A 67,287-nucleotide genomic window follows, 5' to 3' on the forward strand; every position below is an offset into this window, starting at 1 on the left:
TTGATTTGGCTATAACTCGATTTTCTAAAAATCGAGTTTCAATGTAAAACTCGATTTTGAGAAAGTTGAGTTTCAAAACAGGGACATATCCTTATATAGTTTCAAAATAGGGATATTGTGCAAGATATTTTAAAAAATAAGGGCAAAATCCCATTTTCTCCTATTGTTTTGTTAGTTGATCTTTCTTTCTTCTTGATTATTTTATTGTATTAGGGCTTTTTTTTGGTCTTATTTGAATCTTTGTTGGATTGGGCATTGTGTAGATTTATTTGCTGGTTAGTACGTATTATGCCTGCACTGTTTCTGCAATTTGGTCTTGAAAAATAGTTGAGTTGAGTTGACTTTCTTTTTTTACATAGTAACATATTTGAAGTTAATAATATAATTCTTTCTTAAACTTGGTTGGTTTTGAAGATTCAATTGCTTGAATTTTGTTGAACACAGATGTCAAAAAAAATTGTTGTGAATCTTGTTGTGGCTCAAACTAATATGAATCATTCTGCGGTGATTTCTAAAGTGAACTTGGTAAGAGGAAATACCAAGGAATGGTGGGTGGACACTGGGGCTACTCGCCATGCATGCTCAGAAAAGAAAATGTTTTCTACATATAATCCTGTGGGTAATGGAGAAAAAATTTTCATGGGTAATTCTTCAACCTCTAAGATTGAAGGAAATGGAAAGGTTGTGCTAAAGATGACTATGTGCAAGTATCTTACTTTGAAGAATGTACTGCATGTGCCAGACATTCAAAAGTACCTTGTATTTGGCTTATTGTTGAGCAAGAATAGTGTTAAGTTGGTTTTTGAGTCTAATAAATTTTCACTCTTTAAGAGTGGAATGTATGTGGGCAAAGGATATTTGAGCAATAACTTGTTTAAGATGAATGTATTGACTGCTTTTCCTACTATTGATAATAATAAGGGTACATCTTCCGTTTACATGCTTGAGTCATCTAATGTATGGCATGGTAGATTGGGTTATGTTAATTATCATACTTTACATAGACTAATCAATTTAAATTTATTTCCTAAATTTGAAATTGATTTTGATCATAAATGTGAAACTTGTGTGGAAGCTAAGATGGCTAGAGCATCTTTTAAATTAATTAAAAGAAGCACTGAACCTCTAGATTTAATACATAGTGATATATGTGACATGAAATCTGTACAAACTAGAGGTGGTAAGAAATATTTCATCACTTTCATAGATGATTGCACTAGATACTGTTATGAGCAAGGATGAGGCAATTGAGGCATTCATGCAATATAAGAATGAGGTTGAGAATCAACTCAACAAAAAGATTAAGGTTCCAAGGAGTAATAGAGGTGGGGAATATGAAAAACCTTTTGGTGAGATCTGTTTACAACATGGTATTGTTCATCAAACTACTGCACCTTATTCACCTCAGCAAAATGGAGTTGCTGAAAGAAAAAATAGAACCTTGAGAGAAATGATGAATGCGATGTTGATAAGTTCTGGTTTATTGCAGAACTTGTGGGGGGGAAGCTATTCTTTCCTCCAATTATATTCTTAATAAATTGCCTAGAAAGAAAACCAAGAAGACGCCATATGAATTATGGAAAGGTAAAAAGCCTTCCTATCAATTCTTAAAGGTGTGAGGGTGTTTGGCGAAGGTAGCTGTCCCTATTCCTAAAAGGATAAAGATAGGATCAAAATCAGTGGATTGTGTTTTCATTGGTTATGCTAATAATAGCAGTTCATATCAGTTTCTAATTCATAAATCTGACGTTCCTGACATGCATGTGAATACCATTATTGAATCAAGGAATGCAATATTTTTTGAAGAAATATTTCCTTATACATCTACACAAGTATCAAGTTCTCTTAAGAGAAACTTTGAGTCTACATCTAGTACCTCTAATGATCAAGAGTTGATGGAAGAGAGGAATGAGATTGAGCCTAGACGTAGTAAGAGGGCTAAAACGTCAAAATCGTTTGGTCCGGATTTTCTAACTTATATGTTAGAAGATGAACCTTAAAACTTCAAGGAAGCTATTTCTACACCTGAGGCACCTTTCTGGAAAGAAGCTGTCAATAGTGAGATTGAATCCATCTTACAAAATCATACATGGGAACTAGTGGATCTTCCACCAGGTTGTAAACCTTTAGGATATAAATGGATATTCAAGAGGAAACTGAAAGCTGATGGGTCTATTGAAAAGTACAAGGCAAGACTTGTTGTAAAGGATTACAAACAAAAGGAAGGTGTGAATCATTTTGACACATATTCACCTATTACAAGAATAACATCCATTCGGATGTTAATAGCTATTGCAGCATTGCATAACCTTGAGATACATCAAATGGATATAAAAACTGCATTTTTAAATGGTGAATTAAATGAGGAGATTTATATGGAACAACCTGAGGGGTTCATTGTCCCAGGTCAAGAAAAGAAAGTGTGTAAGCTTGTTAAATCTCTTTATGGATTAAAGCAAGCTCCAAAGCAATGGCATGAGAAATCCGATAATGCAACGATGTCAAATGGGTTTAGAATCAATGAGTGTGACAAATGTGTGTATATTAAAGATACCGCAAATGACTATGTCATTGTGTGTCTCTATGTTGATGATATGCTCATTATAGGTAGCAATAATGATATCATTAAAACTACCAAGAGAATGTTGACTAGTGAGTTTGACATGAAAGATTTAGGTGTTGTAGATGTGATACTAGGAATGAAGATTTCTAGAAAATATGATGGACTTGTCTTATCTCTATCACATTATATTAAGAAAGTTCTTGAGAAATTCAAGAAAGATGATGACAGTCTAGTGAAAACACATATAGATGTAAATTTACATCTAACTAAGAATAAAGGGCAAGGAATATCTCAATTGGAGTATTCGAGAATAATAGGCAGTCTTATGTATATTATGAACTACACTAGACCGGATATAGCATATTCTGTCAACAAGTTGAGTAGGTACATTAGTAATCTGGGGGAAGACCACTGAAAGGCATTAGTTAGGGTTTTGAGGTATTTGAAATACACCCTAAACTATGGGTTGCACTACACTCGGTATCCAGCTGTATTAGAAAGTTATAGTGATGCTAATTGGATATCCAGCACAAAAGACACCAAATCTACAAGTGGATATGTCTTTACACTTGGTGGTGCAACAGTATCTTGGGAGTCTTCTAAACAAACATGCATTGCTAGATCCACAATGGAATCAGAATTTATCGCATTGGACAAAGCAAGAGAAGGAGCAGAGTGGCTTCGTCATTTCCTGGAGGATATGCCAATGTGGATGAAACTTGTGCCCTCTATTTGTATACATTGTGATAGCAAATTAGCTATTGGTAGGGCACATAGTCATACGTACAATGATAAGTCTCAACATATACGTCGAAGACATATTACCGTGAGACAGTTGTTCTCTAATGGAATTATTTCCATTGACTTCATAAAGTCGAAAGAGAATATAGCGGATCCGTTAACCAAAGGTTTGAGTAGAGAGCAAGTGAACTGCTCATCGAGGGGAATGTGGTTAAATGCTATGACATAAAAGTCTCCGAGATGGCAACCCAACCTAGCTGACTAGAGATCCCAAGATCTAGGTTCAAGGGGACAAAAGAATCGTGGAGACTAGTTTTATCACTATGGAGATAACATTGCCTACCCGTTCTTATGATGAAATAGTGATGCATGTAAGCGATATTCAAGGTAAGTTTTGCTTTTAATGATTCTTTTATTTTGGAATTCTAAGTGAGGTATAGCAGGATACTCTTAATAAGAGTCACCTATATGAGTGTGTAGTGAGCCGCTTCCATGAGAGTTTCAAGGTTGAATTCTCTAAAACACTTTATGAATTTACCAAGATATGTTCAGGGCCAAAATGAACACAACCATAAGAACGAAATATGTTTGAAAAGGAGCTGTGTGAATTCTATTGTCTTGGTATACACAAACAGTTGAACAGTTCAAGACATCATGTTCACTAGTTAGCCAGTATATTCGATAGTCTTTCACAAAGGAAATTTCAAAGCCAAAAGCTACTTCTCCCGATATAGTAACTTTTCTTCTACTCTCTCTGTGTCTGCATCATCATTTGCATTGTGTTTTTTCCATTCATGAAGGGGATTGTTGGAAAAATAGTATGGAGTAAATAAGAAATTGACTCTTAATGTGACCACTTGAACATGATATTAAAGTGGTGAAAATCCTTGAGTCCCACATTGGAAATAATAGAGGATATGCGTTTTGGGTTGGATATTGAGTTGAGCTTTAGGCATGTGTGGACTGAGCTCACTTATCCCATTAATAATAATATTTATTATTTTATTTTTTGAGTTAGTAAGTTTGTATACGGCAGTTATCTCTGAAATAGTGTTTTTGTTTTAAGTTACGTATAATTTCATAGTCCCTCATTCATGTTTTTTTTTATTAAAAAAGAAACTCTTCCAGAGAGAATTTTTTGTGCATTCATTTGAGTCAAAGAGAGAGAAAGAGACATAAAGTGGTTCACAGAGCACGGACCTTGTGTGCTTTTTTTCCGTGCTGTAGATCATTTTATCTTGGGAGGCAGATGTTCGTGAGTCTCAAAGTACCACAGATTGTGTGAGGGGCGAAATTTGCTTTAAGGAGGTTGCGTTAAATACAAGACTTGATTTGAATAATTCATCCTTCACACATTTGGTCTGTGAGTTTTTAATTATTTGCAAATTTCTTCTTATATATTATATTTTGCTTTTGCCTACCATATCTATTTGTATTATTGCTTAAATTTAGATCTGTATGTTGTTCATTTTGCTTAATTACAAAGTAAATTATTGAAATATATCCATCAAATTGTTTACTAGATTCCAAATACGGGGTGGAGAATGCAGTAAATGCAATTGCGACCAAGAAAGTGAGGCAATCAAGTCAAGTTTTAAGGTAGATAGGAGCTATAAATGCAGAAAATGCCTAAAAGGGTAGAATAAGTATGTGTGTGGAGTAAATGAAGACTCTTGCACTATGCCATCTACTTTACTTGTTATCACACAAGCTGATACATTGGCCGCAAATCGATCTCTTTGAGTACTCTAAGACTTCTTAAAGATTTCACGTCTCCTTTATGGTTTTGGAGGCATGTCCAATATTTTGAAGGTGATTTTTGTGTTTGGATCTCTCAACTTCTCAAGGAAAATTAATGGTAGAGGTTTGGAAGACTAAGAAAAGGCTGTCTTTAAGTGTTTTTTTTAATGTTTTTTCGTGGCCATCTTCCTTCTCACCAACTTCGGGTTGCAAATGGGGTTTTATACAAGTTGGATTTGGGATTGAGTTGGCTACGCAAATTGCTGTATATATAAGCAAAGCTTGGAATTTCCATAATAAGATCTCTATTGAACATGTATCTAACAAGACTCTAGTAAGAGTTTCTATCTAATCTTGCAACCGAGCTTGATTCTTGCACATTAAACTGTTGGGGAAAAATCCTAATCCCCTCTATGTCTATGTGTGAATTAAAATTAATGACTACCAAGCAATTGAAATATTATGGAAACAAAAAATTTCAGCAAGTATCACATAAACACAACCACATAAGAACACCAAATCTTACGTGGAAAACCCTCAGGCGTAGAGGGAAAAATCACGTGGCAGCTCCGAAAAATATCCACTATGAAATAGAGATTACAACTATCAAGTTTATGCTAAACTTGAGTCAACAATAAATTGGATATACAACAAATAAATCTCAAGGAGTAAATACAATCTCACCACAAAGCCAGTAGCAAAATCTTCCTCTGAATACTCCAACTCTCCATGGTTGTAGCACTTAAAAACTCCATGAGAACTCCTCCAATTTATCTTTCTTGTATGTAACTTGAGCAAAGAAAAATGTCTCCTTTTTCTTTTTCACTCTCTCACACTCTCACTGTGTTTCTCTCTATCTCTTCACTAGGATTGCACCTCTCAAGCTGAAGCTCTCTCTTTTCTGTGTTTCTTGCTCACTCTGGAACTCACACAAAATGGTCGAATATTGCTCTTTGTTTTCTTCAGCTCTCCACTAGGCCGAATGGCCTTAGTTTCTTTCTTTTCTTTTTCTTCAACGTGTTCAACACACTTGCTCAGCTTTGCATCACTTCTCATTAAGAGAAGTTAGACTTCTCACAAGTCTTGGTCATTTCTCAATAAATGAGAAAGCAAGCTTTGAAGACTTTTGGAACAAGCTCATAAATGCACTTTGACAAATATGTGTGATGGAATCCAAGGGTGTCACATGCACCCAACAATCTCCCCCTCCAACACACTACGGAGTAGATCTTCAATCCAAGTCTTCAGTTAGAATTCATGCTGGCCAACCCGACACAAAGATTTAGCTTCTCTCTAGAAACAACCTTGGTCAACATGTTAGCTGGATTTTCAACTGTGTGAATCTTCTCTAATTCAAATGATTGCTGTTCAACAACTAGTCTCAACCAATTGTATCTCACCTTAATGTGCTTCGAGCATGAATGGTACATAGAATTCTTGCTCAAGTCTATAACACTTTGACTATCACAATTAACTACATACCCATCTTGCTTTAAACCCAATTCTTGGAGAAATCGTTTCAACCAAAACATCTCTTTACTTGCTTCATTAGCTGCAATATACTCAGCCTCAGTTGTAGATTAGACAACACACTTTTGCAATCTTGACTACCATGACACAGCTCCCTCTGCAAAAGTAAATAAATACCTCGATGTACATTTCCTACCATCAAGGTCCCTGCCCAATCTGCATCTACATAACCCTCCAAAACTGGTTTAGTATCACTAAAAGTCAAGCACAATTTAGAGCTACCTTTCAAGTACCTGAAAATCCACTTCACTACTTCCCAGTGATCTTTACCAGGATTAACCATGAACCTGCTGACAACACCAACTGCATGAGCAATATTTGGTTGTGTGCAAACCATAGCATACATCAAACTCCCAACTACTGAGGAATAAATAGTTGATGCTATGTTTTTTTTCTCTTCCTTGGATGAAGAACAAGATTTCTTTCTTAGCTTAAAATGAGCACCAAAAGGTGTACTGACTAGCTTGGCATGCTTCATAGTGAACCTTTCAAGAATCTGCTCAATATATTTCTCTTGTGATAACTATAGCTTTTTAGCTTTCCTGTCACGTAGAATTTGCATACCCAAAAATTTGTCTTGCAGGACCCAAGTCTTTCATATCAAATGACTTGAACAAGTCCTTCTTTAAATTTCCAATCACACTTGCATCTTGTCTTACTATCAACATATCATCTACATATAGCAGAAGAATAACAAATTTACCATTGGAAAATTTTCTGACATACACACAATGATCTGCATTTGTCCTTGTGTACCCGTGACCCACCATGAATGAGTCAAACTTCTTGTACCACTGTCTTTGAGCTTGCTTTAAGCCATACAAACTCTTCTTTAATTTGCAAATCATATGTTCTTTCTCTTTCACTTTGAATCCCTCTGGCTGATCCATGTAGATTTCTTCTTTCAAATCACCATGAAGAAAAGCAGTCTTCACATCAAGTTGCTCAAGTTCAAGATCTAAGCTAGCTACTAATCCCAGAACTACCCGAATGGAACTCATCTTGACTATTGGAGAGAATATCCATCAAAATCAATTCCTTGTTTCTGACTAAAACCCTTGACCACCAATCGAGCTTTATACTTCACTAACTTGTCACCATCTTTCTTTAGCTTGAACACCCATTTGTTTTTCAATACCTTCTTGCCTTTAGGAAGTTCCACCATGTCATAAGTCTTATTTTTGTTCAAAGAATTCATCTCTTCATGCATAGCCTTCAACCAGCTTTGCTTATCCTTATGAGACTGTACTTCCTGAAAATATTATGGCTCCCCCTCTTCAGTAATCATAGTATACTTAGAAGTGGGATATCTAGTTGAGGGACGATGCTCTCTAGTAGACCTTCTTACCTGAGGTTCTACCATCTCTAGTGGAGGAGGCTGCACCCTCTGCTCAACACCATCTGTATTTTTCATATCATCACCATCAACACCTGCTGGCTCATCAACATCAAACTCAGTTGGTTCATCACCATAATTATCATGTTGTACCTCTTCCCTATTTGTGGCATCATTTAAGGAAGAAGAGGTAGGTGTAAGATTAGGAACACCTTCAACTGTAGCTTTAGGCTTCTCAGTTTTCTCGAAGTTTGCCAAGTTTTCATTCTCATAAAAAACTACATCTCGACTTCTGATCATTTTCTTTTCTTTAGGATCCCATAACTTGTAGCCAAATTCTGTATCTCCATATCCAACAAATATACAATGAGTGGATTTGCTATCAAGCTTTGATCTTTGTTCCTTAGGCACATGTACAAATGCCTTGCACCCAAATACCTTCAAGTGAGAGTAAGAAACATCTTTTCTTGTCCATACTCTTTTTGGAATATCAAAACCCAATGAAACTGATGGAGATCTAATAATTAGGTAGCATGCAGTCACAACAGCTTCACCCCAGAATGACTTAGGCAGATTAGCCATTCTCAACATGCATCTGATCTTCTTAACAATAGTGTGGTTCATCCTTTCTGTCACACCATTTTGCTGTGGGGTACCAGGAACTGTCTTCTCATGTCTAATGTATTTCTTGGAGCAGTAACTCTTGAATTCATTAGATGTGTATTCACCTCCGTTATTACCACGGAGACACTTTAAAGGCTTTCCTTTCTCTCTTTCCACTATGACATGGAATTTCTTGAAGTGCTCAAATACCTGCTCTTTTGTTTTCAAAACATAAACCCACACTTTTCGTGAAGCATCATCAATAAATGTAACAAAATATTTATTGCCACCTAAAGTCTCAACATCAATGGGACCACATACATCAGAATAAACAAGATCTAATACATTGGGTTTTCTAGTAGAGGGTATATTAAATGAAACTCTATATTGTTTACCAAATAAACAAAAGTCACAAGAATTTAGTGACGTACCTTTGGCAAAGGGAATGAGAGACTTCTTTGTCAAAATTTGCAACCCTTTTTCACTCATGTGAGCCAGCTGCCTATGCCACAAGTTAGGCAAAGAATCCTCCTGAGCTACACTAACAACATCCTTGCACAACTTTACTTGTGTCTTGTAAAGTGTATAACAAATTTTCCCTCTAGCAAACACCAATGATCCTTTGCTAAGCCTCCATTTTCCATCACGAAAATAATTGCCATAACCTTCTTTATCAAGAACATGAGTGGAAATCAAATTTAGGCAAATATCCGGAACATGTCTCACATCCTTCAAAATCAGGGTGTATCCAGTGTTAGCCCTAACACATTTATCACCAATTCCCACAATGTCCGCATAACTAGTATTGCCCATCTTCACTCTCCCAAAGTTTCCTGCTTTGTATGAAGTGAATAACTCCTTTCTAGGAGTGACATGGTAGGAAGCAGCTGAATCAATCACCCATTCAACATAAGGATCTGAAACTGTACAACAATCATCTTGTCCTATGGCTCGGACCTCATCTTCCAACACTATAACAGCAGCAATGTTCTCATCATTCGCCTTTTTCTGATTTTTGTCCTCTTTCTGTTTGTTCTTCCAAGCCTTGCAATTTCTTTTTATGTGACCTTCTTTATCACAATAAAAGCACTTGAATTTTCCTTTCGACTCTGACCAACTTCTGGATTTACCACGCTCTTTAGAACTTCTACTCTTACTTCTCCCCCTGTTCTCTATGACAAGAGCATGTGCAATATCCTTACCCATATAATTTCTTCTAGTTTCTTCATTAAGCAAACTATCTTTAACCATGGAAAGTTGTAACACACCATTCGGAACAGTATTACTAAGTGACACTACCAAAGTCTCCCAATTGTCAGGTAAGGAACTCAGAAGCAATAAAGCTTGCAACTCATCATCTATTACTAGCTTCATTGTAACCATCTGATTAACCAAGTCTTGGAACTCACTTAGGTGCTCGGCAATGGACTTACCCTCTTTAAGCTTCAAATTCACAAGCTTTCTAGCAATAAAAGCTTTATTTTGAGCTGCCTTTCTTTCATAAAGACTCCTTAATTTTTCCCAAAGAGCCTCTGCATTTGTTTCTTGAGACACATGGTGAAAAACACTAACATCGATGCATTGCCTAATACACCTGATAGTTTTTCTATTTAATTTCTCCCAGTCTCTATCTGACATATCACTAGGCTTGGCACTATCACCCTCAATAGGGTCATGCAAATCCTTGCAATAAAGGACATCCTCCATCATCGGCTTCCATATCGAATAATTCGATGCCGAGAGTTTAACATAGTATTCATAGTCATATTCTCCATTTAATCCAACACAAGACAATCAAAACCAAGCAACCAAAAGTTCTGATACCACTTGTCGGAGAAAAATCCTAATCCCCTCTATGTCTGTGTGAAATAAAATTAATGACTACCAAGTAATAGGAATATTAAGGAAACAAAAAATTTCAGCAAGCACCACATAAACACAACCACATAAGAATACCATATCTTACGTGGAAAACCCTCAGGTGTAGAGGGAAAAATCAGGGGGCAGCTCCGAAAAATATCCACTATGAAATAGAGATTACGACTAAGAAGTTTATGCTAAACTGGAGTTAACAATAAATTGAATATACAACAAATAAATCTCAAGGAGTAAATACAATCTCACCACAAAACCAGTAGCAAAATCTTCCTCTGAATGCTCAAACTCTCTATGGTTGTAGTATTCAAAAACTCCATAAGAACTCCACCAATTTATCTTCTTTGTGTGTAACTTGAGCAAAGAAAAATGTCTCATTTTTCTTTTTCACTCTGTCACACTCTCACTGTGTTTCTCTCTATCTCTTCACTCCGACTGCACCTCTCAAACTGAAGCTCTCTCTTTTCTGTGTTTCTTGCTCACTCTGGAACTCACACAAAATGGCCGAATATTGCTCTCTGTTTTCTGCAGTTCAGCTCTCCACCAGGCCGAATGGCCTTAGTTTCTTTCTTTTCTTTTTCTTCAACGTGTTCAACACACTTGCTCAGCTTTGCATCACTTCTCATTAAGAGAAGTTAGACTTCTCACAAGTCTTGGTCATTTCTCAATAAATGAGAAAGCAAGCTTTGAAAACTTTTGGAACAAGCTCATAAATGAGCTTTGACAAATGTATGATGGAATCCAAGGGTGTCACATGCATCCAACATAAACAATTGCTTAAACCTTCCACTTTCATTACAACTATGTTCATTAAAAGTTCAAAACCAGTAAATACAATAAAAATTTTCAGAATTAGCCAATACTCATAAATCCTAACAACACATCAAATATAGTGTCGAAGGAGATTGAGGTAAGAATGACATGTAAATTATAATGACTATTAATAACTGTCTAACCTTAAAGTATAGAGAAGGTTGACATTTTCAATAAAAGAAGTCCATATTTTAATTAACTTTTGCACTTGTTTTTTTGTTACATTTCGATGCAGACAGTATCCAATCAATATTCCCTCAATGAATGTCTAAGGACCCTATTAACAAAAGCCTTTATTATAACATAATTTTCAAAAGTCAATTACTTAGAAATTCCTCACATCCCAATAATCCTTGCTACACCAGTACTGGAAAAATCAAACTGCTCAGACTTCATGACCCCTTTAACTCAATTTCCTGGATTCCAGGAAGCTCTTTCTCTTGGATTCACTGGAAGAGCTATAGTCAAGAAAACTGGCAAAGTCTGTATCCATGTAACGCCTTGGATTGTCCTCATTGATGAGTTTTGGTGACGGCTGAACCACGCTGTTGAAGGGCAGGCTATGCAATGAAGCAATGGAAATTCGAGACTTTGAAGGATTGACAAGAACCCTGTGAATTAAACTCCTGTATTTACCATTGCTAAATATCTGTTAATCATTGTAAAAGAAAGATGAAAAAAAATGTTAGATTATTCCTTGAGTTCTTGCAAAAGAGATATATATAGCTCACGAAATTCAACAAACTTTTGGCAAACCTCAAGATGGTCACCGATGTTGACAACCAAAGAATCAGGAAGTGGTTCGACTGTGACCCATCTTCCTTCATACTGAATCTGAAGACCCTGAACTTCGTCTTGGAGAAGAAGTGTGAGTAAGCCATAGTCCGAATGGGGTGGCAAGCCTAGTGTCAAATCAGGTTCAGGGCATGCTGGATAGCAATTCACCACAATGAGTTGGCTCCCATCTTTGAATTCTCGAAATTCATCATTTTCGTTCTCATTGTTAGTAATATCCATCAATCCTAGGCTCTCTAGGATGGCCTCCGTTAGCATCAGATACAAGTATTTAGTATTCTTCGAGTAGTTAAGCACTGCTTGCCTATTCAAATATTTCAAAGGTATAAACATTAATAATAAACATAATTGACTCATGCAAATAAGTAAAAAATGAATGATTTTAGCAGGTAAGCTAAAAACGAGTAACCACTTTTACTGTTCGGTTTGGGTGGGTTAATGAATTGTGTCTGGCTTTGCCTACATCTATACACCATTAATTTAATTAAGCCAGACAAAATTTGTATACAAACTGGGTTGTAGTCCATGGGTACCAACTTTCACTAAAATATTTAACATAATTACATATTTTGAAAATTTAATTGTTAATTATACGTTTTTTATATTCTTAACACATATGTCAAATTTTTTGTCAATCAAATGTTATGTATTATTCGATCTATAAACTTAATTTATTTATGCATAATTTTAGACTGTAAAAAATTGAAATTTAAATATTTAATTGATAACATAGCTATTAATTTTTGATCTTATGAAAATTTTGTATGTATCAAAAAAATAAGAAGAAAATGTAATCTAATTGTGAATTTGTCAAAATTCACATTCAATAAGTATATATTGAATGACATTGTAATTATTGATAATAACCAAGTTTGTAACCAAACTTTACTTATAAAATTATAAAAAATACTATAAAGTAATAATGTAAAATGAAAATTTATTATTATTGTTATTATTATTTTGTTGGTAAAATTTGTTACACACGTCCTATACAGGTGGAAAGACAACTAATGTGCGTGCTAGTTAGTGTTTGTCCACTTGTTCTGTACGCATTTTTTTTTTTATTAAATTCAGAAAAAAAAGTACCACAATAATGGTAGTATGGGAGAATCTAATAATTGTTACCTAGTATTAACTATTAATGGTGGGATCTAGCTCAACTGCTCAACTAAAACTTTAGGTGAAGAAGAAGAATTATTGGTGTTTGAGTTTGTGGGATGAGAGAAAGCGAAATATTATCACCTTAGGTCCACAGGAGAAGAAGGCCACAGAGGAAGAACATCGGACAAGGGCTGGCAGCTTAGCTTTAAGAAGTCTCTCCAACAAAAGATATCATCTTTATTCTGGTTGGAGCTTGTCCCATACCTCACTGGTGAACGCATATCTGTGGACATGTACTTTGATCTCTCCTCGAATGGAAGCTCAAAAAACCTTTTGCTTACATCAATAATGCTTTCAATTGCATCCTTTGGAATGTCATGGTTTACCAACTGCATCAAATCCAAGAAAAAAAAATTAACAAAAAAGAAACTCAAGGGTTGAGAAAGTTTCAATGGCATGTGATCTCAAGGCCCTAAAGATGAAGAAAACTTAATACTATATATACGTACCTGGAAGAAACCAAATTTTTCGCAGGCATTTCTGATGGAGTTGATAGCTTGTGATCTATTGGAGCCTTGCAACTTTGCAAAATCAATAATGGGTAGCTTTAGATTGGGGTTGCTAGCACTAGAATTTCCGTTCCCTGAATTGGGTTGGTCAGGGATCGGCCATATGTATTTGGTTGGAACTTTTGTTATCCCTCTCTCACATAAATGTTTCACTCCTTTTTGGAATTCGCTTTCCATTGACTCATTTTCCCCGTTGGTTTCAACTGCCAAACTCGTTCCAGCTGACATGGCCGATAGAAGGTACTGTCTTTAGAGAGACAATCTATAATGATCAAAATTTATAGTAAACTGAGAGAGAGAGAGAGAGAGAGAGAGAGAGAGAGAGAGAGAGAGAGGAATGGAGCAAAGATCCAGTGAGTAACAGCAGCAAAGATGTGAGTCAATTGCCCTTGTTCCATTGTAAGCAATAAATAATGCGACAAAAATAAGGTCTTGTTCCATTGTAAGCAATAAATAATGCAACAAAATAGTTAATATAAAATATGAAGATACATTTAATTTATATGACTTAAATTCAATAAATATGGGTTCAACTATATTATATTAACTGCTCATTTTTTTTTATCATCATTATTTAATGTAAGATTTTGCTCTCAGGTATATACCCAACACAAATCTAGTCAAATTAATCACAAGCCACGGTAAAATTTTTATATATAACGTCTCTTTCATATAAATTGGAATTAATGAGTGTGAGAGTTACCTTAGTAAGATAAATGTTATATATTCCCTCTACATCAAATACCACTTCGCGATGTCTCTCAAAAAAAAAAAAAAAAATTCCACTTCGCGATGAGGTCAAAATATTTGCACTTAGTATATTTAATAAGACAAAATTGTACAATTATTATGGTGGCAGGCTGTAATTAATATACAATAAAACTAGCTAGTGTTAGTAGTGATTGCTTTCAAAGTGAAGCTATATTAATCACTATTTACTACCTCAAATTGTAATTTACTAGAAATAATACGGAACCTCCTTTGCACCTAAATAGGACAAATTTTTCGTGGGTTGGGCAGCTTGTGGGCCATCCTAATTGGCTGCCATTCCCACCGACATTGCTATTTAAAACAATAAACAGTAAAACCCACTCATGATTTAAAACCAGGTGAAAAAGTAGCCAATTAGAGCAATTGTAAGTGGAGTTACATATTTTGGGTAAGGATTAGATTTAAGTTTAGTGTTTAGTTGCATTAGACAAACTCATTTGAATGATGTTATATGTCTATTGTTAGATAAATAACATCATCTGGATAGATCAAGTGTAACTAAACATTAGACCCAAACTAAGTTTATAACGATCATAGTACAATAAAGAATTAAATATTTTTGTACAGATTTCTAACAACTATTGTTTCAAAATTACTATTATGATAATAACAAAAATAATATATTAATTTAATTAGGATTTAAGCTAAGTGACCCTTGGCATAATTAGAGCACTTGCATTAGCTATGCTATGACAAATGCCATTTACTACACAACTTACTTTTTCTATTTTACAATTACATTTAACATTACTTCATACAAAGAATGTTCTATTTTTCCATTCAAGACATTAAAATAATATATATAATACATTAAAATAACATGAAAAAACCTCCTGCAATTTATTAAAAAAAATTACATAACAAACCCAAAGCCTACAGTACCTACCATCCCACAACCCACCATAACCACAAACTCACCACTAGCAACCATCGGACAAAATCAACCAACCACCACCGGCCACCTCAACCACAACTACCAAAGTCAACCCACAACCCACAAAAATCAAATCATCCTAAATCGCAAAACAAAATCCGAAAAAAAAAAAACACAACCAAATTAAAATAAATAAAAACTAGTAAGAGAGGCATAAGATTGACTGGTGATGGTTTCTTTTTCAGCCGTGGTTGCTTCAAACTGGAGGTGGTGGGTTCAAATCGGTGGTTGCGGCTACAAGGAAGCTTCAAACCATGGCTGAGATGGCTTCAGGCGACAGTGATGACTTCAGCCTGACACACACAGAGAGAGAGAGAGAGAGAGAGAGAGAGAGAGAGTGTGTGTGTGTGTTTGAAGGAATAAATGAAAAAGAGAGAGAGCCCACAGGGTGTAAAAAACAATACTCCCTCCCACTTTGTTTGTTCTCTATTCCATTTTGGAATGTCCCAAAATATTGTCATGTTTCTAAAAATAAAAGTTATTAGTTTACTAATGTTCCTATTATACCCCCTACTTTATTTTCAAAACTATTTGAAAAGAAAACTAACTAATATTTTAAAAAATCAATTTAATTGGGGTACCTTTTTAGATGCCTCATTAAGAATAACTCTTTTTTTAAAAAAAATTGATAAATTTATTTAAGGGTAATTTTGTAAATTTATACATTTTTATAAGGCATACAAGATAATAAATGATGTTTCCTTAAAAAGTTTGACTTTTCAAACAGGACAAACAAAGTAGGACAGAAGGAGCAAAAATTTTTCCAACATGCTATAGTGTCGTTCTATGATAGAATCAGCTTAAGAAGGATGATTTTGTTCAAGGGTTGTTTCGAGGAAACTAGCCTCCAAGGAAAGAGAATAGAGAATAGGAAGAGTAGAGGGAAATTGAGAGATTAGGAAAGAATGAATCAAGGAAAATTGGTATTAATTCTGCTTGTCCTTCTCATACACCCCTCTCTACCTTATATACAGTTTAGTACCATTCAATTTGGTAGTTACAATCATTAGTCCACCCTTAGCTGGCACATACAGCTGGCATAGAAACTAACTTCCTATAACTAACTTCCAATTAATATGCTCAGCACTAATATGCGCACACAGAAGCACAACACACACACACACACACACACACACACGCACGCACACACACACGCTACATACTTCTATCAAGTCAATACAACTCCTATCATTCTATTAATAGAATGGCATTGTAGCATGTTGGAAAAAAAATTGGCGTAAATACACTTTTAGTCCCTACATTTTGGCTTTTTTCCATTTTGATCCCTACATTTTCATTTTACCACTTTTAGTCCCTAAATCAATTAAAGCGTGACATTTAAGTTATTACCGTCATCCAACTAACAAAAAATGCTGACGTGTTTGACAGCATAGTTAAATAATAATTAAAAAAATATATTTTGGCATTAAAAAATTGCCACATCAGCATCTAAATTTTAAAAAATAATTTATTAATTTTAACTAAATAAAAAAAATTAAAAACAAAAAAAATCAAGCCCACCCGATACAAATTAAAAACACCACAATCCTAGATCACAACTCTTTGAAACTTTCATGTCTCAACTCTCTGCTTGCTTGGTGCTTGTAGGTTTTGTGGATTTTCCTTTGATTTTTTTTTTGTGGGTTTCTGTGCATATGGTGTTGCTGACTTGCCGTGGTGAGGTGGAGGGTGTGGGTTTGTGGGGATTGACGTGGTGGAGGTCTGAGTTTGTAGATCGGCGTGGTGGAGGGTGTGGGTTTGTGGTGATTGGCGTCTATGGTAGAGTTTTGGTGATGGCACAGATTAGAGTTTGGGTCGGTCGGTGATGGGTTGCATGATTGTTCGGTGGCTGGATCAGTAATGGTTAGTGGCTAGATTGAAGTTTGGTGGTGGGTTTCAGTGGCTGAGATCGGAGTTTAGTGGTGGGTTTCGGTGATGGCATATATCGGAGTTTGGTGGTAGGATTCGTTCACAGATTGGAGTTTGGTGATGAGTTTTTTTCTTAGATTGAAGAAGAATGGTGCCTGGACTAGCTAAGATTTTAAAAAAAAAAAAAAAAAATCAGATTTGGGTGGGGTAGTTTGCTCCAATGGGTTTGTGTGGGTAGTGGATGGGTTTAATGTTTTGGATTTGTGGTGGATAGTTGATGGTTTTGTGGCAGATTCCAATGGATTTGTGGTTGTGATTTGAGGGCAATCACGGGTCAACCATGGGTTATTTATTTATTTAGTTTGTTTAAAATAGTTTGTTATTGTGTTCTTTGTGTTTTTAAATTTGAGTTTGTATTTGGTTCTGGGTTTGTGTTCTTATGTTCATGTTCTTAGATCTAAATTTATGTATTTTATTGTTTTTAATTCTTTTTTTTTCTTTTTTTTTTATATAGTTAAAATTGATAAATTATTTTTAAAAAAATTAGATGCTGATGTAACATTATATATATTTTTTTATTCGCTTTGTCAGCCACGTTAGCCTTTTCCGCTAGTTGCCTGACGGAAAGGACTAAAATGAGACACGCTAATTGGTTTAGGGACTAAAAGTGGTAAAAATAAAATATAGAGACTAAAATGGATAAAAAGTCAAAATGTAAGGACTAAAAGTTCATTTACGCCAAAAAAATTTGAGATTTGGAACACCTCATAATGAAGCAAAGATTTTGGTGTTTGGTGTGCCTAATTGATGTGCATTGATAATAGCTTAATTTTGCATATTTATATCATTGTTAGAAAGCATTATCATACTTATTTTGAGGTAATTCATGCATTTTATTTTTGGTTTTGGAATAATGGTGAATAATCAATTTTGTGTTTAATCGAATCTTATTGCGTGAATTTATCTTTTGTAGGAGAATGGAATTAAATAAGTGGATTTGTGCAAAGAAGAAAGCTAATGGACTTTACTTTTACAAGGGCCATGATGAAGTTAAAGAAGACCAACCCAATTAAATTTAAGTCCAATTGGAGCAGGGAATCAAAGGAAATTTGCATTAAATCCAAGTTCAATTCGGATTAGGATTCCAGCCTGCACATCAGTTAGTATTATTGGCATAACTTTCGGCTCAAATGTCCAATCGAGATGATTCAAGTTGGTATGGAAATTTAACTTAAAGGTCTACAATTTTTTAGTTTATCAAAAGTCTGAATTCTGACGTTAAATGGGCCAAAATTATCGGTTAAGTGAAGCCTAAAAATCTGGAATTTTCCCCAAACGGGAATTCAACTTGTAATAGGATTCCTTGACTTATTTAAAGGCTCTTTAGGGCAAAATTCAAGGGAGGCGAGTGCTAGGGCTGGGGGCTGAACATAGAGAGTGCGGCTACTTCTTTGGTTTTCTTCCATGACAGTTAGTTTTATTTTATTTGTCTAGTTTAATGTTTAGTATTTTATTCTTGTGTTTTATTTTAATTACTATGAGTAGCTAAATTTATAATTATGGTTGAGGATGAAACCTTGTTAAAGATTTTTAGTAATATTTATGTTATGTGATTTGATTTTTCCCACAATAGTTGTTCTTTAATGATTTAAATTTTTTTTGCTTCATATCAATTGACTAAGATGAGATTCTAGATATGAGTTCAATCATGTTTTTCTCATGATTTAGGATTTGCCTTAATTAATTAAATGCTTGGTTTATTAATTATTGATTATAAAATTGGATATCGCTTGTGATTTATCTGTCAATGGATATAATTTATGATTTGATTTTTAGAATTGGATATATCTTGTGATTTGTTTGGTTATAGATACAATTGATGATTTGATTTTATACTTAAGAAGCGAAGAAAAACATGCTTTTGATTTTAAAAATAAGGATTTTAATGAGAATATTTTCCATGATAGCAAGATTGATTTCTAAATTATCATGTAGTAGTTGGGAAAAATTAATGATCATAAATATATGTTGATATGACTTACAAGGCGGATTCCAAAACCTTAATTCCTTTCCCTTGTTTGTTTATATCTTTTTATTGCTTTATATCTTTTGCTTAGTTTATTTAATTTCAAAACAACCAATTTTTATTAAACTAAATTAGGATTAATTTAGTTAAGATTTGATTAATTTTCTTAAGTTCATTCAAGTCCCTGTGGGTTCGACCTCGTTCTTGTCAAACTATACTTCGGTATGTTTCATACACTTGCGAGTATTTTAAAATTTCACAACACTAATGCAAAAAATTTGGCATTTGGCACACCTGATGCCGATGATCTTATGCACATATTGGACATTAAAGATTTAGCTTCCCTACTTCCAGTTTTTTTGTTTTTTGTTTTAAATACTTTTTATCTAACATTTTACTAAATTAACAATAAAATTATACTTTTCAAAATAAATTAATTTTTTTATACTTTTCTCTCACATTTAACAATAAGTTACCAAAAATTATAATATGCCAAACTCAATAAGATGTTATAATTGTGCTTAATTGAATTATAAAAAAAGAAGGTAAATTGCAAATTACACCCCTAAAGTTTGGGGGTGATTGGATTTTATACCCTGAAGTTTTATAATTTGAATTTTACCCCCTGAAGTTTGGAGTATTTGGATTTTACACCCTGACGTTTTAGAACTTGGATTTTACTCCCTAAAGTTTAAGGTTGTTTGGATTTTAAACCCCCAAATTCTAAAACTTTAGGGTGTAAAATCCAAACACTCCAAAACTTTAGAGAGTAAAATCCAAACACTTTCAAAATATAGGGGGTAAAATCTAAATTTTGAAACGTCAGAGTGTAAAATTCAAACATCACCAAACTTCACGGGGTAAAATCCTAATTTTGAAACTTCAAGGTATACAATCTAATCACCCCCAAACTTTAGGGGTGTAATTTGCAATTTACCACAAAAAAAAAAAAACACAAGAGTAATAGAAGAAGACCTTTTAGTTGTTGATAGGAGTAAAAAGAAGACTTAAGTGTTCATTTGCCAACTGATTAAAATATAGCATTTTGCTTAAATTATTCACTGTTTGCAGGTCTCACACTATTTTTTTTCAACTTTATTTAAAATAATCTAACATTTTCATTTATAAAAATAAGCTAGCTTTTTTATTTTTATCCCACATTATGCAAATAAGCTATAGAAAATAAGCAATTCTCAAATAGATAAATCTTTGCATGGGAGAAGGGAAGGGGTAGTTGGGAAATAAACCAAAAATGGAAGAAAAGAATAACTGAATTTTTTCTTCCTTGCTAAAAAGAGTAGTTAATGTCGTCTTTTGATATTTTGTTTCTTTTTTTCTTTGGTGAGTTTTGAATTTAGAATCTTCAGATCGTAGGAAGAAGATGCCTTCTCCATATTTCCCCCACCCTCCCCACCTTTTTCGGACTTATTGTTTTCATATGAATTTGAATCTAATTATTTGGGTTTATGTTGATTCATTATTGAGCTTTAATATGAAAAAAGTGTTGGCAGATTGATAAGTAGAAGAACAATAATACTGGCCGGAATATTATTATTGGCCAAAATAACTGAAAAATCCCGATATAATTGATAAAGTTGTATAGATAGGTGTATTTGTACCAGCTCAGTGAGCGATACGAAAATACCAATCATTATAGTACATAATACATATTGACAACTTTAGAGCGAACATAAAAGCTAGGCTAAAATATTGTTTTCATTTGTCAACTTTATTAAAAATTTCATTTTTATCCTCAAACTTTAAAAGTTTTGTTTTTCGTTCTTAAACTTTTGCAAACGTTTTACTTTATGTCCTCTCCTTAGTCATTCTCCCCTTCACATAAATTTGAGATTTGCCCATAGAGGGTGAAAGGGTTTGGATAAAGGCAATCCTAGCTTTAACGCTTTAAAAAGACTTTGCATGCCAGCGAGTCTCTGTTAGACATAGTAACTATGCTATGATTAATCCAATCTCAACTAAATCTAGCTGCTTAACTAATCTAACCATTGGAATAGCTAAGTAATGGCAATCAAACACCCAGAGTTGTCAAGTTAACGAGTGGCAAGTGCACTCCAAACTCAATCTGACTCAACTTGTGAACACCCCTAGATAGCATGATAAATTTTAGCATGCATGCAAATGAATCACATGACCTATAGTTTGCCGAAAAATGAATGTTGATTATCCATCAATTTAGATTTCATCATCTCACATGGACTAGCCTATTGTTCTTTGATTCTAGATTTTTTCATGAATGATTTCTTTGTTTTCATTTTATTTTATGCTTTTATGCTTAATTTAAATGAGATTTTCAGATAAATTGCATGGTTCATGACATGAAAGGCTGTTAATTCCTATATATAAGACCAACTTAGGCTGGGGATAGGTGCCCAACACATTTTCATCTTGTAACATAACTTTTCATCAAGGGTTCATAACATAAAAGGCCGTTAATTCCTATATATCAAGGTTTAATATCAAGCTCTTCATGTTATTTCATTTTTAAAATGTTACTAAGAGTCATGGGCTCATGGCAATGTAATTTTTCATGTTTATAACTAGGAGAAGAAACATTATAATTTTTTTATTATTTAATTACCTTATAATTTGAATTAAATTTTTATGAAATAAAGATATATTTAGTTTTTTTTTTTCCTTAAATAAAGAAGTAGCCACTGCAATATTGTAAAACTATCGATTTAGAGGGTAAAATATAATTTTTTTTTTTTTTGGTTAAAAAAATATTATTAGTTAAGTCATCACTTTTTGAGACTCATTTGAGTCCCTCGAGTCGTTATTCTTACAAAAAGCACTTTGAAAAAACCTAGTTTAAGTTTTTATCTAGCCTTGTGATCTGTAGGTGGTTTGATCACCTTCGCTCAAACCACCCTAAAAAAAGATGAGATTTTAACTATATATGAATGGAGATATATAAGGGGATGTGATGACTACCCTAATATGTGAGGTCAAAGAATTGGTGGTGATGAAAGCTGATTGTATTTTCATTATTTCTATTTTTTTCATTTGGATGACTTGATTAAGATTGTGACTAGTACCAGTAGATTCTCAATCATGAACATAAAATCATATGCTTTTATTATACCATAATATTCAAAAGTCAATTATCTAGAAATTCCTCACTTCCTAATAATCTTTGCTACACACCGGTCGGTGCTGGAAAAATCAAACTGCGTAGACTTCTTGTCCCCCCTCAAGTCAGTTTCCTGGACTCCAGGAAACTCTTTTTCTTGGGTTCACAGGAAGAATTATAGCCAAGAAAACTGGCAAAGTCTGTATCCTTGTAATGCCTTGGATTGTCTTCATCGATGAGTTTCGGTGACGGCTGAACCACGTTGTTGAATGGCAGGCTATGCAATGAAGCAATGGAAATTCGTGACTTTGAAGGATTGACAAGAACCCTATGAAGTACACTCTTGTATATTCCATTGCTAAATATCTGTCAAAAAATGTAAAAAAGAAAAGAAAAAGAAAAGATGAAGATTGATTAGCTGCCTAAAGAAAAATACTAAAATCCTAAACTATTTTACAAATTTTTTTACAAACTACTTATATGGTGAATGGTTATAAGTAAGTAAAAAAGTTATTATTATTCCTTAAAAGTTTATGTAAAAGATATATAGATCATGAAATTCCTTACTGAATTTCAAAATTAAAAAAAAAAAAAAAAATTCCTACACGGATTTGAATAATTTGATTAATAATTACCAACCTCAAGATGGTCACCGATGTTAACAACCAATGAGTCAGGAAGTGGTTCGACTGTCACCCATCTTCCTTCATGTTGTATTTGAAGACCCTCAACTTCATCTTGGAGAAGAAGTGTGAGTAGGCCATAGTCCGAATGGGGTGGCATACCTAGTGTCAAATCAGGTTCAGGGCACGCTGGATAGCAATTTATCACAATGAGTTGGCTTCCATCTTTGAATTCTTCTAATTCATCATTTTCTTTCTCATTGTTACTAGTATCCACCAATCCTAGGCTCTCCAGGATGGCCTCCGTTAGCATTTGATACAAGAATTTAGTATTGTTCGAGTAGTTAATCACAGCTTGCCTATTCAAATATTTAAAAGGTATATATGTTAATAATTAATAAACACAATTGACTTTTGCAATTAGCAAATAAAATAAGTACCTAAGCTAGTAACCAACTGGTGCATGTATTTGTGGATGAAAGCAAATAAGAGTACAATTATGATGATCACCTAAGGTCCATAGGAGAAGAGGGCCAAAGAGGGAGAACATCAGACAAGTGATGGCAGCTTAGCTTTAAGAAGTCTCTCCAGCAAAAGACAGCATCTTTATTCTGGTTGAAGCTTGTCCCATACCTGACTGCTGAATTCATATCAGTTGACATGTACTTTGATCTCTCCTCAAAAGGAAGCTCAAAGAACCTTTTACTTACATCAACTATGTTTTCAATCACATCCCTTGGAATGTCATGGTTTACCAACTGCATCAAATCGAATAAGAAGTTAAAGAAAAGCCTATTTCATTGTGTCATGCATGCATCTCAAGGCCTTGAAGATATATTTGAGGAAAACTTAAAGACTATACCTGGAAGAAACCAAATTCTTCGCAAGCCTTTCTGAGAGAGTTGACAGCATGGGATCTATTTGAGCCTTGCAACTTTGCAAAATCTATAACTGGTAACTTTAGATCGGAGTTACTAGCACTAGAAATTCCTTTCCCTGAATTGGGTTGGTCAAGGACTGGCAATATGTACTTGCTTGGAACACTGTTTATTCCTCTCTCACATAAATGTTTCACTCCTTTTTGGAATTCGCTTTCTATTGACTCATTTTCTATGTTGGATTCACATGCCAAACTCATTCCTGGTGACATGGCTGATTGAAGCTACTATATATCTTTAAAGAGAAAATTTGTAATGATCAAAATTTTAAGAAAATCTAGGTGCTTGTAGAGTTTAAATCATTTCAAGAAATAAATGACTTACTAGAATATACTAATTTGGAAACCACAAAATATAAAGCTTGGGATCACAAAGTAACTACTTTGAGAGAGAGAGAGGAATGGAGCAAGAAGAAATTGAGAGGTGGTGCACTTATATATGAGAGAAAACAAAGGAGCAGCCGTACGTGGAAAAGATTTGGTGAACCGGTTTTATTGCTTGAACTGGTTTTGAGATTGAGATGAAGTCAACGGACTTGTAACAATGTTAAAGAATACAGTTTGACCAAGTTTAATCAAACCACGAGGCTGCGATGAGGACGAAGTATTTCCATGGGCCGCCGTACATCCAGAACGTTTCAACTTTCAACCATTTGCAGCTTTCTTTGGAAGAGAAAATCAATGACTATAAGTTTGTCACAATTTTGATATAGTAGACTTTGAATAGTACAAGCAATACAATGACGAAAGCGGGGACGGACTTGGATTTCAAGCTGGGCTTGGAGATAAGCGGAAAAAAAAAATTTCATATACGCATACATATAGTATTAATAAACTATCAATCCAGACAAATATTCAAAAATCATTGTTTCTTAATATATTAAGATACAATTATCTATCAACAAAAACAAAAGATACGAAAAACTATTATTTCTTAATATAATGATCTATGAAAAGGGAACTCGACGCTCTTTCAAATCTTCAAAATCATCCACGATTGAATTCAAACTAAATGTTGAAGCTATATCCTTTTCAATGTATAACATCAAAGAGTCCGTCAAAAAATCATTTTCCATTTTACTTTGAAAGTTAGTTTTGACAACTTTCATAGTTGAAAATGCTCGCTCTGTAGTAGCAGTATAGACTGGAAGAGTAAGCACAATATGAGGAATCGAAGAAAAGGAAGGATGGAACAAATGGCAGTCAAGCTAGATATTAGCAAGGCCTACAACCGAGTAGAGTGGGGCTTTCTACGTCAGATAATGCTAAAGTTTTTGATCCCAAGTGGGTCCAATTGGCCATGGAGACAATTAGAACAACCTCATATTCGGTCCTAATCAATGGGGAGCCACATGGATTCATTAAACCAACAAGAGGATTAAAGCAGGGGGACCCACTTTCCCCATACTTGTTCTTGTTTTGTGCTGAAGGCTTGTCTGCCATGCTGAGAAAAGCAGAAGAGAGCCACACTTTGAGGGGCATAAAATCTAGCAAACATGGGGTGTGTATCTCTCACCTTTTGTTTGCGGATGATAGCCTCATATTTTGACGAGCCATTGTGGAGGAGTGTCAAAGGTTACTAGATCTATTGTGGACTTATGAAGCTGCATCTGGTCAATCTATCAACAAACAAAAAACATCTCTATTCTTCAGCACTAACACCAAACTGGAGGTGAGAAGGGCTATACAACAAAAGATGGGGGCAAGGGTGATGGCGAATTGTGAAAAATATTTGGGACTACCTATGGTGTGTGGAAAATCAAAGGTTAATACCTTTAAGGAGCTTCAAAAAAGAATCACTAAAAGGGTGATGGGGTGGAAGGAAAAGCTTATATCTAAGGTAGGTAGGGAGATTCTGATTAAGACGGTTGCCCAAGCTATACCCACCTACTCCATGTGTTTATTCAAACTGCCTAATGCCATTTGTGACAAAATCAACTCCCTCCTATCTAATTACTGGTGGGGCCAAACCATTGGATTAATTGGAAAAAAATTGTGTAAAGATAAGAAGATGGGAGGCATGGGATTCCGAGGTATATCGGCTTTTAATTTGGCAATGCTGGCTAAGCAAGCATGGAGGCTTATTCATAATGAACAATCACTGTTCTATAGGGTGTACAAAGGGAGGTATTTTCCTAACTGTAGCTTTTTGATGGCAGAGTTGGGCTCTAATTCGTCAATTGTGTGGAGATCACTGTTGGCTGCAAGAGAGGTGATAAGGGAAGGGTCCATGTGGCAGATTGGAGATGGGAGAAGAATTGGGCTTACCACTCATAAATGGCTCCCAAATGCACTAGCATTCTTACATGAGCCCAATAAGGGGATGAAGGTGTGCGAGTTGATAGACCATAGCTCACGGCAGTAGGATAGGGGTAAACTGCCAGCAACATTCACCCCAAGAACTTGCAAGCAAATCTTATCTCTCCCCCTCAACCATCTGCATTCCCAAGACAAACTGGTATGGATTGAAAACCAAGCAAAAATCTTCTCTATGAAAACTGCGTACAGAGTAGCTCTGAGACTGAAATTCGTTGCCTTGGCTGAACACTCCTCGGTTCGGGCACACGTAGTTACCTGGGGAAAGATTTGGAAGCTTAATGTACCTTCTAAGGTGTGTACATTTATGTGGAGGGCATGCTCAAATTGTCTACCAACTAGGGACAATTTGTACCGTAGAAAGGCCCAAGTTGAGGCAACGTGCGAGCTCTGCTGCCAGGAACCTAAAACCATTGCTCACATACTCTAGAAGTGCCCGTTCGCAAGAAATGTATGGGTGCTGGTCAGAGGGCACGTACAAAAATGCAGCAACGACGTGGTGGATTTTTTCCTGCTATTCAAACACATGCAGGAAACGTTGGAGCCACCAGAACTGGACAAGTGGGCAATCACAACGTGGAGTATCTGGAATGAACGAAATAGTTACTACTTCAAGCATGTTCAGTCACAGCCATGGTGGATCATGGAAAGTGCAGTAGGATTTTTGAATAAGTACCAAGCCCTTGTGGCAGCATAGCAGATAGGATGTTAGAGCTAGTCTTTGTATTTGCTTGTTATTGGATAGACTTTGTATTTTAGTCCATCTGGGGTCTAACTAAGGTGTAGTTGCAACGCCCCCCTCCCCCCCCAAATGCTATTCCTTCGGTTTGGCCATACGTGTAAACAACAAAGTTATTTTAATACAATTCTAACCTTTTGCTTAATAAAAAAACAAGTTTGTAGGGTTCTGAATTTCTAGTTCTCACTAACCATTGACACAACTCAGATAAACTTTTCAATTTTTTGAACTCTAGATCCTGGACAACATTATGCTCAAAATGGTAAAGCTCCTTCTCCAACACTTGTTTGTCATAATCTGTGAAATCTTGTGGATAGAAATTCTTTACCAACAAACAAAGATCACTACTTCTGAAAGATTATAATGTCTCTCGAGGTTCTAAAGTTGAGCTAAGCCTAGGTAACTCCATTGCATCTTCATTAAACCGATGATTTAGTTCCTGTAGTTGAGAATCTATTGCAGCATAAAAAAATATTTACTTGATAATGATGCTCAATTGTAATGCTATCTTGCTGATTACGAGCTCGACCTCACCTCACAACATAACAAGCATTCATATCTAGGATATCAATGCAATGCTTTTCACAAAATGATATCACAGTGGTGAGTAAGCCATCCCATCCATCATCTCTAAATTTTTAGATAAGTGCTTTAGTAGATGAAACTAAGTGCATGACATTTAAAATGTCTTGAGATTGGCTTTGCAAAGCTTGACAAAGTTTATCAGTGATCTCCATAGTTTCCTTCTCAAGATGCAAGATGAAGACAAATTAAAATGAAGTTAAACCATCATAAGTTGACTCTCCTTCTGCCCAATGTTCTCCATCAATTGCATCATCAATTATATTTAGTAAAACTTCAACAATTGAAGTAAACATCCTTAATAAGCTAGAAACTGATCTAAAATGTGAACTCCAACGTGTTTCTACAGGTCGTTGTAAAGTACCAATTTGATTAAGTCCACTTCCAGTCTCAAACTCTTCAAGATCAATTGAATGTGCTATTTCATTAGCATTGGCAACTTTCAATTGCTAATTATGCTTGCATGAAGGAATAACAATTTTGATCAGAAAAAGCAATTTAAGAAAAAACCCACTAATGGGGGCAACTTGTTTTGATGCTTTTACTAATGCCAATTGTAAGCGATGTGCAAAACAATGGATGTAGTATGCATATGGGCAATCATTCAAAATCAAAGTTTGTAATTCATTTCACATACCTCGCATGTTGCTTGCTCCATCATATCCTTGCCCATGAATATTTTGTATCCCTAAGCAATGTTGAGATAACAAAGAATATATCCTCTTCTTTAGAGTCAAAGCCGCAGTGTCAAAAACATGAATAAGCCCAAAAAAACATTCTTTCACAAAGCCTTCTGCATCAACATATCTAAAAACCACAACCATTTGTTCTTTCATGGACTCATCATGAGTTTCATCAACTATTATGCAAAACTTTGCATCGCCAATTTCTTCCCGAATGGCCTTCTTCACTTTGGCTGAGAAAACATGTAGAATTTCCTTTTGAATCCTAGGTGAAGTGTAGGTTTTTTGGGAGCTTTTTCTATTATTTCAACAACCTTCTCAATCCAAAAAGTCACAATACCCAATGATTCAAGAAAGTTCCCATGATTTAATGAACTAAAACTTTCATCTCAACCTCTAAAAGCTATAGCTTGAAAGGCAAGATATCGGACAATAAAAACTGAGGCCTTCAGTTGCTACCGATTATTTGCAATTTGTTCAGTAGTGAAATGATCAACTACCCTTTGTAAATGCTGCCATTGGTTCATCAAATCCTTACACATTTGCTCGGAAACTCTATGAGTTGAGTTAGGATCTTTTCCTATATGACCTTGAAAATAACAATTTTGCCCCCAACTTTTATCCAATTTCTAAATCCACCAATAGTGAAAGTATTTTGTCCCATAACCCCATTTGGATTATGAAAGAAAAAGCAGAGTAGACAATAAGCTACATCTGTCGTAGGAGAATATTCAAGCCATGTTTTATTATATTCAAACCAAGAAGCTTGAAAGCTACGATTGTGCTTTCTACTTTTTTTGTATGTCTTTAGAGGAGGTTGGTGCGGACCATTTTTAATGTAAGCCCGTCGAATTTTATCACGTTGATTAACATGATATTCCCATATTTGTTTGCGTGTTCCGGGATCATAATCCAAAGAATCAAGATCAACTCTTTGAAATTGTGTTTGAGAGATTGGAACATCAACATTTTCCGGAATTGGGGAATGCATATTTTCTAGAATTGGAATAGCAACATTAGTTGTTGGCAATCCCACGTTGACTTTGGAAGAATTTGAATCTTTTTTTGAAAAAATCAAGCATTGTAGTTGATTTTTTAATGATCTGCAAATAAAATAAGAATCACATATATTAAATTTGTGTGATAATTTTCTATATTATATGATTTGTTTTTTTCTTTTTGTATTTGGTTTGCCTTTATTTATCTTTGTCTTTGTGTTGTCTCCATCTTTTTGATATTGACCGACTAACCCAATCCCACTACGGTACTACCGACACTACAAATTTATTCTACACTACTAACAAAAACTTTTCTTAACCTTACTTTTTCTTTTCTTTTTTGTCACTTGTTCCTATTATGCCCAACTACCAGTCAACAAAGAACAAGCAAGCAGTCAAACAAATATTCTCTAATATGAGTAATCTCTACAAACTCTACTCTCTCTCTCTCTCTCTCTCTCTCTCTCTCTCTCTCTCTCTCTCTATATATATATATATATATATAATACAAGAGAGAGATTCACAAACACACACAAAGTGACAGAGATTCACAAAGCCAAAAAAAAAAAAACACCACGGGCCGCAGGATAGATTCAATTCACATTTCACAATCACCAACATCAGTAATAAGTTCATCACTCTCACTCATCAGTCATCAGTAAAAACACAAACACTCCACAAGCACAAACATTTTATTAGGTTTTGAAGGAAACTGGGAAAGGATCATAGATTAAATACCTGTGAAGGCTCGAGCAACTGGCGGCAGCAGTAAGATAGGGCTCGCATGGGCTGTGGCGACAGCTGAGACTCTTGCCGTGTCGCGTAATGATGGCGGCGTCGGCCTGGGTACTACCATACTGGGTAGACTCTCATGTCGGCGTGATGATGATGGCGGGGCAGCATTGCGTTGGTGTCTAGGTAGTGGGTAGTCTCTATCTCTCTGTCTCGCCCAGGGATGGACCCAGGTAGGGGCCTAAGGGGGCCTGGGAATTTTCAAAAAAAAAAAAGCTTGGGTCCCCCTTAGTTTTTAGCCTAGGCCACCCTCCCAAAAATCCTGAATTCCATGCCCAGCCGGCCAGCCCAAGAGGCAAGAGCCCATGACCCATGTAAAAAAAGAAAAAGAAAAAAGAAAAAACTCAGCAGTAAACCTAACGGAGAAAGTGAAAGGCGAAGGAAAAAGAAGAAGAAAGGAAACAGAGAGATAGTGAGGCGAGACAGAGAGATAGAGAGGCAAGACAAAGAGATAGAGACTACCCACTACCCAGACATCGACGGAATGCCGCACAGCCATCATCATCACGCCGAAGCCGACGCCGATGCGAGAGTCTACCCAGTACGGTAGTACCCACGCCGATACTGCCATCATCACGCGAGACAGCGAGAGTCTCAGCTGTCGCTGCCGCCCATGCGAGCCCCATCTTGCCGCCACCGCCGGTTGCTTGATGGGCCTCACTATCTCTTTGTTTCCTTTCTTCTTCTTTTTTCCTTCGTCTTTCACTTTCTCCGTTAGGTTTACTGCTAAGTTTTTTTTTTTAGTTTTTTTTTATTATTATTTACATGGGTCATGCGCTCTTGCCTCTTGGGCTGGCCGGCTGGCTTGGAATTTAGGATTTTTGGGAGGGGGCCCAAGCCTATATATATATATATATATATATATATATATATATATATATATATATATATATATATATATATTTTTTTTTTTTTTTTTTTTTTTTTTTTTTTTTTTTTGAAAAATTTAACCTGCTAAATTTTTTTTTGGGCCCAGGGGGGGCCTAGGCCCCCTTAGGGGGACCTAGGTCCGTCCCTAGATGAAAACCTTGGCTTTAGCGGTGACCAAGGTAGAGTCACTCACCCATGCATAATGAGATGAAAATAAATTAAAAGAAATTTTGATTTTACCCTATTATAATTTACCTGAAAAAAAAAAAACCAAAGTTCCTATCAATAAAATTTTCACTAAACAAAGGCTAATTTGTGATGATGTCATATCTATTTAAAATACTAATGATATATAATATTTATAAAAATAACAAAATTGTTTAAAAAATCTAAAAAATTAGATAACTTTTAGATATACTTTCACAATTTTTATAAAACATTGGGAAATAATAATAAATCATAAACAATAGTATGACAACTAATTAAAAAAAATAAACAAGTATAAACTACCCTAAGCTATACTCCATATTACACTTTGCACCCCAAAATTTTAGAATACATGTTTTGCACCTTGAACTATGACCCTTATTACACTTTGCACCCAAATTTTAAGTTTATGGTGCAAAATGTAATCAGAAATATAGTTTTGAGTGGTAAAGTATAATTTATCATTTGTTTTTAAAAAATTGAGAAGAATGACAATTAGGTCTTTTCAAGTAGTACCATATTTTTCCATCCATGTTAACCGCAAACTTGACTCTAGGTGCAAAGTGTAGTAAGAGTCATAGTTAAGGTGCAAAACGTGTGTTCAAAAATTTTATTTTATCCTATTTGTAATTTACCTTAAAAGCACCAAACTTCCTATCAACAAATTTTTTATTAAACAAAAGGCTAATATGTGATGATGTTATAACTATTTAAAATACTAATGATATATAATATTTTATAAAAATAAAAAAAAAAATTTATAAAACAAATGGAACATAATAAGCCATAAATTATAGTCATTAACAAGTATAAAAATAAATAAAATCATAAAATCAATGATAGAGATAGATATCCTTAAACTAGCTAGGCATACTACTTTGTAACCAAAAGACACTTCCTATCACAATCCAGAATGTTTTTATTAAAAAGTCATAACCCTTCGGATTAGAAATACCAAAAGGTGCCTATTGAAAATTCATAACCCTTTGTATTGGATAAGGTACCTATTGAATTGTTATAACCCTTCATATTGGACATACCAAATGTACCTATTGAAATGTCATAACCTTTCATATTGGGTATATATAAACGGTGTATATTGAATAAAAATATGCCTATTGAACAAAAATGTGTTTATTGAATGAAAATGTGCGTATCAAATAGTCGTAATCCTTTGGGTATAAATAGTGGTTCATATTCATTTTGGGACCTATTTTTCTCTCTTTTGACTTTCTTAGAAATATAAGAAATCTTGTGAGTTTTCTTTTAAATTATTATTTGTAAAACCCAATAACTTGGATGTAACTTGAGGACAAATTTGTAATAACCCTTTAACAATTCTTGTGTGGGGGCAAATATTGTCTAAGAATAGTATTCAATTATGCCTCTAAGTCAATCAATTTTTTTTTTTTTTTCTATATTGGATCATTTTGTTTTTTCATTATTACTTCCAAGATTCCCAACAACACGTGGCACGCGAGTCAAGACATCCAATTGGTCATATTCGTTGAGAGTTGATTAAAAATAAGTTTGTTGGAATTTTTCAAACTTGCAAGAAATTTTCCTAACGGGTAGGTCCAATAGTAGTTCAAATTAATAATTCATGTCATTGTTTCAATTTATTCAACGGCAAGAGACTTTATTAGTTGAGCTTAGAATATATATTTGTTTTCTTTCCTAATTTATCTTTATTTTTGTTATGGTAGGTGATATTTTATTATTATTTTTAAAAAGTGTAAGGAGATTATGGCAAACGTCTACCATATGTCCTTATTTCGTCACCAAAGACATATGGTGACAAAACCACATTCGTCCCCTAAGCCCCATCACAGAATGTCTTGGTGATGAATATTCTTCGTCACCAATAAAAATATGATAGGTGATGAAATATTTTTATCACTATGGGTGCATGAGGACCGAAGATGAAGTTGAAGAGTTCCACTATTGGTGTGGGGATGTCATGGGCTAGAGAAGGAAAGTCGCCTGAGGAAAGGAAGAGATGAGACAAAGGATTCTGAGGTGTTCCAGGTGGGAAGAAAGGTCTGAAAAGAGAGAATCAGTGATAATAGGGGAAGTTTTCAGTTTGTAGTAGCTTGTTGCCTCCGCATTAAATGATAGGTAACAGCTTTATTAGCTACATTGATTAGGAAGTGACCTGAATAGTGTAAGTCAAAGCTAAGCAGACTACTTCTATCACCTTCTTCAGACGTAATAAGGGACAAGTGTCAGGAGGAGAGATTGATGATGAAAAGATGGAAGGTCAAGATGTGAAAAATGGGGGAGGATATAAGAGCAAGAGGGTTTTCAGAGAAAAAGGGGGGCAGACACAAGTATTAAGAAATATAAAAGAAACAAGAAGAACACTGAGAGCACAGAGTGAATAGTACTATTCTTAACTTTGGCTTCCTCGAGCTAGCTTGTATAGTGATATTAACTCATCTATTCAATAATATCAGCCCTTTCTTCCTTATTTTCTTCCTCAGGCAGAACTCTCTCTTGTTGTTTGTTTTCCTATCTTACAAATTTATTGTTTTGGGCTGAGGTTGAACTGTACAACTCACTGTTCTAAGTGGGCTTGGGCCGCTAGATAACTTGGTCCTTACAATTGGTGCCGTCTGTAGGAAACATCAAGGTGTCATGGATTTTTCCTGAGTAGTTATGGCTGATATAGGCCAGGATAGGGAAGAATCTGTTGGCTCGCAAAGGGAAAACTAGTTTGTTAACCTAGAGTGAATGAGAGATAGGCAGCGTACCCCAAGTGTTAAGGTGGAGTCCTGCCACACTGATCACACTGAGTGGAGTCACTCAAGGACTAGAAGTCATGTTTCCCATGATTGGGAGAAACGTAAGTTGCAATTGAAAATAGATCACTTGCGTAAGAAATCAAAGCTTAGGAAACGTGACAGAAGGAGTCCATCTCCCCTATTAAGTGATGGTTTAAGTGATAGCAAGGATTTCTCACATCGTCATAGATCTGAAACTCCATCTAGTGAATCCTATTCCACTTCTTCACACCAAGACAGGTTGGAAAAAAGTGGTAACAAGCGTGAGAAGGGGTCTTCACACCATGGCATGGGGAACGATGCGATGAGTAAAGCCAAGCTCTATTATTGGTTTTCTCAGCCAACGTTCACCATTTACAATGGAAGGACTGACCCTGTGGAGCACATCAGCCACTTTAATTAGAAGATGGCAGTTCACTCTGGCAATGAAGCTCTAATGTGCAAAGTTTTCACTTCTAGCCTTGGGTAGTTGCAATGTGTTGGTTTGATGCCTTAGAGGAAGGGTCAATAGGGTCCTTTGAGGGGCTGACAAGGGAATTCGGGGCTAGATTCATAACATGCAGTAGAGTCCCAAAGCCAGTAGATTCTTTACTGTCTATGGCGATGAAAGAGGGAGAGACACTTAAGACTTACCTGGATAGGTTTTGGAAAACCTATAATGATATAAATGGGGACTTTGAGGACGTGGTTGTGAGAACCTTTAAGGTTGGGCTCCCTACTGAGCATGAATTGAGAATGTCGTTGACAATGAAGTCCGCTTTAAACATGTGCCAACTTATGGATCGCATAGATAAGTATAAGCGGGTTTAAGAGGACCAGATGCAGGGTAAAAGCAAAGCTAAGATTCTCCCAGACAAGAGGGATCCTCGGGGAGGAGGATATTAGGGTAATCATCCTAGGAGGGATTTCCCTAGTCAGACGTCATTCACGGGGGCTCAATTGGTCAATTCGTTGTTTAAAGAGCTAGTGTATTAGATACTGGGCAAAATAAAGAATGAGCCATACTTTAAGTGGCTTACTAAGATGGTTGGGGACTCATCCAGAAGAAACCAAAGCCTCTATTGCCACTACAATTAGGATAAGGGACATACTACGAAGGACTGTAGGACCTTGCGTGATCACCTGAACTAGTTAGTGAAGGCAGGGATGCTCAATCAGTTCTTACATCAGCCCATGGGGCAGTTTGGGCATTCAGGAGTTGAGTTACATAGGAATAGTGTTCCTTGGCTAGCATTGGGCACTATTAACGTGATCTTTGCCAAGCCAAGAGGTGATGTTGGGGCTTGTTCCAGGGTCATGTCCGTGGGTGGGGGCCTTGACTTAGAGGCTAGGGATTAGGCTCCTAAAAGAGCTAGGGTGATGACCACCCTTACCTTGGGTTTTTTCGAGGAGGATAAGGAGGGAACATTCCAACCACATGATGATGCTTTAGTGGTTACCATTAGGATCGACAGATATGCTGTAAAGAGGGTCCTAGTTGATTAAGGAAGTGAAGTGGAGATCTTGTACCCTAATTTGAACAAGGGGTCAAACTTGAAGCCGAAGACTTGGAAAGGTATGATTCACCATTGGTGGGTTTTGATGGGAAGATGGTGATCTCCCGAGGAATGATAAGGTTACCCGTATAGGCTAGGGATAAGGAGGTGCAGGTCAACTTTATTGTTGTAGAGGCTTATTCCCCCTATATAGCTATCTTGGCCAGACCTTGGCTTCATGCTATGGGTGCCGTCTCTTCAACCTTGCATTTGAAAGTTAAGTATCCTACTCATGGGAGAGTGGGAGAGCTAGTTGGTAGCCAGGCAATGGCTAGGCAGTGTTTGGTATCGGCAATTACACGGCCTCCCGTAAATCTCATTGCAGGGGCAAGGGAGATAACTCCGTAGAAGCTAAAGGGCCTTGTAGAGGGACATGAGGTTGGGGCAGGTAGGGAGTCATCTGTGGACCTGGAGAGAGTGGTAGTAGAGAAGGATGAGGAAAGGTATTTTCAAGTTGGCTCCCAATTGCCAGATGTAGAAAAGGCTAAGTTGGTAAAGTTTCTTGAAGATAACATCGATGTGTTTGCTTGGAGCACATATGATGTACCAGGGATTGATCTTAGGTTTATATGTCATCAATTGAATGTGAATCTCGGGGCTACACCCTGTAAGCAGCTTCCTCGATGCTCATCCAAAGAGCACGCCGAGGCTATGAGGGTTGAGGTAAATAAGTTGAAACAAGCTGGAGCGATAAAGGAGATCTTCTACCTTAAGTGGCTGGCTAATATTGTGGTGATGAAGAAGAAAAATGAGAAGTGGCAAGTTTGAATAAGGTTTAATCAAAGGACCCCTTTTTCCATCCCTAGGATAGACCAATTGGTGGATATAACAGTGGGTCATCCTCGTATGAGTTTTTTAGATGTCTTCCAAGGTTATCATCAGATACCCTTGTTATTACCCGATCAGGAGAAGACAGCTTGTCGATCACCTAATGGGAACTACCATTATCATTTGATGCCCTTTGGCCTTAAGAATGCATGATCCAGGTATCAGAGAATGGTGACGCGAATGTTTGAGTCACAAATAGGGAGAAATATGGAGGCTTACATTGATGACATGGTGATAAAGAGCAGGCAAGTAGAAGATCATTTGGCGGACTTGGGAGAGATATTATCAATTTTGAGAGAACATAAGTTACACCTAAATGCTTCCAAGTGTTCTTTTAGGGTTAGCTCAGGTAAATTTTTGGGCTACATGATTACGCATTGAGGGATTGAGGTCAACCTCGAGCAGATTAAGGCTAATAACAGCCTGCACCCTCCTCGGAATCCCAAGGAGGTTTAGAGATTGACTGGGATGGCAACGGCTTTGAATAGTTTCATTTCTCAATCTGTAGATATGTGTCGTCCTTTTTTCCAACTTCTTCACAAGTGGAAGGACTTTCGTTGGACCAAGGAATGTGTAGCAACTCTTGAGGAGCTCAAGCAGTATTTGTAAAGCCCTCAAATCCACTCCAGGCCCGAGAAGGAGGAGGTGTTGTATGCGTACCTGGCAGTTACAGATTTTGTTGTCAGTCTCGTCTTAAACAGAAATGAGGATGGGGTTCAGATTCCTATCTACTATATCAGTAAATCTTTGCAAGAGGCTGAGACACGTTATTTACCTCTAGAGAAGGAAATATTGGCCATAATGCATGCCACTTGGAAGCTTCCTCATTATTTTCAAGCTCATATTGTGGTGGTGCTAACCCAGCTCCCTTTGCAAGCGCTTTTATGAAAATCAGACTATAAAGGCAGAATTGCTAAATGGGGAATTATGCTGGGAGCCTATAATGTCAAGTACATGCCTCAGACTGCTATAAAAGGGCAGGTCCTAGCAGACTTTGTGCCAGAGTTCACCGAGGGTACAATTAATGAGGAAAAGAAAGCATTAGGGGTTATGGTCACCTTGGCCATTGTCGTTCTCCCCTAGGAAGTTTATATTGACGGGGCATCTAACCGAAAAGGAGAAGGGATAGAGATTGTGTCAATCACTCCTAAAAATTTGATAATGGAGAAATCATTGTGATTGGGTTTCCTAGCTACCAACAATGAGGTCGAGGTCGAGTACGAGGCTTTGTTAGTTGGGGTGGCTATGGTCGCACAACTGGGAGGAGATATGGTTGAGTTGTATTTTGATTCTCAGTTGGTGGTGGGCCAGATCAATGGAGAATTTAAAGCCCGAGAGGAGAGGATGCAGGGATATCTTATTGAGGTACAATGTGCCCAGGCTCAGTTTAAGAGCTTTGTTTTGAAGCAAATCCCTAAGGGACAAAATACCCATGCAGACTTTTTAGCAATGCTGGCCATCTCTATGGGGTCAAATCTCCCTCGGGTTGTTATTGTTGAAGATATGGATAGCTCTAGTCTTACAAGGGGACCCTTGGTTGGGGTACATAACATCCAAGTGGGGCCGAGTTGGATGGATCCCATAATAACTTTTCTGAAGCAGGGGCTGTTGCTTAAGGACAAGGGTGAAGTAGAGAAGGTGCGTAGAAGTGCTCCTCACTATTGGCTATCTAAAGAGTAGAAGTTATACAAGCGCTTTTACTCAGGGTTGTATTTATTTTATGTACATCTAGAAGCAGTGGAGCCTTTGTTGGAAGAATTACATGAAGGCATATATAGAAGTCACACAGGGGGTAGGTCTTTGGCTCATAGAGCCCTTGCCCAAGGATACTGGTGGTCGAGCATGTAAAGAACCTCCCAAGATTATGCGAAGAAATGTGACCAATGTCAAAGATATGCCCCAAATATCCATCAACTAGGGGGGAGTCCTAAATCCATTGTCCAGCCCTTGCCCATTTGCTCAGTGGGACTTGGATATCATGGGACCATTTCTCCGAGCTATAGGGAACCATAGGTGGCTCCTTGTCAGCACAGACTACTTTACCAAGTGGGTAGAAGTTGAGCCACTTGCTAATATCAGGGACGTGGATGCTAAGAGGTTCATCTGGAGGAATATTGTCACAAGTTTTAGAGTTCCTTACACACAGATCTCAAATAATGGCCTTCAATTTGATAGTAAAGCTTTCCAAAGATATTGTGGGGATTTAGGGATCAGAAATAGGTATTCTACTCCTGCTTATCCTCAGGGCAATGGTTAGGCTGAGGCTACCAACAAGGTTATAGTGTCTGGGATGAAGAAAAGGTTTGATGATGCTAAGGGGAAATAGGTGGATGAATTGCCCCATGTATTGTGGACTTATTGTACTACACCCCGAAGATCAACAGGGGAAACTCCTTTTTCAATGACTTATGGGGCAGAGGCTATAATTCCCCTTGAGTCAAGATTCCCAACTCTAAGAACTGATCAGTTCAATGTTGAGGAAAATAATCGTTTACTTTTGGATAGCTTAGATGTGGCCGAGGAAAGGAGAGAGGTGGCTACGGTAAAAATGACATATGGACAGAGACTTAAACAAGGGTATGATAATGGGGTGAAGTTGTGGCCATTAGCTTTGAGAGACTTGGTCTTGAGGAAAGTCGTGGGGACTACAAAGAACCCTTCTTGGGGAAAGCTGGGCCCTAACTGGGAAGGGCCGTATAGGATAACTTCCATTTTTGGCATTAGGGCTTATTACTTGGAAGATATGGATGAAAATATAATTCCTCGTCCTTGGAATATAAACAATTTATGATGTTATTATTATTAATTCCATGAACTCCTTGGTTATTCATATCTTGATTAGTTGTGTTTCTTTGAGAATGTATGTGGTGAACTCATCAATTTGTATGAAATTCTCTTAATGTTAAATAGAACCTAGGCCTTGTTTGACTCCTCGGGTCACAAGCCTAGAGTAAATTAAGGTTGTTTGAAATTCTCTAAGTGTTAAACAGAACCTAGGTTGTGTTCGACTCCTCAGGTCACAAGCCTAGGGTAAATTAACGTTGTTTGAAATTCTCTAAGTGTTAAACAAAACCTAAACCTTGTTCGACTCCTCGGGTCACAAGCCTATGGTAAATTAACACTATATGAAATTCCCTAAGTGTTTGACAATAGCTCGGCCTTGAGCGACTCCTCGAGTCACAAGCCTTGGGTAAATTAATAGTTCTAGGAAAGGCTTCTAAGTGTTGGGCAGAATTTAGGTCTGGTGTGGCTCCTCGGGTCATAGATTGGGAAGAAGGTGATCCTTGCAAGAAGTTGTCTAGATGAATAGTGAAGTTAAGAGCCTTGAGTACTTCCTCGAGCTTCAAGATTGATGCCGATGGGTTTGTTTTGAGATTCCAAGTTCAATTTCAAGTAAGTGTTAGTTATTATTCTTCTTAGGTTCTATGAGTTAGTTTATTTGTTGTATTATAAGTAAGTCACAGGTTAGTATGCTGAAATTATTACAAAGGAAGGAAGATAACGCGAGATGTAAACTAACAAGTGCAAATTAAACAGTCGAGAAAGCATAAAATGAAATTTAACTTTTCTCATTAAAAGTTTAAAAGTTTGAATATAGTGAAAAGAAAGGAAGGGCATCGATTGTACTTAAGCCCATTTACAAAATTGGTTATTAGTTTCCTAGTCTAGGGCTAAGCTACTTAGAGGTTTCCTTTTCTTTCCCTCCTTTTTTCTCTTGTTCTTTCTCTTTCTTTTTCTTCTTCACTTGGGCCACCTCCGTTGTTTCTTCTGTTTCTACATCCACCACGGTTGTTGGAGGTGGCTGTTCTTTTTCTTTGCCTTTGGCTAGAGTGGCAGACAGAGTGGAAGAGATGGGGGCAAAGCTTGGGTATGCTATAGGCTATGGAGGACTGGGTGCTAGGTGCAAGGCCGGAGGGTAGTAAACCTTATTAGAAGCCCTGAGCTCTGATTCGGTACTAACCCCAGCTGCATTCAGGGCTTGACCCACACCTCCAAGCAGAAGGCCCGAGCGACATCCCTGAGTTGGGTCGAGAGGCTTTCTACAGCCTTAGTCACGCTCGCATCATAGGCCGCCTGCTGAGCCTTGGCCTTTTTAACATCCTTTTCCTCCAGCTGCTTTTTTGTCTATTTAAGCTCTACCACAATTAGGCCATCTTGTTCTCTGCCTTTCTTTGGGCCTCAAGAGCATCCACAACTTGCTTTTTCAAAGATTTTTAAGGCAGATTCAGCGTTTCTCTGAGCTTTCTCCACCTCGATCAGTTGGGCAAGGGTCTCTTTCAGCTTCTTGTCCACCTTGGCGTGAGCTTTCTCAGATGCCTTCAATTTGTTCTCGGCCATCCTCACCAGGTCCAGGGAGTGGTCCACCCATTCCACAGCCATAAAGGCAGCTTGGACAAACTACAAAAAAAAAAAAAAAAAAAAAAAAAAAATAGTGTCAGATGGTGCATGTATAATTTAATTTTATAAGGTAATGAGAATAATCACATACCTTAGCTAAGTCTTGTTTCAGGGCAAGGAATACTTCACGCTTCCTGAAGGACCTTAGCTCCGCCATGTCCTTGAGCAAGCATAATGCCTTCTCCAAGCATAATGCCTTCTCCAAGCATTTTGCCACTAGGCCTGAGCTGCCTTTTTTGGGGTCCTTCAGGTAGGCGTCATCCAGCACTGGACTGCTAGTGCTAGGGGTGAAGATTGGCCTTTAGACAGAGGACTTCTTTGGTTGGTCTACCCCTAGTTCCTTGGAGGTCCCAAAAGATGTGGTTTTCTTCCGTTGCCCCCTTTTTTTCCGAGCTTCTTTGGCTGGGGGCCAGATTGAATGACCTCCCTTTCCTCGGCACCTTCAGTGCCTATGCCTCCTTAGGCCCTCTTCTATTTCTTATTTCCTGCATCAACGGAAGAGGTACACGTTGGGGCAAGGGTGGGTGGTCGAGGCACCACCGCCACCGTTGGAGAAGAGCCCTCAGCGTGGGTTGTGAGTAAGGCAAGTAGGTCTAGAGTTTTTTCCTCAAATCCCATTCATTCGGAGATGTTGGTCGCTTCTTGGTTGGTGCTAACTTGGGCAGGGCGCAAATGGCGCTGAGAGGTGCTAGGAGCATTTTCGGGGTCCTCTTGTTGGTAGAAGGACCTAGAAATCCTTATCTATTACTTCTTGTTGGACTGGTTTTGGTGTGGACTCCTTGGCTTCGACGTTCGAAGGAATATGAGGTTCTTGAGAGTAGAAGAGCCTGGCTGCTAATGAGGCTGGAAGTTGGGTGTCTTGAGTTCCAGCGAGAGGAGGTTTGGATAGTAGGAATCTTGGAAAAACTGCGTCTATTAAAGCCAACTAAGGGTTTCTGGCTTTAAACATTCCTTGGGCTTTGAAAGCATTTGGTGGAGGGCTTGTACCCGAGAATGACGTGTGTAGCTCAGAGTTGACTGTCCTTGTGCAGGAAGATCTCTAACCTGTTGATCTGGTTCAAGTCTGTGAAGTTCACCAAATGCTTGGTCGGGGCGGTGTGGTATTCGTCAGCCAATGAAAATAGGAAGAGTTGTAGTTAAAAAAAAAAAAAAAAAAAAAAAAAAAAAAAAGAAGATATTTTTTCAGATGTCTAAAGTTAGGTAATATCCTATATGCGTTTATGGTCCTTGGGAACCCTACCCGGTTCCCCTTCTTGGGTGGGTGCCAGTCTCTCGAGACGATAAGGAAGTCCTTGTTCATGCCCTTGCTTAAGTCAGGTAGGCAGGAGATTAACCTAATAGAAGGAACCCTACAATTGATGTAATATTTGGTTTTTTCCCCCTTTTGGAAGTTGTATACCCAATTTACATCATGCCAGGTAAGGTTAGTCCCCATTTTTTCGAATTAGCATGTCTACACACCTGAGGACCCTAAAGACATTTGGGGAGCACTAGGTGGGGGTCAACCTACAAGTAAATAGGTAATCTCTGGTAACCCTTTCCATGGGAAGTTCCATCCCACCTTCAATGAAGGTGATCATCATAATGATAACGGATCTAGGGGGTCTGTTCTTGACCACCCATTCACCATATTCATAATGTTGGATTTCAACATTGTTGGGAATCCTATATTGCACCCTAAAGACAGCCCTAGCCTCGGGTGTATTTACTTGCTTAGCGTATCTACCCATGGAGTTTTATGATATGAAAAGAGTAAACTTGTGCAAGAGAGAAATGTAAGGATGAACACACCAACAAGCCAAAGGGAAAAGTTCTCCTCGGGGAGGCTGCTTCAACTCAAATTTTCAAACTGCGTAAATGAACTTCAGCCAACCCCAAACTCTCCTTATATAGAGGTAAAAAATGAGCGGTAATTTTCCTGCTCATAAATAAGGGAAAAAGGGGACCGTAGGATCTTGATCAAGCCATAGAACATGGGGAGACAAGCAGTCGCCTGACGCCATAAATTTGAAATCGTGGATTCTGAAGCATCAAGAGCGTGTTGGAGACAGGTGAAAGGACGTTACCACATGGGAACGTGTGTGGCACATGTGTAATTTGCTTGCATAACTAAAACTTTGCTTTTACCTTAGGATTAATAATAAAAGTTTTAGGGGGCTCTTGTGGGTGCTCGAGGATCGAGGATGAAGTTGAAGAGTTGCACTATTGGTGTGGGGATGTCATGGGCCCAAGAAGGAAAGTTGCCCGAGGAAAGGAAGGGATGAGACAAAAGACTCTAAGGCGTTCTAGGTGGGAAGATGGGTCTAAAGAGAGAGAATCAGTGATAATAGGGGAAGTTTTCAGTTTGTAGTAGGTTGTTGCTTCCGCATTAAATGGTGGGCAACAGCTTTATCAGCTGCATTGATGGGAAGTGACCTAAACAGTATAAGTCACAGCTAAGCAGACTACTTCTACCACCTTCTTCAGACGTAATAAGGGACTAGTGTCAGGATGAGAGATTGATGATGAATATATGGAAGGTCAAGATGTGAAAAAAGGGGGAGGATATAAGAGCAATAGGGTTTCAGAGAAAAAGGGGGATAGACACAAGTATCAAGAAATAGAAAAGAAACAAGAAGAACACTAAGAGCACAGAGTGAATAGTACTATTCTTGTATAACTTTGGCTTCCTCGGGTTAGCTTGTATAGTGACATTAGCTCATCTATTCAATAATATCAGCCATTTCTTCCTTATTTTCTTCCTCGGGCAGAGCCCCCTCTTGTTGTTTGTTTCCCTCTCTTACAAATTCATTGTTTTAGGCTAGGGTTAAATTGTACAACTCACTGTTCTAAGTGGGCTTGGGCCACCAGATAACTTGATCCTTACAATCGCCAATAAAAAATAATAGGTGATGAAATAAACCTTAATTTTAGTGACGAAATAAATTCGTCACTAATGATTTTTCATTTGTAATTTTTTTTATCTGACAATATAAGGTGACAAAATATTTCGTCACCAATTGTATTGTATTTGTTTTTTTTTTTTTTTTTTTTCAATTTCAATAAATTAGGTAACGAAATAGTTCGTCACCAATTTCTGCTTATAGTCAGATATTGGTGATGAAAATTTTCGTCACCAATTTATTTTTATTTATTAATGTTTTTTAATGCTACTTGCCATTACATTAACCTATTACATTAACCTGTTCATTTCCAACCACTTCGATAAACAAATCATCCATACAATTCCAACCACATTCATAAACAAATCATCCATCCATTTCCAACCACATCCACAAAAAAAAAATCACCCATACAATCTACAAAGGAAATAAAGAACCATTATACTTTTAAAACAATTGAACAAAGTTGTTCACAAAGTAATTACAACCATTTATATATATATATATATATATGATGTCTTCTCATACTTTAAAAAAAGTGATTTGAGTTCAAATAGGGCCACAAAATCTGTCTCTTTGCCACCAATCTCATATCTGCACAATTATAAAGAAAAATACGTCAACACCGTGTATACTAGAAGAAGCAACTACTTGTACAGCTAATCACAAGATTGCCCAAAATTCAGCTAAATTTGATACATTAATATTACTATCATGGAACCAATTTAAAAATAAAGTTTGATACAAGGAAATATGTTGCCCCGTCACAGATGTCCGGGTAACGAAAATTTTTCATCACCAATAAAAATATGATAGATGACGAAATATTTTTTTCACCAATAAAAAATAATAGGTGACGAAACTTTTTCGTCACCTAATATTTTGTGTCACTAAACCTTACTTTTAGTGCTGAAATAAATTCATCAACAATGATTTTTCACTTGTAATTTTTTTTTTTCACCATATAAGGTGATAAAATATTTTGTCACCAATTGTATTGTATTTTTTTTTTTTTTTCAATTTCAATAGATTAAGTGACGAAATAGTTTGTCACCAATTTCTGCTTACAGTCAGATATTTATGATGAAAATCTTCGTCACCAATTTGTTTTTTTTTTTATTAATGTTCTTTTACTGTTACTTGCCATTATATTAACCTGTTCATTTCCAACCACTTCCATAAACAAATTGTAAAGTTGTGATTTACAACTATGTTTTATGTTAGCTTTATTCCATGACAAAAAGTGTTGTAATTGCATTATTTTGTTCCTTGTATTTTGAGGGATTTTATTGTATTGGGTTCAGTATTAAGTTGATGAAGAATCAAGCATGAATTGAAGAGTCAGTGCAATTTTGTGACTAGCTCGCAAGAAGTTCATGGAAAGAGTAATCCGCGAAAAGGCCACGTGAGAAGCATATGCTGGAAGTTGAAGAGTCATGCCAAACTGTCAATTTCGCGACTGTCTCGGGAGTAGGGCCAGCCTGTGAGGTACCTGCGAAACTCTCTGCTTTGAGGATTTTAAGTGTGACTTTTTTACCCTTCACTCATACTATATATACCCTCATTACCCACAAAAGTATGAGAGACCATTTAGAGAGAAAAACTCTAGATAGGTTTTCTACAACACAACACACCCATCTTTTAGAGAGAGAGCTACTCATCCTTAGTGAGAAATCATTGTAGTCTCTTCTCATTCCCTCTCCCACTGTCATACCTTGAGAGGTGATTTGTACCCAAACATAACTCACACCTTTTCAAAGTGTACAAAGTGTTTTGGAGCTTGGGAAGTTTTGGGGATTTGCCAAAAGAAGCCGATAAGGCTTGGCAGATGCAATCGATCATATTGCGGAATCCGAAAAGCTAGAGAATACATGACTCCAAGAAGTCCGTTGGTAACAGGAGCTTGGAGGGCCTAAGAACATTGAGCAGACTACGCTTGGAGGGTCTTTTGTTATTCATGTACTCCAATTTTATTCTCTAGTGGGTCAATTTTAACTTGAAGGGTCACAGAGAGGTTTTTCGCCAAGTTCTTCAGTTTCCTCTTCGATAACACATCTTGGTGTTATCTTGATGTTGCTTCTTTCTTCCCTTACTCTTGTGCTTTACTTTCATTGTTTATTGTTCATGTGTATGCACTAGAGTAGATTCGATGATTGCGCTTTATTTACTCTTGTTCCGTGCTTAAATAAGTTAGAGTAAAAGCAATATAGCCGTAATTATTAATTTGAGGTCTAAACAAGCTCTTGTATTTTAGCACAAATTCGAGCTTTCACAAACTATCCATACAATTCCAACCACATCCATAAACAAATCATCCATCCATTTCCAACCACATCCATAAAAAAATCATCCATACAATCTACAAAGGAAATAAAGAACCATTATACTTTGAAAACAATTTAACCGAGTTGTTCACAAAGTAATTACAACCATTTATAAATAAATGATGTCTTCTCATACTTTACAAAAAGTGATTTGAGTTCAATAGCACCACAAGAACTGTCTCTTTGCCACCAATCTCATATCCGCATAATTATAAAGAAAAATACATCAATACCATTTATACTGGACGAAGCAACTACTTGTACAACTAATAACAAGATTGCCCAAAGTTCAGCTAAATTTGATACATTAATATTACTATCATGGATCCAATTTAAAAATAAGTTTGATACAAGGAATATGTTGCTCAACATGTTAAAAGCTTCATTATCACTAGTGTGTCAAACACTAAGCTTATACTGAAACTCTACTAAGTAATCTATTTATAAAGAAGAATTCAAATATGCCTTTAATGGCTTCAAAGTTCATTCCTCCTTTAAGTTGCTCCAAAGTAGATCATGGGTTGGGGAATAAAAAGATATCAAATTATATAAGAAAAGGTACAAATGTAGAGCACTTAGCCTGTAAAAAATGTGAACCTAAACTAGGAAAAGAATCTTATATGCCACAATAAACTGCAACAAAGAAACAAGGAAAGAAATGTCAAATTTAGGGGCCGTTTAGTAAAGAAGTTTAACAACATGTTTTCAGTTTTTAAACAACATTACATGCATTTTCATACACTTTTTCACCCACATATATTTCCAAAAAAATACAAAAAATGTTACCAAACGACCCCTTAATTGTCCAGCAAGAACAAACCCAATGGTCACTACTCCTTGTATGTAGAGGAGAAAATTTCGGCAAAATCACTAAACAAGATGTAAAAAAAAAAAAAAATATATATATATATATATATATATATATATATAATTTGTTGGGTTGAAAAATAAAGTTCCAACAATTAATACAAGAACATAGAAGGAACATCAAGGATGCTGCACAAAGGCGAGTAGAGGAATTACGTACCAATAACAACAAAAGATTTGTCCAGTCCATTTAGATTGCAAACCTATATCCTTGATAAGATGTACCAAAAAAAAAAAAAGAGCCAGTACTATTAGTAAGACAATGTCAAAAATGTCCATAGAAAACCCAATTACATAATGTAACTAATTATGCTATCTAAATCACATAACTGAATGAAAGAAGAACTAACTATATTGCACAAACATGACCCAAACAACTAGAATCAAATAGAGATAGAGACAAAGAAATATAGTACCTCAACAGTCCAAATAAAGAAAATCTAGAGAATATCCACAAAGCAGCCTCTAGTTCTAGAATATCCTCATCGATCCCCTTCCAAGTCTCAATCCCCCTTTTTCCACCAGTCTCTATTTATAAATACAATAACTCTACTCTCTCTCTCTCTCTCTCTCTCTCTCTCTCATAATATATCACTTCAATGAAACTAGAATATGACATGCAATCACATACACAAATTATAATAAAGGAAGTAATATTTCAGAACTTAAAAAAAAAAAAAAAAGAATTAAAAATTCCTCTTTACCGCTCTCATAAGGTGCATGGGAAATACTTTAGTAAAAAAAAAAGTTACTTTAGTTTACAATCGAACGAGTACATGTTACACCTATAAGAAAGTTTGTCCTCACCTATATTCATGTTTAAGGCCTTTTGTACTTTTATAATTTTCTTTATGGAAAAAAATGTATAGCTTATCTTCTGCATAAAAATAAAAGACGTAGATGCACTTTTAGTCCCTATATTTTGGCGTTTTTTCATTTTAGTCCCTACATTTTAATTTTACCACTTTTAGTCCCTAATTCAATTAACGCGTTTCATTTTGGTCTTTTCCATTAGCCCATCAACGGAAATTGCTTAGGTGGCAAACTGATGCTGACGTGGCCAATTAAAAAATATTAAAAAAATTTAATTTGCTTTAAAAAAATACCACGTCAGCTTCTAAATACAAAAAAAAAAAAAAAAAAAAATTATTAATTAATTTTAATGAAATTAAAAAAGAAAATCTGGGTTTTGCTAGATTGGGTTGGAGGTTGGGTGAAGAGAGAGAGATCGTAGATCTGGGTTTGCTTACCCAAACAAAAATCTCTAAAGATCTCTTTCTCAAACCAAAATCTCCCTCTCTCCTTCAACTTTCTAAAGCTCTAAAGCTCTAAAGTCTTTCTCTCAGATCGTGGATTTGGGATCAAAGCTCTAAAGATCAAAATCTTCCTTGGGTGAACCTAGCGCTAAGTTTGTCGTAGGAATTGAGCTTAACGTCGAGATCGCCTTCAATCTTCTGAGCCTCTATTCTCAGATCCTCCCAACCCGATTCCTGTAACTCCAGATTCTGATCCGTTATTCGGATCTCCAATTCGAATCCTTCTATTTCTTTTTCTTTTTTTGATTGGATGGTGAATATTGGTTCAGTTATTACAGTTGAAAAAAATGTTGGCTATGTTTTTTCTTTTTTCCCTCTTAGATCATGGATGTGTGTGGTCGGTGGAGTGGAGGTGGGTGGTTTTGTTTGTTGGTGGTGTGGGTGGTCAGTGGAGTGGTTTTGTTCGGATCTGTTGGTGGTGTGGGTGGTCAGTGGAGTGGTGGTGGGTTGGGTTTTGCCAATTTGTTGGTGGTTGCTTGGGTTTACTGGGATGTGAGATTTGGAGGCTCAAATTTCATTTTAATATGTTTGAATTTAATTTTTTGGGTTTAAAATTTGTTGGGTTTGTGTTCTTGTTCAAATATATAATGTGTTCATGTTTAATTTATCAATTTTATCTGGATTTGTTTTTTTTTCATGTGGATTTTATTATTTTTCTAGGTTTATGGGTTTGATTTGTTGAAGGATTCGGTGGAGGAAAGGGATTTTGAATGAATTTTTGCATGTTTAATTTCTGAGAAAATGTAATAAAAGAAAAGAAAATATTGATTATTTTAATTTTCTAGGCAACCTTCATATTCTTTCCCGAAGAACATGTTACTCTGTTCTTCCGAAAATAATGAAAAGAAAAAAAAAAGAAAAAATTTTAATTACTCTTTTTAATTGGTTTATGTTTGTTATTGTGTTCTTTGTGTTTGTGATCTTGTGTTAATATTTAAATTTGAATTTGTGTTTTTTGTTTTTGGTTATGGGTTTGTGCTTTATGTTCTTGTATTGATATTTAAATTTGTGATTGTGTTCTTGTGTGTTCTTGTTCAAAATGAATTAGATCTAAATTGATGTATTTTATTGTTTTTAATTTCGTTAAAATTGATTAATAATTTTTTAAATGCTAATTAAAATTTTTGTTATTTTTAATTGGCCACGTCAGCATCAATTTTCCACCTAAGCAATTTCCATTGGTGAGCTAACGGAAATGACCAAAATGAAACACGTTAATTGAATTAGGGACTAAAAGTGGTAAAATTAAAATGTAGGGACTAAAATAAAAAAAAATGCCAAAATGTAGGAACTAAAAGTGCATGTATGCCAAAATAAAAAGTTGTTAGACCCAGAACATTTATCAATTAGGTAATAGTTTGTGTCATTCCTCTGTGCAAACTTACTTTTGTTTGTGTAGAATACTAGTGATGAACCAAATATTGCAACACTACCATCCTATAAGACACAACTTCATCTTGCAGGTCATTGAGACTTCCTTTAAGCTTTAAAATTACTTATGTGTTTTTAAAAGTTATATTAAGCTATATTTTGTTACCAATACATGCAAGGCAAACTGTCTGAATGCTACAGATGAAAAAAATTGTGCATGTCACCCAGCATTAATAGCCAATGCAGACAATAAAGAAATATTCCAAATTTCTATCCTTTGGATGCTTCTAAACATGCAATATATAAACTATAAAGAATTGTGCATGTAATCCAGTATTAATAGCCAATGGAGACAATAAAGAAATATTCCAAGTGCCTACCATTTGGATGCTTCCTCTACCATATACAACAGTCTTAAGGCATCCCCATAATGCAATTCTCCAATAACAGTTGAAGTCTGAAAAGAAATATTTTACATTCCAATTGTAAAATTTAACAGGTTCAAAAGACACGAAATAACTATCTTGAGTTAAAGCCATGTTCAAGAAAATGTTAATGTCTACCTCTAATAGTATAATATTTGACCATTTAACTAATACTCATTCCTCATATTACAAAATACCCCTTCCTCTAATAACATATATATATATATATATATATTAGGATAAGTTAATCAACTACCCATTCCTTAGATTACATAATACACCCACCATAAATTACTTCAAAATTTTATTAACTAAACAAAACCAAAACCACCATAAATTACTTTAAAATTTTCTAAGTTAAATATCTTGTGCCCATGGCTTCAAACCCAAAAATTCACAATAAGCAAAATCAAAACTAAGACCAATAGAAGATATACCAATAAGAATTAAACACAAAAAAAAGAAGAAGAAAAAGCATGATACCCATGTGAAATTTACAAATCTATCAACTCAAACCCAAAGCCACCACCAACACCAAAATTTGACACGCACACACAACTGGGCATCATACCCATCCTCAATGGACAAAATTTCACATGGGTTTCGATCAGGATGAATAAACTTTGGGGGAAAATCGGAGCGTACTTGAAATGGGTTTCAATTGGTGCCATTGGCAAGCCCTTTTTCCTTGCATCGGTGAAGTCAACAAACGAACTATCCTCCTTATTGAAAATGGCGTGATGAGAGAAACGATTCCTACAAATAGAGAGAGGATCGATGAGAGAGAAAGAGAGAGAGGATCAATGAGAGAGAAAGAGAGAGAGCTTACTGATTGATGAGGGAGGTTGAGAGGCGTGAGGTCTGTGGGAGGTTGAGAGTTTTTTTTTTTTTTTTTTTTTTTTTTTTGAGAAGGTGGGAAGCTAAAAGGTTGAAAGGTTTGTGGGTATTGGGTTTTGTTTAGTCTAAGTTTTAAAAATATTGGGAAAAAAAAATTTGAACGCACCAAAAATTGGGCATGGGCACAGCGCAAAAAAATTGAGAATGCACTATTATTTTTAACAAGAGGTGATGAAAAATTATTTAAAAACACCTAAATCTTTATATTGGGTGATGAATTTAGAATTTCATCACCCAAGGTAGGTCTTTGGTGATGTAAATATTTTGTCTCTCTAGGTTTTCGTTTTTTTTATGACCTATAGTGACAAAATAAATATTTCTTCACTAATATGAACATCTTCATCACTAATTTGAACATTTTTATCATTCAGTGACAAAATTGTTTATCCTCACTAGATTTTGTCACCATAACCCACTTTTGTTGTAATGTTTTATTAAGAGAAGCTTTAGTACTTTTTTTTTCTCTTTATCTTGATCGACTTGACAAATCCTAGTTTGGAATAGAGCTATAGTGTTGACTCTAGTTTCATAGGTCTCTCCTATGTATCATTCTACAATAGTTACGGACCATGCCATTATCGCATCAAATTGTCTCAAGGTCAAATGCCTTGAGCTCAAATTTTGACCTCGATCAAATATTGGGTCTAATACCTTTATTTTGGTAGAAATATTGGGTCTAATACCACAATAAAGTTTGAATGACTTATTACATTGAACCGTGCAAAATAAAGTATAAGGAATTGCTTTTTACATAAGTAGACAATATATACTATACAAGTAATAAGCTTGTAGTACAAGCAAGTACAATAGTGTGAAAATACTAATAATTAGCCTCTCTCTCTCTCTCTCTCTCTCTCTCTCAAGCATTGTTTATGTGTATACATTTGAGTTGACAAACATTTCCAAAGGCTGGGCCAATATACACAGGAATGTACTGTTGTTTCTAAGAACAATATAATTAACAAATAAATAATCTTCAAAATATCAATTAAATAATCACATATCATATAAATTAGATTTACCATAAAATTAAAGAATAGTACTAGAGAGATGTTACCTTAATGATACTTTAAATTAATCTCATATCAAGAAGCATATATTGTCAATTTATATATGTTTTTAGATGGCGGGGTTGAGGCATGAACCAAGTCATTGTCTTGGGAAGATAAACGCATCTACGGAGTTTCCAATATAGTAGATTCAGACATTATGCGTGTCACTCCTGGGATACAACAGTCCAGCCATCTTTGTTGATTATCCTTCAAGCTTACACTGCTTGTAAGATAGGAAGTTTTCAATAGTACTTTCTTTACCCAGAAATATAGCATAGCAGGGATATATATTTCCCATTAAAAGAAGAGGAAACAAGAGCTTTAGAAATATGTTGTTGCATGTAAAAATGACAAAAAATATATATATATTTAAACTTGTTTTTGTACCTCACATTTACCGCACATAGGTAATAGTCTATATCTATTATCTATATATGTGCAGAGCCTTATATACTTGATGCTTTATGAACATTGACAACCCAATTTAATTTCTAATAAATTAAATAATAAATATTCATTTATGTCAATAATTTCCCTTATTGAAAGGTCACAACATTTGAGAGTAAACGTTTTATTTAGAAATGTATTTGGTAAGGAAATATTACTATATACATTTAGCCACTAAACGTTTATATATATATATATATATATATTAATTAATCAAATAATTATGATGATATTATATTTATACATCAACCGTCATCTAGCTAATAGATTAATAAGCATATAGCTGTATACAAAATTAATGTATTAAAATCACAGCTATTAACCCATGACATTATAATACATTCAAAGTCATTCTTATCATATTTGGTAAGTTTCTGAAATAGGTTAGTCAAATAAAACCGAAACTTTAAAAGATATTATATTTTGATTTGAAATAAATAATTTTTTATAAAAATATCCAACATGTACAAATATTTTTATGTTATTTTTAAACCTCAACAGGTCAATTTAATTGTATAGCATTTAATTTGTCGAGCATTTCTAATAAGCTATATTGTCAGTATCTTACATGAAAAACTTGTACACTTGTTCTTTTGTTCTGTCATCCAACTCCCAGGACCAGTAGACTTTTGTGTCATCAATTGTCCTTAGTTAGAAGTCCTATCTTTAATTTAGTAACTTAATAGTGATAGTTTTTGAAAATAAATGTTTAAGTTCACTGACCCATACGTCGCGTTTGTGTGATTATGATCTGCGTGACGATTAAAAGCATAATTGCTTAAGTGCAAGCTGTATCCATGACATAAAGAAAACTCAACTCAATCTCAAAAGGCCAAAGAGAAAAGAAGAAAAAAAGGGTTCAATCAATATCATTCTGACCTGCATTAAGCAAAATATGCTAATACAAAAGCCATCTTAATTCCACCGCCAGCCTTTGATTTGTAACAAATGGCAAAGTCTCCTTTTAGTTTATGGAGATTAATGGAGTGAAAGCCAACTAGTGATCAGAGTAATTTAAAGAAATTGAAAGGTAAGTGAAGGACTTAGCTAGCTAGCTAGCTAGCTACCCTCTTTATGCAGCTTCCATGAAATTGCCAATTATTTAAGTGGGGTAAAAAAGTAGATGAAAAAAAAAATAGGAGTTCTTCAACCTAATTCATGCATGATATCAAATACTAAAATGATATACATACATTCGCTCGTTAACATTTGAAGAAAATTTAATCCTGATAAGATAACATATTCTTTGAAATTTGGATTCTTGCATATGTTTGTATCTTATTTTGGATCTTGACTTTGACTAGCCAAGAAAATTGAAACAAGATTGACTTCGAAAGCAGCCTAAATTATTCCTTTTCCTATGCAAATGATAGATATTTGTGTGTGTATATGTATATTCATCTATAAATAGCAAATGATATATATTTGTGTTTTTATATGTATATTCTTGCATATGTTTTTTTTTTAATAGCAAAATTATATATTCATTTATAAATATAGAGTTAATGTTTATTAAGTTTTTCTTTTTCTTTTTTCCTTTCATGCTTCCCCCCATTTTTCTTAAGGGTTGACAAATCATAAAACCATATCATAACTTATTTTTAATATATATACAAGTACAATAGAAAATAAAATTGTTACGGATAAGGTCGACAAGGTAGTTCTAGTCTCATGATCAGCTCGACCATTTCGAACAGAGGCTTGTCGGATCAAAGTACAACACTTAATGGAAATGCATTAAATGCCAGCTACAAAATTCTTGTATAATCAAAAACTAATTCAAAAAATTTGAACTGGTTTTATTTTACAGCTAGTTTGTCTAAACTTAGGTTTGATTAATTAATTTTGTTAGGAATATATATATATATATATATATATATATGAAAATGTCAAATTTAAAACTAATTTCTGTTGCTTTGGATACAATTAGACCAGAAAAAATAAGAAAAGTCTTCCATTCCGCTAGACAATCAAAAAGGTCTTTCATGTAGATGAATGATCTTACCTAAAAGATCGTCCATATAAGAAGACCATCTTCCACCATCAGTTGTTCAGTGATAATAGCTTAATTTTGCAGATTTATATCATTATTAGAAAGTATTATCATACCTATTTTAAGTTAATTCCTACATTTTATATTTGGCTTTGGAATAAAACTGAATAATTAATTTTGTGATTAATTGAATTCTAAAGCATGAATTTGTTTTTTGTAGGAAAATGAAATTAAATGAGCAGATTTGTGCAAAGAAGAAAATTGATAAACTTTACTTTTACAGGGGTCATGATGAAGTTAAAGAAGGACAGCCTAATTAAATTTGAGTCCAATTGGAATAAGGAATCAAATGAAATTTGCATCAAATCCAAGTCCAAATCGAATTAGGATTCTAGCATGCGCACGCATTAGTACTTTTGGGCATTAATATCAGCTCGGATGTCCAATCAAGGTGATTCAAGTTGGGCTAGAAAGTTAACTTAAAGGGTTACAACTTTGTAGTTTACCAAAAGTCCAAAATCTGACGTTAAATAGGCCAAAATGTCGGTTAAGTGAAGCCTAAAAACTTGGAATTTTCTCCAAACGGGAATTTAACTTGTGATAAGATTCCTTGACCTATTTAAAGGCTCTTTAGGGAAAAATTCAAAAAAGAGTTGTCGTAGAAAGTAATTTAGGTTTTTTTTTTAAGTTTCTTTACAGTTTTTAGAGTTTTATTTGTGTTATGGCTTACTAGAAGCTTTGCTAAGGTAATGGGTGAAACCCAACTGTTTATTGGTATGTTATTAACAATTATTTTATGGTTGAATGCTTATGTTATTATATTTTTGGATTGATTTACTCATCTAGGAAAGTTTTTAATTTTGTATAGCTCTTTGATTTATCATAGACTCTGGTGTTAAATGCTTAGTATTTCCTATGAACTAATTCACTAGTTTTGTTTTGCTTAAAATCAATCAATTTCATGAAACTACCTTAGACAATTAATTCTTGAGTTCTTATTGTTAAATTATCTTATTAAGATCATCTTTCGTATGAAATTTAGTTGAGTTATAAAAAAAATATTGTTAAAACTACCAATAGATGTGTTGTGTATGGATCACTAAACCTTAGTACCTTAATATATTGTTATTTTTCTCTTAATTTAAATTACCTTTACTAAACCATAAAATTTTCTTCAATTAAACTTTATTATTTTAGTTTTATTTTCATGTGGTTTGCTAATCAATTCTCTTTTTCCTGTGAATTTGACATCCAACTTATTGAGTTATTACTTCGCAACAATCATGCACTTGGGAGCATTATTTAAGTCGCAACATTCAACAATAAATGAAAAGCGTAACTGACAGATGTATTTAATAGAGTAACAGACGACCGTTACCCAATAGCTACATGCCCATTAAGTCAAAAGACATTTCAATCAAAGTAATAAATGATAAGTATCATCCAAAGCCAACATTGGCCAATGGAAAAATAACAACTATCACATGAAATGGCCAGATGTTACACTAATAAGATAAATGCACAACATTAATCGACAAACAACCAATAACCGGAAGATACACTTATAAAAGGAAACTCATCTCCACAGATAGAGGTACGCTAAATATATGCTTTCCATACACTTTCTAGTACGTGTTTATACACTCACTATACATCATGCATGTTAGCTCTTTAGAGTCTTGACTTAAGCATCAGAGACTCTTAATTAGGCCGGTGCCACCTGCGATCAACCCTCTCTTTTGCAGTCTTGTCTGATCATCCAATGTCACTTCTTCGAAAACATCTTCCATCGACATCTTTGGACGAACTACCTAACTGAAGGTGAATTTTCACTCTAACAACTACAATTATTGCTCATTTGTATCTTCTCATTAATACTATAATTCTAGAAAAAGTAATACAACTTCATACAACTTTATGAGACAAAAGAAATAAGGTATTAAGGTGTAAGTATTGAAAATTTTGCATAAAGTTAGGTTTAAATTTGAATATCATCAATGTTCATTTTCTTCTATACTCAAGTTCGTGAAACTTCTTCATAAATAGTCGTATACTTCAAAATTACTCGGAAGACACCTACACGCATGTATGCGCACACACATATATATTCATTTCCTTTTGCAGTCTCAAATTTTCTTATGAAGTCTCAATTGTCTTCATAGTTTTGACTTATTCCCTCAATCCCACCCTTCCTATTTTGCTTCTCTTGAGACTGCCATCCTCCATCATTAATTTTCACAAAAAGTTTATTACGCGGGTCAAACTTAGCACAAGATTCTCCATTAGTGTAATGGAGAAAGTTTATTTAAAAGTTAAGATTTTATTTTTAAAAACTTTAACTTGGATAGATTGTCATATATCATTTAAAATTTTATTGAACATATCTTTAGATTTATATTTGAAAAATGAAATTACCCTTCTCATCAAATAGAAAGGATCAATCCTTTTCTATTATGCTCACTTGTTATCAGGGCGGCAGTATGTTATAGTCAGGGGTTCAAATGAACCCCCTGACCCGAAAATTTTATATATATATATATATATAATATTTTAAAAGAAATTGTTTTGAACCCCTGCAATACAAATTTGCACACCCTCGCCATGAACCTGACCCTTTTTTTTAAAAGCCCAACTTAAACTCCAGAAAAAAAAAATAAAAAAAATAAAAAATAAAAAATAAAAAAAATTGGTCTTTAATCTCAGAATTTTAAAAAGCTCATAAATCAAATTTTGAAAAATCATAAACAAACAAAAAAAGGCCAAATAAAACCTAAGAATTTACAGCTGCCTAACCTCCAAAATCTCTCATTATCCTTCATCACTCTCCAAACCTAAAGGAAAAAGGCTGCCTCTGCTTCACACACACAAAATTTGCATCTGCATAGCCCCCACAATCTGCTACCGCCTAACTGTCCCTAATCGGTTGCCGCCGCCGCCACCGCTTGGTCTACCTTCTGCCACTGCTTGATCTGGTTTTTCAACTCTCTCTTTCTCTCTTTCTTTCACTGTGAGAGTGTGTTTGTTTTGATATGCTATTTCACTAAATCTGTGTGAGTGAATCACCATGTGTGTGTAGAGTTATCTTTTAATTTCTTTTGTTGAGTTTTGAATCTTGGACTGTGTGTGTGTGTGGGGGGGGGGGGGGGTCTGTGGGTTAAGAACTGTGACTGTGTTTTGATATTTGTTGTTGAGTATAATAAGTCTGACCATGTGTGTGGGCTTGTGGGGGTTAATGGGTTATAGAACTTATTTTATTGTTGTTGGGTTTTGAGTTTCTTTACTGTTGGAGTGTTGCTGTAAGTGTTTGTATTGATTTGATATAAAGTTGAGTTATGACTCATCTTTTACACTTTGACTATCTGACTAATTTATGGCTTGTGAGTGGTTTTTTAATTTTGCTGAATGTGACTTATGACTTGTGAGCAATTGTTGGCGATGTGACTTAGTCAATACATTCAGATTAAAGGGCAATAAAAATATAAAAAATTGTAAACTTATAAATTAAATAATTGTAAAAAAAAATCACTTAACAATAATTAATATGTTTATTTTATTAGAAAGAAACATATCGAATAAATTTATAGTTTATTTTTTTACTAGTACAATGGATAAATTCGTAATAAGAAAACCCCGTAGGCTGCAAGATTCATTTCCTACTCAAGATTTATGTTTCTTATTGACCCCAAAAAAAATCCTGCAACCACCTGCTTGTTATATTTTGAGTTATAACACTTCTTTAATTATTTTATTTTATTTCTTTGCGTATGACACTTCATAACATAACTCAACATAAATTACACAACCATTAATTTTTCTCTACAATCACTTGGAAACTAATGAACAGTAACACATGGGAGTTGAAGTCTTCAAATTATCTTTTGCAAACGGTGTGAAGAATGCGAATAATACATGCAAATGGCACGTGTGTGTATATATATATAGACACACATAGAAAAGTTAATTTGAAGATAACTGAGGCTGAGCAGCTTCTTCCATCAGAGTCTTGATGGTTGCAGCCAACTGGTCGTAGGCTTCACCCTAGGATATATATAACACACACACACACACACACACACACACACACACACATAGAAAAGTTAATTTGAAGATAACTAAGGTTGAGCAGCTTCTTCTTCCATCTGAGTCTTGATGGTTGCAGCCAACTGATCGTAGGCTTCACCCCAGGCTCCGCCCATCTCATCACTCTAACTCTCTCCAACTGCCTCTTTGATTGTTCCTAGTAGCGCTTCTTTCCCCACCTAAATCATCAGAAAATCAAATACTACACAATGCATATGTAACTACATGTTTTTCTATATCTTTACTAAAATACCTTGTTTGAAATTAGTAATATATAAATGTTCTTCTAAAAAAAAGTGATATAGATGTAAACCTCAAACTAATTTCCCATGATAGCATAGATACAATTAGGAGAGTTTACCTCAAAATGGGAATCGACAACTCCTTTCTCGAGATGGACTGATCCTAAATGCTTTAGAAGGACATCGCGCAGCACCACCTGACCTTTCTCTCGCAATTGAATAGCTGAGTCGCATGTCTTTGATGCATACATCAAAATATATAGTGAATCAATTATGAATGGAATACTACTAATTTTATTATATAAAGCTTTATAACCTAATATATCACTAATCACAAGAAAATAATTTATTTATTTTTATAATATTGGGGTTAAATATATATCTCAATAGTTCCAATATCTCTTGTGGTGCTTGAACATTAGAATAATTTACCTATGTACTCCTAAAAAAAAAAAGTGATGCCAATTACTTTTATAGTCCTTTCTCAACAAAAAAAAAAAAAATTTATTTTTAGTCATTTTATGAGTTGTGTAATAAAATTGATAGTAACTTTATTATACCTCATTTTGAATAGTTTACCAAGGTCATAAACATGGCCACTAATCACAATTTCTTTTTAAAAGTATATATATAAGACAATAAAACACTTATATAAGACACAACAATAAGGTAATTGTTGAAAAATTAAAACACAATACAATGGAAATAAAACAATTAATTAATTAATGTGTACTTTAGTTATATTTTAATTATTTATAGGCATCTTTTGTGTTTATTTTAAGTTTTAAAAATAAATAACAGGTTTCAAGTAAAAATGTATTTAAAATCAAAGGAATTTTGATAAATAAATTTCTTCTCTCTTAATATAGTGAGGACACGTACGTAGGATATCTAGTGTGGCCGACACGGACACGTGTTTGATACAGAAACATCAGAGATTGTGTGGTGCATGTATTGTTTTCATGTACAATCAGACATAAAATGCTATGGAGGTCTGGGAAATATTTGGATAAGGCTGAACGTGTCCACGTCTTACGAAATTGCGTTTTAGCCTTCTTTCTTTTTCTTTTTTTCTTTTTTCTTTTTTTTTACAGCGTTTCAGCTCCAAAAAATAGTTACTGTTTATTCACTGACGACCCTGTTTAGCTATTTTTTTTATTAAAAAAGAGTTCTACGGTACTATTTAATCATTATTTTTCAGTGTTCAGTCCTATCAAACCAACTCTTAACTTTAAGAGTATTCCCAGTGAAGTTAAAAATTTAAAAATTTAGCTCTATTAAAAATTATTTTATCTATTTTACCTACGCACATACTACAACAGTGGATCTATTTTAGCTTTTAACACAATAAAATAATATAAATATCACAATAAAATAATATATCTACCACAATAAAATAATACATCTCATTACAATAAAAACACTACAATAAAAAGGTAATGTAAACACAAAATAAAAAATTAATTTTTTTTAGCTCTCATGAACAGTGCACATTTATAGATAGATGTGCACGGTAGCAATGAGCTAAAAAAATATAGATTTAGCTCCACTGCTGCATTCTTCTTTTTGGTGTTTTGGTAGAGTTAAAATAGTTATATAGCCCCACTGTTGCAAGTGCTCTAAGTACAGTGGAGTTTTCTGGGTATTACGATATTCATGCACAAATATAATCTTGGAAAAAATAAAAATACTCACCATCTTGAAAACTATGAAAGCGTGGTCCTTGAGCTTAGGATTATTTTGTGGTATTTCATCAGAGTCTTTCAAAAAGGGGAGCATGTTCTTCACTGCTGGTGCCATCTCTAGGATCCTGATTATTCAACATCAACAATTAATTCAACCATACAAAATTGTTATATATGGAATGAACGTGAAAAAAGACTTAATCTTTGTTCTTTCTCTCTCTCTCTCTCTCTATTTACAAGGTGAAGAAACGGAGGCTGTGCTCAGGAATATTTTGCTTCATCACCTTCCATGATTCTTTCACCAAAGCTTCTTGCTTCTCTGTGAAACCCATATCTCTCTCTCTCTCTCTCTCTCTCTCTAAAAGTTAGTCTTGTTGCTTCTGCTGTCTTTTATTAATTTCAGACCGTTGGGTGGAAAGGAGAAGTTATTATCTGCAATCTGGCATATAAAACTGTGACCACCAGGAATAAAAATATAAAATCAATTTTAATTATAAGGCTCTGCGGCTCTGCCTAAGTCACCCCTTAATAGCGAGTCTTAGGCTAAAAATTGTAAAAAATGGAGTTTATTATTGTTATAGGTATTGTTCAAAGTTATTTGGCAAAATGAGGAAAGAGACTGAATTTCGGTAACGGTATTACCGAAATTACAAGAAAAAGTAGAATGTGTCAGGAGAGAGAGGAAAATTGAATTTCGGTAATGAGATTACCGAAATTCTTGTCTTGCCCTTACTCCAAGCCTGCCTGTGCCCAAAATGCTGAAATGAAAAACCAATTGTGGCAATGGCATTGCCAAAAATGGGAGGGAAAAAAAAAAAAAAAAGAATTGTGGCAACCAAGTTGCCGAAAATGGAGGGGGAAAAAAAAATTCTACGTCTACAATATTTTTCACAACAAATTACAGGTGGTTAGTTGTTATTGGTTCAAATTTGAACCTAACACTAAGATAACTTTTTTGCTCCAATAATAACAATAAGTAACAACTTGTCATTTATGATTTGTTGTAAAAATATTGTGAAAATGTTGTGGACGTATCATTTCTAAAAAAAATCATGGAGCCGAAATAGAAGGAAGAGAAAAAAAAAAAAAAAAAAAAAAGTGGCAATGTGGCAATGGCATTGCCGAAATAGAGGGAAAAAAAACAATTTTTTTCCCCTCTATTTCGGCAATGCCATTGCCACTTTTTTTTTTTTTTTTCCTATTCCGGCTCCATGATTTTTTTTAAAAAATGATACATCCACAACATTTTCACAATATTTTTACAACAAATCATAAATGGCAAGTTGTTACTTATTGTTATTATTGGGGCAAAAAAGTTATCTTAGTGTTAGGTTCAAATTTGAACCAATAACAACTAACCACCTGTAATTTGTTGTGAAAAATGTTGTGGACGTAGCATTTTTTTTTCCCCTCCATTTTCGGCAACTTGGTTGCCACAATTTTTTTTTTTCCTCCCATTTTCGGCAATGTCATTGCCACAATTGGTTTTCCATTTCAGCATTTTGGGCACTTCACTGGCAGGCAGGGCAGGACAAGAATTTCGGTAATCTCATTACCGAAATTCAATTTTCTCTCTCCCCTGACACATTCTACTTTTTCTTGCAATTTCGGCAATACCGTTGCCGAAATTCAGTCTCTCTCCTCATTTTACCAAATAACTTTGAACAGTACCTATAACAATAATAAACTTCATTTTTTACAATTTTTAGCCAAAAGACTCCCTTAATAGCTGCCACGAGGCAATCCTAAGTCAAACTAGTCTTTTGATCTACACGTGTTTAATAAAAACATTATCAGATGAAGTCAAGTGACTCAACTTCATTCACAACCTACTGTATTAATAATTAGGGTAAATTTTAAATAATTACCTTGAAATTTGGGTTAATATCAATTAAATTTAAAACTTTTCAAAACTAACTTAATCTCTAAAAGACAATTTTGTCCTTAGATAGCTAAACAACATTATCTCTTCTAACTCTCTTCTCTATCGTCTCTCTCTCACCGAAGTTGGCCACCTACAAAACCTATAAATGTTCATTGGCGCTAGCATCTCTATTGAACAACCATCACTAGTAAAGGTCAGTTTAGCATCAACTCTCTCTCTCTCTCTCTCTCTCTCTCTCTCTCTCTAACTACCCAAAAGCATTAACATCAACAACAACCCATGCCTGCCACCACCTCTAACCCAAACAGCAACAAAAGGAAAAAGAAAAAGAAAAAAGTGCAATAGCAACCCACAGCTGCCACCACCTTCAACCTAGTGCAACAACAAAAAAAAAAATCCAAATAGTATACTCAAAATCCACTCAACCATCATTTGCTAGAAACCCCAAAACCCAAATCAAAAAGCAAACTCATAGATCTATGAACAGTATATCCAAAATCCAATTTTTCAAACCCACACCCAAATCATTTGAACCTAACAACCAATTGAAAGTTCAAACATTATGTTTGGTCACCACTAACTATATCTCTGCTGGTTGCCTTGCCTTATCAACTAGTATCGCACCACTAGCCAAATTGCATTCACTTTGGTTGTCCAAATCATTTTCTTGCTCATAGCTTTAGATCTTCTAGCTTTGGTTTTATGGAATTTGAGCACATTTACTTTCCTTTCTTAGCCAAATATATGGAAAGGCGAAAATATATGCACATAATTTGAATCACATTCTTTTTTTCCTTACCTTACAAGCTAAAGATTTCCACATGGCCTAGGGCTCCAACCTGTCACTACCAAGAGAGGGGATAATGGGTTTGGTGAGAGAGTGAGATAGAAAGGGAGAATAGAAAGTAACGGTGTTTATCTATTTAGGGACAAAATTGTCTTTTAGGATTAAGTTGGTTAGTTTTAAGAAGTCTTGGACCTAGTTTCTACCATCACCATTTAGGAACCAACAGAAATTTGCCAATTGTCATGAAATAAAAACATTTTTTAAAAAAAGCATGTAAAATACCAATCACACATTGGCACGTGTAAGCAATGACACATGCTACACATCAGCATGCATAAGCAATGACATTCGGTGCTTGTAAGTGACGACATAGGTGATTCAATCAATTGCCGACATGTGTCACCTTGAAAATTAAGACATTTTAGCCAATCAAATGATGCCACAAGTCTTGGAGAAAAAGTCTTAGAGCTCTTCCAATCAAATTGTAACACATGTCACCAATCAGACTTCGCCATATGTCGCTCACCCACCCCCAAACTTCTATAAATAGAAGCTTTTCTAAGGCAATATTGAACACACCAAGACATCTTAGGACACACCAACGTATCCATGCCACAAGCAATATTAAAGAAGATTCAGAAGTACAAAAACTCTGCTAGAATCAAGCCCTAAAGTCTCCAGGAACTTCAAGAACTTTGACTTCAAATACGATGAACATTCAAAGCAGAATTATCCAAACTACTTGCCTAGATCTTAAAGTTTGCTAGAATTAATCCCAAAAGCCTCCAAAAATTTCAAGAAACCATAAATTGGTGAAGCTCTATAGATTCAAGCCTCCAAAGCCCCAAAGAATTTCCACCATAAACCTTCAAAGAAGAAGAACACACGAAGAACAAAGAATTTCTAACAAGCTCGTAGCCAAAGATTTATTGTAATTTTGTTTCAAAGATCTTCGATCTATTCCTCAGCCACATTGAAGGATATATTGTGTTTGAATCAAAATCACATTACCACAATTCTGATCTACAAATCTTTCAAGGAGATTGAATCAGAGGATCACTCTTTTGTAATTTTAGAAAATTGTACCCCATCTTCATCAATACAAATTCATATTTGTGAAACTATTTTACTTGTTTGACTTTATTTTGAACTAGAAATTTAGTCGTCCACAAACACAATAATATACCATAAACAACAAAAACACATCCACCTCCACCAATGGCCATAACCACCACTCTACTCTGGCAACCACAAAACAACACAAAAACAAAAACAAAAAACAAAATAAAACCACAACCACAATCACAACTTCATCACCACTAGCCACCACAACCACCAGCCATGACAACCACAACCACAACCCACTACCATGCCACAACCACAACTACAAACCAAGAAACTCATAGCCAAAATCCATAAAACTCACTGCCAAAGCCAAAATTATCCACCACCACCACAAACAAAATCCACAAACTCATTGCCAAAATCATCCACCACCACCACCACTACTATATATGTAAAACACTTGACATCATACATCGTGTCTTATTAGTAAGAAAACAATATCTCGGTCTTGTTCAAGTTTGCATCTTACAAATATGTTTAATATTTTATTTTTCATTGTCTTGACTCTTAAAAAAAAAAATTCAAGGGTATCATCAAAAGATAGATAATTTATGGCTTTATGTATCCAAATTATTGTATCTAGAGAGACCTGGGGGCAGTGCCCCCCCCCCCCTCCCCCCCGGACTTTTTTTAAATGTTTAGTATATATATAATATATTATTTTTAGCAATTTGTTTCCATAAAATTGCACTTTGCCTCCCTTAACAATATTATTGATATTTTTAAAAGCTATGAAAAAATATTAGCCCAACAACAAAAATTAAGCCTAAACAACACCCCAAAACAAACACAAGCAAAAAAAAAAAAAAAAACCAAAGCCATTTCTAACTAGATATCTAACTAGCCTAGGAGTAGGAAACACCCAACTTACCTCACACATATAATAAAAGGGGGGGAAAAAAGGAGGGGATTTCTAAGTCATTCAAAAAAAAAGGAAAAAAAGAAGAAGGAAAACCTAACTTACGGCTGAACACAGAGGAGTTCGGTAGCCAACAGCACTACAGGTTTGCAGCTCTACAGAAGCAAAGTTATCGCTCTCATATTGAATCCTTGTTTGGTTAACTTAGATTTAAACATGTGTGGACACTTGACACTATTGTGACTTGAGAAGAAAACTTAAAGAGAGCATAAAGCAAGGACGGAGAGACATAGAATAAACTAGAAGAAACTAGGGAGAAAGAGTCAAAGAAAGAGGTAAAAATCTGACCCCATCTTTATCTCTCTCTCTTTAATATAGCCCAAAATTTATATTGTTTTATAAATAAAAAAGTTTTCATCTCTTGTGACAAACACAACACAACACATCAACTCCTATTGCCATAGCCCCTATGATGTTTTGTGATTTTTTTTGTAGTTTTTTCTTTAGTGTTTTTGTCTATTAGTTTAGTGTCTTTTAAAACATTAAAGAGATTTTTTTGGGGTAAATAATTAAAGAGATTATTTGCAACTTTAAAAATTATTGGTTAGTTGTTGAATACTTGTGTGCATAGTGCTAGTGTTTGTCTATTGTGTGTAATGATTGTAGATTATTGACCATATAATGACATAATAATTTCAAATTATATTTTATTTGTAGATTATGAAAAAATCAAATACCATATTTGATTTTTACAAAAGAAAAGCTTCAAATGATTTAGAAGCTAATACTAGTGGTGCAACATTGCCAACCATTAATGTTGAGGAAAATTCTGATGTCCCAATTGAGGAAAATCTCGACGTCCTAATTGAGGAAAATCCTGATGAACCTATTGAGGAAAATCTCGATGTCCCTATTGAGTAAAATTCTCTTTTAAAATTACTTCGACTTAACCTCTACTGAGAAAGCTCGGTCACGCAAGTACATTCAAATACTCGCAGCCCCCTTCTCGGTCTCATCAAAGCCTTTCATATGGGTGGGTCTACTCTTCTGAAATTACTTCATCCTGTTAAAAGCTCCACCATCTTCAACTATTTCACTAGAAGAGTCAAGTATAAAAATCCATTTTCTTTCAAGACTCATTCACTCACCACACTCCAAACTGTGTGCATGAACGAGTCTCGAGGGGGCATTTGTAGAGAGGGAAAATTCCCAACCTATCACAAGCTGACACATCATATTACCAAGTCCACAAAATACAACCAATTACAAAGCGCCACATACTGCTGCTAGGTTTTGCCATCACTATTCAGAAACCAATAGAAATTTGTCAAGTGTCATTGAAATAAAGGCATGAAACTGCATCAGCACGTGTAAGCGATGACATAAGCGGACCAATCAGACTCTGCCACGTGTCGCTCACCCACCCCTAAACTCCTATAAATAGAAACCTTCCTAAGACATTTAGGAGGACAAAAGGAAGAAGATATCTTGAGTTCAGAAATCCAGAAGCTCTGCCGGAATCAAACCCCAAAGCCTCCAAGAATTTCAAGAACTTCAACCTCGAATACAGACAACATTCGAAGCAAAATCATCCAAACTACTCGTCCAGGTCTCAAAGGTCACTAGAATCAAGCTCAAAAGCCTCCAGAAACCTCAACAAACCACAAATCAGTGAAGTTCTGAGGATTCTAGCCTCTAAAGCCCTAAAGAACTCCACCACAAACCTTCAGAAAAGAAGTACGCACGAAGAACACGAAGAACACACGAAGAACAACAAAGAACGTGAAGAACAAAGAATTTCTAACAAGCTCATAGCCAAAGATTCATTGTAATTTTGTTTCAAAGATCTTCGATCCATTCCTCAGCCAAATTGAAGGATATCTTGTGTTCAAATTAAAATCACATCACCACAATTCCAATCAACAAATCTTTCAAGGAGATCGAATCAGAGGATCACTCTTTTGTAATTACAGAAAATTGTACCACATATTCATCAATACAAATTCGCATTTGTGAAACTATTTTACTTGTTTGATTTATTTCGAACTAAGAAATTAGTCATCTATAGTCTCAATTGTCTTCATAGTTTTGACTTATTCCCTCAATCTCACCCTTCCTGTTTTGCTTCTCTTGAGACTGCCATCACCATCATTAATTTTCACAAAAAGTTTATTACGCAAGTCAAACTTAGCACAAGATTCTCCATTAGTGTAATGGAGAAAGTTTAATTAAAGGTTAAGATTTTATTTTTTTAACTTGGATAGATTGTCATATATCATTTAAAATTTTATTGAACATATCTTTAGATTTATAATTGAAAAATGAAATTACCCTTCTCATCAAACAGAGAGGATCAATCCTTTTCTATTATGCTCACTTGTTATCAGGGGCGGTGGTATGTT

At 35.3% G+C, this 67,287-nt stretch overlaps 4 protein-coding genes and 1 long non-coding RNA gene across 7 annotated transcripts; 1 reads left to right on the forward strand and 4 right to left on the reverse strand.

The window, feature by feature from the left end:
- Positions 1 to 11,305: 11,305 nt before the first annotated feature.
- On the reverse strand, positions 11,306 to 14,091 carry LOC142639007 (putative 2-oxoglutarate-dependent dioxygenase SLC1). The gene is made up of 4 exons (XM_075813091.1): positions 13,607 to 14,091; positions 13,239 to 13,486; positions 11,958 to 12,300; positions 11,306 to 11,850 (listed from the first exon to the last, which is right to left on the reverse strand). The coding sequence occupies exons 1-4, from the start codon at positions 13,892 to 13,894 to the stop codon at positions 11,605 to 11,607; spliced, it is 1,125 nt and encodes a 374-aa protein (XP_075669206.1). The 5' UTR covers positions 13,895 to 14,091; the 3' UTR covers positions 11,306 to 11,604.
- Positions 14,092 to 22,339: 8,248 nt separating this feature from the next.
- Positions 22,340 to 24,309, reverse strand: LOC142641296 (putative 2-oxoglutarate-dependent dioxygenase SLC1). Its single transcript, XM_075815697.1, has 4 exons — positions 23,843 to 24,309; positions 23,491 to 23,738; positions 22,997 to 23,339; positions 22,340 to 22,723 (listed from the first exon to the last, which is right to left on the reverse strand). Exons 1-4 carry the CDS (start codon positions 24,128 to 24,130, stop codon positions 22,478 to 22,480), a joined length of 1,125 nt encoding a protein of 374 aa, XP_075671812.1. The 5' UTR covers positions 24,131 to 24,309; the 3' UTR covers positions 22,340 to 22,477.
- Positions 24,310 to 25,613: 1,304 nt separating this feature from the next.
- LOC142640175 (putative mitochondrial protein AtMg00310) lies at positions 25,614 to 26,930 on the forward strand. The gene is made up of 2 exons (XM_075814264.1): positions 25,614 to 26,246; positions 26,766 to 26,930. The coding sequence occupies exons 1-2, from the start codon at positions 25,614 to 25,616 to the stop codon at positions 26,928 to 26,930; spliced, it is 798 nt and encodes a 265-aa protein (XP_075670379.1).
- A 17,084-nt stretch (positions 26,931 to 44,014) lies between these two features.
- LOC142638829 (uncharacterized) lies at positions 44,015 to 50,778 on the reverse strand. 3 transcript variants are annotated; one of them, XR_012845066.1, is made up of 5 exons: positions 50,663 to 50,739; positions 50,479 to 50,589; positions 49,789 to 49,865; positions 46,882 to 46,931; positions 44,015 to 44,124 (listed from the first exon to the last, which is right to left on the reverse strand). It is a non-coding gene; the product is annotated as an uncharacterized LOC142638829 (long non-coding RNA). The 3 variants fall into 3 exon arrangements; XR_012845065.1 differs by lacking the exon at positions 44,015 to 44,124 and adding an exon at positions 46,214 to 46,487 and having other exon boundaries at positions 50,663 to 50,778; XR_012845064.1 differs by lacking the exon at positions 44,015 to 44,124 and having other exon boundaries at positions 46,793 to 46,931.
- Positions 50,779 to 58,015: 7,237 nt separating this feature from the next.
- LOC142641327 (anaerobic nitrite reductase HB2-like) lies at positions 58,016 to 60,663 on the reverse strand. Its single transcript, XM_075815737.1, has 4 exons — positions 60,467 to 60,663; positions 60,240 to 60,354; positions 58,664 to 58,780; positions 58,016 to 58,481 (listed from the first exon to the last, which is right to left on the reverse strand). Exons 1-4 carry the CDS (start codon positions 60,559 to 60,561, stop codon positions 58,428 to 58,430), a joined length of 381 nt encoding a protein of 126 aa, XP_075671852.1. The 5' UTR covers positions 60,562 to 60,663; the 3' UTR covers positions 58,016 to 58,427.
- Between the last annotated feature and the right edge of the window lie 6,624 nt (positions 60,664 to 67,287).

This window comes from Castanea sativa, chromosome 6 (assembly GCF_040712315.1).
Source record: "Castanea sativa cultivar Marrone di Chiusa Pesio chromosome 6, ASM4071231v1".
In the NCBI taxonomy this organism is placed as follows: domain Eukaryota; kingdom Viridiplantae; phylum Streptophyta; class Magnoliopsida; order Fagales; family Fagaceae; genus Castanea; species Castanea sativa.

Coding starts and splice junctions, on each gene's coding strand:
- LOC142639007 (XM_075813091.1), bottom strand. CDS start 13,894: ATGTCAGCTGGAACGAGTTTGGCAGTTGAAACCAACGGGGAAAATGAG. Junction 13,487..13,606: donor AAAAATTTGGTTTCTTCCAG/GTACGTATATAT, acceptor GATTTGATGCAG/TTGGTAAACCATGACATTCC. Junction 11,851..11,957: donor ACATCGGTGACCATCTTGAG/GTTTGCCAAAAG, acceptor AATGATTAACAG/ATATTTAGCAATGGTAAATA.
- LOC142641296 (XM_075815697.1), bottom strand. CDS start 24,130: ATGTCACCAGGAATGAGTTTGGCATGTGAATCCAACATAGAAAATGAG. Junction 23,739..23,842: donor AAGAATTTGGTTTCTTCCAG/GTATAGTCTTTA, acceptor GATTTGATGCAG/TTGGTAAACCATGACATTCC. Junction 23,340..23,490: donor TCTTCTCCTATGGACCTTAG/GTGATCATCATA, acceptor ATATTTGAATAG/GCAAGCTGTGATTAACTACT.
- LOC142640175 (XM_075814264.1), top strand. CDS start 25,614: ATGGGGGCAAGGGTGATGGCGAATTGTGAAAAATATTTGGGACTACCT. Junction 26,247..26,765: donor AGCCCAATAAGGGGATGAAG/GTGTGCGAGTTG, acceptor AAACACATGCAG/GAAACGTTGGAGCCACCAGA.
- LOC142641327 (XM_075815737.1), bottom strand. CDS start 60,561: ATGGGTTTCACAGAGAAGCAAGAAGCTTTGGTGAAAGAATCATGGAAG. Junction 58,781..60,239: donor CTTTCATAGTTTTCAAGATG/GTGAGTATTTTT, acceptor TATGCATCAAAG/ACATGCGACTCAGCTATTCA. Junction 58,482..58,663: donor TTGTCGATTCCCATTTTGAG/GTAAACTCTCCT, acceptor CTGATGATTTAG/GTGGGGAAAGAAGCGCTACT.